At 37.4% G+C, this 72,089-nt stretch overlaps 1 protein-coding gene across 1 annotated transcript; it reads right to left on the minus strand.

Moving 5' to 3' along the window:
• Window positions 1–6,863: 6,863 nt before the first annotated feature.
• On the minus strand, window positions 6,864–29,915 carry LOC135674142 (probable protein S-acyltransferase 22). Its single transcript, XM_065183648.1, has 9 exons — window positions 29,738–29,915; window positions 29,498–29,611; window positions 27,535–27,924; window positions 26,352–26,420; window positions 26,197–26,268; window positions 25,859–25,987; window positions 25,672–25,752; window positions 25,215–25,403; window positions 6,864–8,028 (listed from the first exon to the last, which is right to left on the minus strand). Exons 1-9 carry the CDS (start codon window positions 29,777–29,779, stop codon window positions 7,246–7,248), a joined length of 1,869 nt encoding a protein of 622 aa, XP_065039720.1. The 5' UTR covers window positions 29,780–29,915; the 3' UTR covers window positions 6,864–7,245.
• Window positions 29,916–72,089: the final 42,174 nt, after the last annotated feature.

A 72,089-nucleotide genomic window follows, 5' to 3' on the forward strand; every position in this document is an offset into this window, starting at 1 on the left:
GATTTAATATGGATAGCTCAAAAGCTATTAACACTCCTATGAGCACCTCCACTAAGTTAGAAGTTGATGAAAGTGGAGAAAGCTTCGATCAAAAAACTTATAGGGGTATGATAGGAAGTTTACTTTACCTCACTATAACTAGACCAGATATCATGTTCAGTATAAGTCTTTGTGCTAGGTTTCAATCGAACCCTAAGATATCTCATCTCAAAGCGGTTAAAAGAATACTTAGATATCTTAAAGGTACCACAAATCTAGGATTATGGTATTCAAAATTTGAGAATTTTGAGTTAATTGCTTATGCTGATGCAGAATTTGCTAGGTGTAGACTAGATAGAAAAAGCACAAAAGGAACATGTCAATTTTTGGGACATTCCCTTATTTCCTGGTCATCTAAGAAACAAAACTTGGTTGCACTATCAACAACCAAAGCTGAGTATATTGCAGCTAGTACATGTTGTGCACAAGTTGTGTGGATGAAAAACACCTTAGAAGATTATAAAGTCCATCTTAAAAACATTCTCATTAAATGTAATAACACAAGTGCAATATGTTTAACAAAGAATCACATTCAACACTCAAGAACAAAACAAATTGATATTAGACATCACTTTATACGAGATCATGTTACTAATCATGATGTAATCATAGAGTTCATATATACTAAGCATCAACTAGTTGATATTTTTACAAAACCTCTAAGTGAAGAACAATTTGATTTCATAAGAAGAGAATCAGGAATGTTGATGTGTCAGAATGCATAAACTTGTTAAAATTAATTTTCGGACTTTATTGATTGAATGATCAAATCACTTGATTACCATTACATGCCTAAAATAATATGTTGGAAATTAATACAAAAATTTCCATAATAATAAGCATGTTTTGTCTTCATGATTGTATTTGAAAATCTATAGTATAGTCTTGTCCGAATGCATGAAAGTGTTAATTTAATTTTTGGATTCTCTTAACTAGTGGTATCCTAACAATCGGATTTTCTTGATACATTTTCCTCTTCCGAACTTAATAAGCATATGTCATATCGAGTTTGATTCTCATCATTTATTTTTGACATATAGAATCAACTAGCAAATACATCTCTCATACACTTATCATGTGAAAAATATTTTTTTTGAGAAATGGATAATTCCTGCTTGTAAATTTCTTCTTGAAATATGGATGTTAGTGTTTTTACTTGCAAAGATTTGTTTCACATACATATCTTGATCCTTGTAAAAATGAAATATGATTTAATCTATTTTAACTTCATTCAAAGTAAACTCATAAATAGCTCGTATCACAAATAGCCTTCCTCCTTTATGCAAAAAGATAATAACAAATAAAAAGGAAGAAGTATTCAAAGCTATCTCCATGTCATATTTTCCTTGAGATATTTGCATAATTGGTATCCTATCACTCACTGTTGGAAAATGACATGAACCTAGTTATGGCATGAATAATTACCGCACTTATACTTAAAATTTGCTTATATCGTTCTCCTTTTTGTTGATGACAAAGGGGGAGAGATATATGAATTGATGCTATGAGTATTGATGATATGATTATGTCATACTTACATCATCGAAAATATATGAATTGATGATAACTATGATTGCTATATTTGCATTATGTCATGTTTGCATCATGTTAAGATATCAAGAACTTGCATCGTAATTTTACGTGTTGATATCTTACCATGTGATGAAATGCTATGATTGCTAAAACATTTGAAATGTGTGCATCATGTTAAGATATCAAAATCTTACTTCAAAATTTTACATGTTGATATCTTACCATATGATGAATTGCTACCATTACCATCATTCACATTTGAAATTTGAAAATGGATGTCAAGCCTTGACATCATTTTCAGAGAGATACATCATGATAGGAATCATGATGGGAGTATTGATAAGGTTAAATAATTTTAACTTATTAATATGTCTCTTGAATTCAAAGGCTTTGAATTCAAGAATGACTTATCTCAAGTATGGCATATAGATAGAGGGAGTTAAGATTAACTCCGTTATCAATTGATTATCATCATAAAAAAGGGGGAGATTGTTGAATCTCGGATTTTGATGATGAAGTCAATTGTCATTTGTTATCTAATCCATATGTTGAGATAAGTGTGCAGGATTAACTACGATGGAAGAAAGACATGTAGTAGGAGTTGCGCCAGAGTCAAGACTATGATCACGTTGGGAGTTCAAGAGTTTGACGGAAGTCCGGACGGTCATCGGAGGTTCTACAGGAACAAATCCAAGAAGTCCAGGAGCTTGCCAAAGAAGCTCATCAGAACTCACCAAGTGGATCATCGCAAGTCCAGGAGTTTGTCAGAAGTCCGCTGGAGCATCACCGAAGGTTCATCGGATGTTCGCCGGAAGTTCATCGGAAGCTCGCCGAAAGAAGCGATTGACGCACCGGAGCAAGTTGTAGTAAATGTCTTAATAAATATCGTAGTTAGCATGTAGATTAAGTTAGGAATGGGAGGTGATCCCGTTAACTTAATCTGGGGGCAATTGGGTCCTTGACAGACCCAAATTGGGCCGAATGGATCAACCCATTCGGACCAGAATTATTGCTAGGCGATGGCACCGCCCAAGAGATGGTCTCCCAGGAAAGCTGGGTAGTGCAACCGCCCCAGTCAGGCGGTGGCACCGCCTAGGCTCAGTCTCCGAGTGAGACTAGGCGGTGCAACCGCCCCTGACAAGCGGTGGCACTGCCTGGGCTCAGTCTCCGAGCGAGACTAGGCGGTGCAACTGCCCCAGTCAGGCGGTGGCACCATCTGGGCTCAGTCTCTGAGCGAGACTTGGCGGTGCAACCACCCCTATCAGGCGGTGGCACCGCCTAGAGACTTAGTCTCCGAGCTGCCAGGTGGTTGTACCGCCCTAGTCAAGAGGTAGTACCGTCAGGACCCCGAAAATCCGAGAAAAGATATTTTTGAGCTCCAAATTCAAACCAGTTTGGGGCCTATATATACCCCACCCTTTCCTGCATGAAAGGGCAAAACTCCAATCTTACTCTGTGATTGTTAGAGCTCAAAAGTGTTGTAAAAGCTAGAAGTTCTTCTCCCTCTTTTCTTCCAAGTTTTGATTTCTCAAGAGAGGAGAAATTTTTTTGCAAGGGTTGTCTCCTAAACCCGTCAAAAGGAGTGAAACTGTAAAAGGGTGGTTGGCCTTCGCCTATTGAAGGAAGGCCTCTAGTGGACGTCGGTGACCTCGTTGGTGGAGGAAGCCAAAAGTGGATGTAAGTCAAGATTGACCGAACCACTCTAAATCTCAGTTTGTATTTACTTTGAGAATCTTATCTTTACTGCAAACCTCCTTAGTAGCTTACTATCTTCTGCTCATTTACGAATGTGTTTCATAGTTAAGTATTTTTCGAATCGGCGTTAAGACGGAAATCAGTTTTATCATACGAACATCATATTTCAGTTTGCGCTTACATTCTGATTTCCATCATAACTGTAAACTACCTTTATATCTTTGCTTTAACTACATCTCGCTTGATCACAAGTTAAAGTGATTTACGAATCAACTTTCATACCGAAATTGCTTTTATCGTACGAACGCAGTTTTAATCGTCGAAAGTTTTCCGCTGCACTAATTCACACACCCCCCCCCCCCTTCTTAGTACTCTTGATCCTAACAATCGATACTTTTAAAAGACATAGATAGAGAAAATCGTTAAGAAGATTATTAAAGCAAGGGTCATAAAGGCTAGTGTTAATCCATACTCTCTCCAATATTATTAGTAAGGAAGAAGGATGGTTTTTAACGGATGTTTGTAGATTTTTGTAGATTATTGAGCACTTAATAATATTACAATAAAAGACAAGTATCTTATTCTAGTGATGGATAAGTTATTTGACGAATTGGGAGGTGCATAAGTTTTCACTAAACTAAATTTACGGTCTAGCTATCACCAAATTCATCTACATGAAGACGACATTTAGAAAACTACTTTAGAATGCATGATGGCCACTATGAATTTTTGGTAATACCTTTTGGGTTAACCAATACGCTGTCTACTTTTCATAGTTTGATGAATGATATCTTTCAAGTTCATCTTCATAAATTTGTTTTGATATCCTTTTATGATATTATGATATATATCCATCTTTATAAAATCATTTATGACATTTGTAGATTATCTTTATCCTTCTTCATGAGCATTATCCTTTTATTAAGAAACCAAAATGTAGCTTTCGAAATCTAAGGTGGAGTATTTTGGCCATGTTATTTCTTGATAGGGTGTTGCAATTGATCCTTCCAAAATCCAAACAATAAAAGATTGGCTAATTCCAAAATCAATTAAGGCTCTAAAGGGATTCTTGGGACTCATTAGTTATTATCAAAAATTTATGGAGAACTATGGCAAAATCAATGCTCCTTTGACATCACTTTTGAAGAAAAATATATTTAAGTGGACAGAAGAAGTTACTCAAGTTTTTAGTTCTCTAAAGTATGCAATGACTGCTACGCTAGTTTTTGCTTTACTAGATTTTAATAAATTATTCATGATTAAATATGATACTTTTAGAGTGGGTATTGGAGCTGTATTAATGCAAGAGGGTCGTCCAATTAGTTATACCAGTAATGCACTTTCCTTATCTCATTTGAGTTTATTTGTTTATGAAAAGGAGATTTAGCCATTGTTCATGCAAATACTAATTGGAGGCCTAACTTAATTGATTGATTATTTCAAATATGCACCGATTACAAAAGCTTGAAATATTTTCATGAGCAAAATGTTTCTTCTTTAGAGCAGTAAAAATGGGTCACTAAGCTATTGGGTTTTGATTACGAGATTATTTATAAGAAGGGGAGTGAGAATTTAATTGTAGATGTACTTCTCACCTTCCAGAACAAGCTGAACTAGTAGCTATTTCTATTTCTAATTGTGAAATGCTAAATAGGGGTAGAAAAAGATCCAACTTCTATTTCTAATTATAGTTGAGATCTTGTAGATTTGTGCTATAGGGGTAGAAAATTATCTCGACACTAAATTATTTTTGCCAAAATATAATTTTGAAAGAGTTTCATTCATCAATAACTGCGGGTTATTATGGATTTCTTCATATATATACAAACACATTTGTCACGCTACAAAGGTAAAACCATCATCTTTGTAGTTATGGATCATCTTACAAAATATACTTATTTTTGTGCTATATAATATCCTTATACTATTGCAAGTGTTGCTTGTACTTTTGTTAAAAATATAATAAAGTTATAGAGAATTCTACGTTCTACTGTTAGTGATTGAGATAGAAGTTTTTATTAGCACCTTATGAAAGGAGATCTTTTGTTTGTAAGGTATCCAATTGAATATAAGTACTACTTATCACATGCAAATAGATGAGCAGATTGAAGTGGTGAACAAATGTCTAAAAAATATCTCAGATGTTTTACCAATGATAAATCAATGAAATGGATGAAATTACTTCTTGGGCAGAATGGTGGTATAATATCACTTGTTACTCTTCTACTAAAATGACTCATTTTGAAACAGTTTATGATCGACCTCCTCTCACAATTTTAAAATATATGCTTGGTTCTTCTAAGATTAATCAAGTATATAAGGAATTACTTGATAGGGGTAAGATTATTGAACTTTTAAGAGATAATATCGCAGTCTCACAAGCTAGAATGAAGTAACAAGTTGATAAGCATTCTAGTGAGCGGGAGTTTATGGTAGGCGATTAGGTTTTTCTTTGACTTCAGCCTTACATACAAACTTCTATAAAGGTCTGATCTTTTATAAAGCTATTTCCTCAATTCCTTGGGCCTTATAAGGTATTGGAATGTACTAGCCCAGTCGCTTATCATTTGGACTTGCTAGCAAACTCTAAGATACATCTAGTTTTTTATGTTTCATATCTTAAAAAGAAGTTAGTTGAGGATGATGTGGTGCAACACCATTTGACAAATATTTCTTCTACTGATAAGGTTCAAATCCTACCTCAAATCATACTTGATCAACATGTTATGGTACATCATAGATATTTTATCATTGAAGTGCTTGTTGAATGGGCCAACTTACCAATTGAAGATGCCACTTTGGAGTCTTACAAAGAATTAGAGGAAAAGTTTTCAGAATTCGTTATTGCTTAGCGTTGAAGGTAAGACTGTTTTGGAGAGACAAGAAATAGGAGTCCTTAATTTTAGGAATTTGATATTAATTTATATTTTTCTATTTAGTTTTTGAGTTTTTCCTAATTATATTAGGACTAGTAAATTAGGAATTGCTATTTTTATTTTTTGTTAAAAATTCTAATCCTAGTTGACCATGGATTAAATAACTATATATATATATATATATATATATATATAATATGGCATGTAATATGAAAAGAATACAAAAGAAAAAAGGTATGACATGTGATAAATTTGATCTTGCTATTGTTATGTGATATACATATTTTTTATTAAAATATTAATATTTATTGTAAGCATACCTATGCTATTTGTTAACACTCTTGTTAATATGTAAATCTTTTTGGTTGATATTTTACTCATGCATGACATATATCCTTATAATTGTTGATATTGATTTAGTATATTGTTACTTTTTTTGAATTCTAAGGTAACGAAGTATCGGGAATAAAAACTATAGCATTATTCAAGATGAAGATAGATTCAGTAATTATTATTATTGAAACATACATATTTATTTTAAATTAAAACAATATGATTATATAAAAATAGATTTTGTTGACTTACAAACTGGTCTTTTCAAGAACCGACATCGTGTTCGAGGTGTGACATCAGAAATAAGAGAAGTGTTTAACAATTTTCGATGATGCTGCAAAGAGAATAATATAATACAAGCCACCCCACAATTCTTAATATCGTGTGTAGTAGAAAAAGAAATTGATAACCTTAAAATGGCATTACAAGATTTCAGAAGTGCTACCACATCAGTCAAGCTTAGTATGTCAATTCAAAGATAATAAACATGCCAAATTAGGGTAGATACAATAATAGAACTGAGACCAGAGAAACTGGTGAATATGTTGAAGCATGATAGCTGATAATAACACGTGTCGAGGTGGCACCATTACATTCCAAGCAATAGTTGCAAGTCACAGCATCAAAATATCTCTTGTAAGAGAGATCAGCTTCCGATCATTTCCATCCATTGTTGGAACTCCACTCAATAACACATTTTCTATGGGGAAATTCAATCGGTCTGCCGGGAAGTCGAGCCTTTGCATCAAGTATCTGATCTCGTGTTGCATTACTGTGGTCTAGTGTATAGTTGCGAGCTTGCGGAGGATGAGGCCTTCAGATCATCCACTATCTGACTATGTTCAGAGCCAAGGACAATGCTAGCCCAGTTGGATGACCTGTGGACTATCCTTGACGGAATCCGGTCGCTGTCTTCACCACCAGATGCTTCGTACCCATCACTGGTTGATCTTGAGCGCTGAATCCCCCTAGGTGGGATAATGCCTGGGTTGGAAATGGAATTAAGACCTCGTGCTTCCTCGGTTCCCGAAGAGGAAATGCGAAATGGATGTAGATCAGGTGAGTCCAAACTACTATCAGGAGAAGAAGCAATAACTCTAGCTGATGGCATCGGCCTGTTAGGCCAAAAAGCACTACGGGCTTCAAGCTGCAGGGGTGCTAAACTGGTGGATGTTTTAGGAACAAGGTCGCTGACATTACCGTCGGTTGCACTAGCAGAAACTTTTGCAAGAGGTTCGATAGGAAGGTCAACTGGAATCCTTCCTCTTTTGTTCGTCCGACTAGGGTTATCAGGCCTCAGGACAATTCTGCCAATATTGTTCTCTGCGTCTTGCCCCTGCAGAACTTCTCGTCTAACAATTGGCTGCAGGATTTTGGATTTCTTCCTTGCCTCCGCAGCAGCTTTTGAAACTTCTTCGGCATTAAGATGAGCAAGGGTCCATGGACTAATTTTGACAGTTCCAGCATTCCTTTTCTTGACTTGTTCCTCTGGCATCATCTTCTTGCTTGTGTAATTTGCAGATGTGCCAATCTTTGGGGGTACAACATCAAACTGGGAGAAAAAAATGGAACCCTTTTCATCAACCCAAATAAGCATGACAAGAAAGCAAAATAGAAAACACAAGAAGCCCATCCTACCGCTAGGTTACTTTGTATGTTGTAAAAATGTTACACAGTTCACTTAATTTTGGGCCTAAATATGGGTAAGACTACCATGAGTGAACAAAAAAAACAAATTACATCACAGTGATTCCATATATGTATGCAATAACAAGCAAGCATGAGGATCCAATAAGTTATCTATAATTAAGGGGATTCAAAAGCATCTTAGGTGATGGAGAACCATCTAATTTTATAAAGGATTTCAGAAAAGTTGATTCTAGGCAAAGAAATCAATAAAAAGTCATCAATTAGTTGGCCTAGAAATTCTAAGAGTTTTGTGAAAATTTAAAAACAAAATCTTTTGGTCTTTCTAGGGACTCCTTTTGTATTAAGTGTACTCTTGTATTAAGTGCACTCATTTACTATTTAGATATCCTAAAAGTCACATTTTGTTTTATTTTATTATTATTTTTTGGATAACTTTCAAGCGTTCAAATTTTAGTGGTACTGTTGTTGTAGCTAAAAAAATGAGAAAGTGTGATAAATAGACAAAAAAAAAGAGAAAATGGGGGGAGAAAAGATAAAAACCATGATCGAATAAAATAGACAAGACCATTGCATCAGTCGAGGATAAATTTTACTGGCCTTCTTTAAAGCGAGATGTTACTCAAGTGGTATCGCAATTTCACACCTGTCAAGTTACCAAAATTTGCAAACACAATAATGGCCTATACCCATTCCGTATTCACCATGACAAAATGTGAGTTTAGATTTTATTCTTGGACTTCGCGAAACAACCTATGGCAATGACTCTATTTTGGTTATTGTTGATCGATTTTAAAAAATGACCATTTTATCCCATGTAATAAGTCTGACGATGCCTCACACATTGCTAAATTGTTCTTTCGATAAATGATTAAATTACATGGCTTGCCCCTTAACCATAGTGTCTGATAGGGATGTGAAATTTATTAGCTACTTTTGAAAATTTTTATGGAACCTATTTAGCACAACATTGAAGTTCTCTTCAACCTTTCACGCCTAAACTGATGGTCAAACTAGCACTTAACTTTACCCAATGCATAATTTGTGTATAATAACTCAATCAATCACTCCACCGGAAAAAGCACATTTCAAACTGTCCTTGGCTATACTCCTCGCACCCCCATTGACCTTGTAGCCTTTCTACTTATTTATCGTGCCTCAGAACTAACTCACTCCTTCGATCAACATATTCATAACTTACATGCTAAAATAGGACATAAAATTATCCTAAAGTAATGAAAGTTGCAAATTTGTTGCCAATGCACCTTGTAGAAGTCAAGAGTTTTAAGTTAGCGATTATGTCTTGGTTCACATTTGTCCTGAGAGATTCCTTAAAAACTCATTCAAAAGGTTATATGCTCAAGCTATTGGTCCTTTTCCCATTATCTAAAAACAAGGATCTAATGCATATATGCTCAATTTGCCTTCTAGCTTAAATATTAATCATTTAATCTAGTTTTCAATGTAGAGGATTTAATGTCATATCATGGTACTTTTAAGCCTCCTCTATCTACTAGTGTTCCTGTAGGTGACAATCCTCCCAAAGTATCGATTCTCTCACAACACAAGGATAACGTAGAGGCCATTCTTGATGACCGCCTTATCATGTCTGCTACTAGCATTACTCAATACTTTATTGTCAAGTGGCATGATTGTCCAGCTTTCGATACCACTTGGATTACCTTGGAGGAACTTTGTGAGTTTACACCAGACTTATTGGACTAGTACCTTGTAGATCACTCTCCAAGGTCGAGTTCTTTTCTACGGGGGAAGAATGATGAAGAGCTATCTAGTTTTACAAAGAATTTTAGAAAAGTTTATTCTTGGGAAAGAAATCAACAAAAAGTCATCAATTAGTTGGCCTAAAAATTCTAAGAGTTATGTTGAAAATTTAAAAAAATCTCTTGGTCTTCCTAGGCATTCCCTTTGTATTAGGTGCACTCTTGTATTAAGTGCAGTCATTTACTATTTAGATATCCAAAAAGTCACATTTTGGATTTCTAAAACGTTTATTAATTCCCTAGGAGATTACTCTTAGGAATTATGGTCTTCATTAATTATATCAAGGCTCCTAAACCCTTATAGATAGTGGAGCTTGTCAATTGATCAATATTTCAGATTTGAATGAAAAGAATTCCATCTTCTCTCTTATCTCACACTTCTCTTTCTTTCTCTTCCCATTTCTCTCTACTTCCCTAATCTATTCTACATCATTAGGATTTGGTCCTAAAGAGAAGGTAATATGACAATCACAGGAGATTGTATTTTTTCCTTATTACATTGCAAAAGCCAACAAATTCAATAAAGTAGATAACTGCTCAGGAATTTGAACGAGCAGCTTTGCTTCTTATGTTAGCTGTACTAACTATCAACAAAACCATATATATCTGGCATTTAAAAGAAATATTTTTGGCCTACTGGACTGTTGTCTAGTCAAGAAAGGTATGTGACCATAACATACCTTCTTTGTTCAGTTCCTGCTAGGTCACTTTGACATCACAAGAACATATGGTTGTGGACAATTCCACTTGCAATTCAGCCAAGAGGGAGGGATAGGAATTCTTTTTCTTAGGTGATGTGTTTTGCATTAATAGGCATGTTACCATTATTATAAGAGTTGTTTTGTTTAGTAATTTGCTTATTAATGCTTAGAGCCTTTGAAATTGGAATTGCTTCTTACAGCAAAATTTACATTCCGTTTCCTTCTAGGATCTTCTTAAACTCAAAAAGTGTTTCTAGAATATGGTTCCATGTCACTTGAGCTCAAACTGCAATCTGTAGAGCAGCTTTTGGCGTAACTAGCCGTTTAGGTTAGGCTAATCCCTCTCCTGCCTAAATTGTCATTGACTAGGAATCCGGAGGGGTTTTAGTTCCTCAATCACTTACTAAGTTTTAACAAATTTCTTAAGAGAGCTTTCTCAAGTTTGATTTACTTTATAGCCCATCCCATTTTTATGGGAGAGACTTGGAAGAGAATGATAATTTTGTTTTAACATGTTTCAATTGTGTTTGTGAGACTATGCGACCCTATTTAATTAGATAAGATATTTTATAGATCTGATTGGATTTTGATTATGATTATTGGCTAACAGAAAAAAAGTTCACTCATGGTAAGATTCTCTAGGAGATGATCTTGATGGGAGGGATTCTCTTATTTTTTTTATCATAAACCCTCTACTCTCGCCTATAAATAAACAGGACCTTGTAGGGACTACACACGATACGAGATCTATTCATAGCCTTCCTAAGTCCCTATTTCATCACTTATAGTGGTCCTATAAAGGATACGAAGAAAAAAGACGAGTCTAGTTATCCTTGCAGATTGACATCGCTATATCCTTTAGATTTGACAATGGTGCATTTGCATATAAGATAAAAGGTTTTCAAAATGACATCGAAAGGTATATAATCCTGATCTTAATCTATCATTATGGCATTAAGTTTTTTCATATAACAGTAGCATAATTATAGGCTTTATGCTTACAATTGGTATCAGAGTTTATCGTTTTGAAATCAAATAATGTAGATCAGATTTGTTTAGTATTTAGATCTGTTTATTAGCACTCTTCGCATTCAAAAAGGTGTTGTTTAGTTTTGAGTGTAAAATGCTTAAACAATCTGTCTATGTTTTCAATCAGCATTCATATATTGTTTGTCTTGTCCGATCTTTGAATCTATTCCTTAGTGCTCCTCGTCTGCTTGCGAGCGATGTAATGCAGGTGGAACCACGACAGAGTGCCCGTACTTATTTGGCAGGCTACTGCCGTGTTAAAACTCTAGCTAGGAGAGTCCTAATTGAGAGGGACATTCTGTTAGGACTCTAGCTATGAGAGTCCTAATTGAGAGGGACATTCATGTAAGAGGTTTTTTCTTAGAGAAGAATTAGGAGTTGTAAGGGAATAGGAGTCTTGAGTTGGAGTCCTATTAGGAGTTGGTTAGAAGTAAGAGTCTTAAGTAGGAGTCCTATTAGGAGTTAGGGTTTAGAAGCCCTATATATAGCCATGTATTCCTCCTCTTTTCATAAGCAATAGATGAATCTTTTCTGCAGCTTTTGAGCAGCAACTTGGAGGGAGGAACCCTTATAGAGTTCCAAGGAGGCTGATCCCCTAAAGAGATCAACCCCAAGTTTAGAATCTGCAAGAGTTCTAACACCTGGTATCAGAGCAGCGTTCTTGGTGTCTCGCTGCCCTTCCATAGCCATCCATCAACCCTCACAACCGCCCAAAGCAATTCCCACAATTGCTTAAAAGATTGTCGCCAAATTCCACCGTCATCTCCACCACCGCAGATCATCCTTTGATCTCCCCGTGAATTACAACAGGTTCTGGTTTCCTACCTTACTGCTGTTGCAATTTAGTTATCCCTATTCGAAAATCCAAAAAAAAAAAAAATTCGTTCCTATATTGCTGCAAATTTTCATCGTAAGTTGCTGAAATTTTTTGACGAGAATTCTGCTATCGCAACTTACACCAATTTTCTTGTTGTTACTGTCGAAATTTTCTTGATTAAATTGGACATCCTTGCTGTCATATAAACTGAGATATTGCTGTTAATTCCCTCCTCAAATCTCTCAAATTTTTTGTGGAGATTTCGTCGAGAAACCGTTGTTTCTTCGACGATAATTCTGCTCTTACAAGACAACACAATTCTGCAACAAACTTTCACTGATTTCTATCAAACCTATACATGCCTTTAACCCGTCAACAAAAGAGAGATCTTAACATCACAGATTTGGTGTCATATACTATGGCATCTAAGGAAACAATCAATGCTAAATTTGAAGCCTTTGAGGCACGAATGAAGGATAAGATTTGGACTCTCCTTACCGAATTCAGTTTGGGCCGACCACTAAGCCCGAAGAAATCACATCAAGGAGAGAGCTCTAACCAATCACATTATGCCCAAAGAGATGACTTCCAAGAGAGGGGAGGTTCTATGACCGACCCCAACTATTCGCGCATGAGAGTGGACTTCCTTAGATGGGAAGAAGGAGACCCAATTGGTTGGATCTCGCGCGCGGAGCGATATTTTCGGTACCATAAAACTGCGGATGCATCCATGGTGAAAATTGCAGCTATACATCTTGAAGGGGATGCCATACAATGGTTTGACTGGTTTGAACACACTTATGGAGTCCTTTCATGGCGACAATTCAAAGAAGGACTACTGATCCGCTTCGGACCAACTTATTACGAGAACATTGATGGACAACTAGCAAAGATCCGACAAACCTCCACCATTCAGGAGTACCAGACCAGGTTTGAAAGGTTATCTAATCAAACTCATGATTGGTCTGAAAAACAGTTATTGGGGACCTTTATTGAGGGCTTAAAGCCGGAGATCCGGGGAGAAGTTAAGGCGCGACAACCTTACACGCTTATGGCAGCCATCTCTTTCGCACGACTTCAAGAGGAGCGATTGAACCATGAAGCCTAGAGGACTAGGATCACTCCACGACCTACAATACTAAAGCCCTCAGCCCCCCCTACTATCAACCGAGTCCCTGCACCGAAAAGGTTAACAAGAGAAGAACTTCGGGAGCGATCTGCGAAGGGGTTATGTTGGCATTGCGACGAGCCGTGGAGCCGCGAGCATCGCTATAAAAAAGGTAGACTTCTTATGATTGAACCAGTAGAAGAAGAGGTCATTGAACATCTAAAAGAGAGCCTTGAACATGAAGAAGAAGATATGGAAGAAGAGCCACAGCCGACCAACATTACGGTACACGGACTAGCCGGCTACTCAAATCCGCAAACGATGAAAGTTGGAGGCCTTCTTAAACAACAGCCGATCACTGTTCTCATCGACACGGGTAGCATTAATAACTTCCTGAATAGTAAGGTTACTGCTCGGATGACACTGCATATGGAAGGTTGCAGCAAGTTCGATGTAAAGGTTGCCGACGGTAGAATCCTAAAGTGCAACCAAAGATGCCCGCAGGTGAAACTATTACTGCAAGACCAAGAAATTATCACCGATTTCTTCCTCCTACCAATCGATGACTATGAGGCAGTACATGGTATAGAATGGCTAACTACACTAGGTGATGTCTCTTGGAACTTTTTTAAATTAATTATAAAATTCTACTGTAAGGGCAAACAGATCATCCTATGCGGGAAGCGCGGAAGCAACATTACCACTGTTTTGACCCAACGAATAGAGAAAGTTTTACACAAGGTAAATGGTGGCTTTTTGATGCACCTCCAGCAGCAACCAAAGGGGAAGAAAATAGAAATTGAAGATCAAAATCTTACCCAATTGCTTACTGAATTTGCCGACATATTTGCTGAACCGCGCAGACTTCCTCCTTCTCGGCAACATGACCATCGAATTCCAATCCTTCCGGGTAAGCCACCAGCGAACACTCGACCGTACCGATATCCTCGCCTCCAGAAAGATGAAATTGAAAAGATCGTAAAGGAGATGCTTGAAACAGGGGTGATTCGGCCAAGTTGCAGCCCTTATTCCTCACCGGTGCTACTTGTACGCAAGGACGGAACTTGGCGGATGTGCATCGACTACCGAGCTTTAAATGGCATCATCGTCAAGGACAAATACCCAACACCAGTGATGGATGAACTTCTTGATGAATTGAAAGGAGCTCGAGTCTTCACGAAGTTGGACCTCCGATCCGGTTACCACCAAATTCGGGTATGTGACGATGACATTCTAAAAACTGCATTTCACACACATGATGGCCATTATGAATTCTTGGTAATGCCTTTTGGACTCACTAATGCTCCTTCAACCTTTCAAAGTCTCATGAATGATATATTTTGGAGCTTTCTTCGTAAATTTGTACTGGTATTTTTCAATGATATTCTCGTTTACAGCCCTTCTCTTGAGACTCACTTTCAGCATTTACAGATTGTTTTGACGATCCTTCGGAAGAATACTCTTTTTGTTAAGCAACCAAAGTGCAGCTTTCTCCAGCAAAAAGTAGAGTACCTTGGGCATATAATATCAGCAAAAGGAGTGGCGGTAGACCCAACAAAAATTGAGGCAATGCAAGGCTGGCCGAAACCTACAAACGTGAAATTACTACGGGGGTTCCTTGGACTAACGGGCTACTACCAAAAATTTGTTAAGGACTATGGGAAGATTAGTGCACCACTCACTTCTTTACTGAAAAAAGTTGTTTTCCAATGGTCGGACAAAGCCTCTGCTGCCTTCGACAAACTTAAAGCAGCCATGACAACGACGCCGGTGCTTGCGCTACCAGATTTCAATAGACCCTTCATCATTGAGGCTGACACATCTGGAGTCGGAATTGGAGCCGTTCTCATGCAAAATGGTCGACCACTCGCATACACTAGCAAGGCATTATCTCCCTCCCATCAAAACATGTCAGTATATGATAAGGAGATGCTTGCCATTGTACACGCAGTAACGAGGTGGAGACCCTACCTGATTGGCCAGCGATTTTAAATTAAAACTGACCATAAAAGCCTCAAGTACTTTTTGGAGCAAAAGATATCATCCCCTGAGTAACAAAAATGGGTAACCAAACTTCTTGGATTTGATTATGAAATTATTTACAAAAAGGGGAAAGAAAACGTTGTTGTAGATGCACTCTCACGACTACCTGAACAAGCTAAGGTTTCAGCCATCTCCCTTCCTACCACCGGTCTCCTCGAGGACCTTAGGGAAGAATGGAAGAAGGATCCAGAGATCAGCAACATCATAAAAAAATTGGAGGAGGATCCAAGTCCAATAGCCCACTACATCTGGGATTCGAGGAATCTACGCTATAAAGGTCGCATTGTGCTTATACCTGACTCCCCTTGCATCACAATCATCTTGCATTAAATGCATTCCATACCTTCAGCAGGGCACTCTGGATTCCTAAGAACCTATAAAAGAGTGAAGAAAAATTTTTATTGGAGAGGGATGAAAAAAATTATTGCTGAATATGTGGCACAATATGATGTATGTCAACAGCACAAGGGTGAAACTGTGGCAAATCTAGGGAAGCTACAACCACTACCCATACCAGACTCAGTGTGGACTGACATCTCCATGGACTTCATTGAAGGGCTGCCATCTTCCAAAGGTAAAAGCACGATTCTTGTGGTGGTTGATCGACTTACGAAATATACTCATTTTTATGCTGTGAGAAATCCCTACACTGCTACTAGTATTGCCCAGATTTTCATAGAAAATATAGTTAAACTGCATGGGATGCCAAGGTCCATTGTAAGTGATCGTGATAGGATCTTCACTAGTAAATTTTGGACCGAGTTATTTCAGTTACAAGGCACCAAACTCAAGATGAGCACAGCGTATCATCCACAAACTGACGGCCAAACAGAGGTGGTAAATAGGTGCTTAGAGACGTAACTCCGGTGTTTCGCTAGCGACCGACCAAAAGAGTGGGCGAAATGGCTTCCCTGGGCCGAATGGTGGTATAATACTACATATCATTCATCTATAAAATGTGCCCCTTATGAAGCATTGTATGGTTGACCAGCACCTGTGATTCCAAAGTATGTAATTGGCTCGGCCAAGGTAGATCAGGTTGACCAAGAATTGATTGATAGGGACAAACTCTTACAACTGTTAAAAGATAATCTCTCTACCGCTCAAGCCAGAATGAAGCAGCAAGCCGACACACGACGAAGTGAAAGAGAATTTTCAATGGGAGATTGGGTTTATCTTCGCCTACAACCATACAAGCAACTCTCTATCAACACTCGAGCCTCCATGAAGCTATCCTCACGTTTTTATGGGCCCTATCAGATCACAGAGCGTATTGGAGCCGTGGCGTACATACTTAAATTACCTGAGGATGCCAAAATTCATCCTGTCTTCCACGTATCATGCCTAAAGCCCAAGTTGGGAGAACACGAGTCACCCCAGATCCAACTGCCCAATACAACTGAGGATGGAGTTATTCAAGCCCAACCACAAGCCATCCTTGATTGCAGGATCGTGATGCGTTGCCGACATCCCTCTACTGAAGTACTAGTGCATTGGAATAATCTACCACTTGAAGACGCCACATGGGAACCATATGAGGAGCTGAAGACCCGGTTCCCTGAGTTCATGGAATCTCAGCCTTGAGGACAAGGCTGATTTGAAGAGGGCGGGTCTATTAGGACTCTAGCTAGGAGAGTCCTAATTGAGAGGGACATTCATGTAGGAGGTTTTTTCTTAGAGAAGAATTAGGAGTTGTAAGGGAATAGGAGTCTTGAGTTGGAGTCCTATTAGGAGTTGGTTAGAAGTAAGAGTCTTAAGTAGGAGTCCTATTAGGAGTTAGGGTTTAGAAGCCCTATAAATAGCCATGTATTCCTCCTCTTTTCATAAGCAATAGATGAATCTTTTCTACAGCTTTTGAGCAGCAACTTGGAGGGAGGAACCCCTATAGAGTTCCAAGGAGGCCGATCCCCTAAAGAGATCAACCCCAAGTTTAGAATTTGCAAGGGTTCTAACATGCCGACAACAGCTCTGTTAAGGGTAGTAGCCTCCGTTGGTCATCAGCCCTATCACGGAAAATGGCTACGTAGATGGCAATTGTCGCTGCATTGTTGCTGCCTATGTGCAACAACCTAAGCGACATGCCTTGGTCACTAGTGGTTGCACACATAGCGATGCTGCTACGTGCCATAGCAGAGCAAGGCAGTGTGCTACCTTTGACCAATGGCTACAGCGATGCCGCTGTGGCAGCGTCTGTTGGACGCGAATAGCATCTACGAGACGCTGATGGCCATGGTTCAAAGTGGCTCCGTAGCGGCCACAAGGGTCGCTGATTGACTGTGAACATGCGCAGCTAATGAGACTCGCCCAACGGTGATAACCGTGCGCAAGGGAAGGGAGCACCGATAAGGGAGTCACCGATCAGTTATGGAGGGAATTCGAGCCAACGATGCGTAGGCGGTGGACAACCGTGCACCATGGCAACCACATGGCTTACACAGGCTAACAATAGTTGAGAAGGGAATAAAGTTTCACCCATTAAAATTATAGTTTTGAACTTATGAATTCTTTTAATTTCAGTCAATGTCCTCGACAGTTTTGTCTTTAGAAATCAGATATTTGCATTGTATCATGATAAAATTATAATTTTGCCCTTAAAAATTCAAATATTTTTTACTTATGTCATCAACCATAAAATTGATTAATTTGATCGACTTTAATCAAATATTTTGATTGGACTTGATTCTGGCTATATTTTGGTCGCTTGATTGGATTTAGATTTGATCAATCTTGTTTTGATTGAATTTAGAAAAAGTCAAATTTTGATCATTTTTTTTATCTTAATCAACTTTAATTTTAACTGACCTAATTGGGCTGATGTTTAGCCTGCTAGCCAATATTTGGGTAGCCCAATTCTGGGCTTACCCAATTAAAATGGTTGAATAGGTTTCATACGAAATTTAAAAAATATAAATTATGATTTTTTTATACTTTTCTTATATGAAATATTGATAAAATTTTTTATTATGTTAATTAAATCAGTGATTTAAAAAGCACTAGGCGCCAAAAGATACTAAGGTCCAAAAACGCCCGAGGTGCTAAACGATCGCCTAAGCAAAGCGAGACACTAAAATATAAAAATATATAATATAATTAATAAATATAATTATTTAAATAAAAATATGATATTAAATAAATAAAATCTTATAAAATCACAATATCACATTAACAAAAAGTCTCAAAATTCAAAACAATAACAATAATTTCAAATAAATAAAAATTAATAGTATTAAAATTAAAATAATATATTATTAATCTAATAAATAAAAATACTATTACTAGTATACAGTTAGTAGTATAGTGTTAATATACTGTTAACAATATACTACCAAAGTGAGAAAAGTGTGAGTAAGAGGAAGATCGAGGCCGTTGACTGAGAGCAGCGACAACGACAACGAGAGCGACGAGCGATGACAATGGTAGCGATAGCAACGAGCAGTGGCAGTGGGAGCGGTGAGCGATGACAGTGGTAGCGACAATGGGAGTGGCGAGCGATGACAGTGGCAACGACAGCGGCGATAGTGGCAGCAGTAGCAGGAGCGGTGAGCAGCGGGAGCGAGAGTGGTAGTAGCGAGCAACGATAGCGGGAGCGGGAGCAGTGAGCGACAACAGTGACAGCGAGCAGTGGCAGCGAGAGTGACGAGTAGGGTTAAGGGTGGGAAGTCGCAAGAGAAAGGTTGATATCGATGCTTTAGTTGGTTTGATTGAACCAACTAAAGCACCGGAGACTGAACCAGACCTAAAACGCTGGTTCGGTCGCCTGGTTTAACCCGGGCACTCGCTCGAAGCACTTGGTGCTTGGGCTCGGGCGATGGGTCTCTTTGAAGCACACCGCCTAGAAATGAAGGGAGGTGCTCGGGCCTTATCTCGCCTCGCCTGAGCGCCAATTAAAATTACTGAATTAAATTATATTTATATTATTGTATTGGTCTCGTAACCATTAAAATGGCTTAGACCAATAAATTATAAAATTAATTAAAAAATTAGTCATAAATGATAATAAAAATAATAATATTTATAATGATACATATAATTAGGAATTTAAATAATCCCAAAAGAGAATTTACTTCAAATAAGGATAATACTATTTTGGATATCTTTGTAATTTAAGGTTATTTACCCAAAAATAACAATACTATTCTACAAGGATAATATTAGTCCTCCTTAAATAATTTTAAGTAAACATTAGATATGTCAATATTTCATCCAAAGATGAAATATGGATAATATTAATAGTTTATCATATTTTGGATACTCAAAATATTAATGTTGTTTTATATTTTACAATGGTACTACCTTCCGTATACTCTCATGCCTCTAGTATCCCTATACTCTCTAGTATAAATTAATCAGAATTGTTAGAGCATATGTAGTTCACACTAGGTGTATCAGATCTTCACCTAGCATTGCTTGTTGAAAAGCTCACAAACTTAACTGATGGAAGCACAATAAAATATATTAATAAAATAAATGCTTAGGTTAGATCTAATAGGCTCAATCTAATATTTATAAAAATGATAATTGTAAATAACATTAAGACTTCATTACTGCCTATAATTAGAGCACAAAAATATTTGAGGGCTATAGAAGATAGATTTAAATATGCTGATAAGTCAGTGGCTAATACATTAATGAGAGAACTAACTACGGCTCAGTATGATAGCACTTGAGGAATTCAAGATCATGTCCTCAATATAATTGAAAAAACTATAAAACTTAAAACATTAGGTAAGAATGTGGATGAGTCTTTCCTCATTTATAATTATCTTTCTCCTCAAGCTTAGGTCATTCAAGATTAATTACAATATAAATAAGGATAAATGAGACTTGAATAAGCTGACTAGCATATGTGTTCAAGAAGAATTAAAGTTAAGGCATAAAAGATCTCATAATATTCTGTCTATTATTCAAGGAGTTGGTAACAAGAAAAGAAAATTGAAATGTCATCCACCAAATAAATTTGCGGGTTTGAAACTACTAAACAAACTAATAAAAAGAAAACCTTCACAATAAAATGATTCTTTTGTGGCAAGAAATAACATATGAAAAAAGACTACGTTAAATGCAAGACTTGGTTTAAAAAGAAAGGTATAAACTCAACCTTTGTATGTTTCAAATTAAATATTATTAAGATTTCTTCTAATACCTAGTGGATTGATTTTGATACTTCAACTAATATTATCAATAATATACAAGGATTTCTTATAACTCGAAAATCAAAAGAACATAAAAGATTTATTGTTATGGGGAATCATCTTAAAGCAAAAGTGATAGCAATGGGAACTTATCACCTACACCTATAGACAGGTCATCTGATAGATCTTACAAACACATGTTATGTACTATTTCTATAAACTTAATTTCTCTATCTAGAATTAATGAGTTAAGATATTATCTTTCTTTTAGTAATGATAAATTTAATATATTTTATGATTTACTATAATTGGTTATGAAATTATGTGTGATGGTTTATACAGAATTAATTTAAATCTTGAGCTTACAAAGATATTAATAACATTGCAATCATATATTAGATTGAAACGTAGTTTCAATGATAAGAAATCTTCTATAATATGACATAAACGTTTGGGGCATATCTTCAATAAAAGAATTAAAAATTTTGTGAAGAATAATATTTTAGAAAATTTAGGCAGCATTGATTTTGATATTTGCATATATTACATTAAAAGAAAACAAACTAAACACATAAAAAAATACATTATAAGAAGTAAAGAACTCCTTGAGATTATTCATACTGATATTTGCAAATTGCTTCATATTCCCTGTTTTAATGGAGAGAGATATTTCATTACATTTATAGATGACCTGTTAAGATATAACTATGTGTATCTAATACATAATAAGTCTCAAGCTGTTGACGCTCTTGAGGTGTACATAAATGAAGCCAAAAGACAATCAGATAGAGAAGTCAAAATTGTAAGATACGATAAGAGTCGTGAATTTTATGGTAGATATGATGTCAAGTCATAATCTTGGTCCTTTAGATATATTCCTTGAAACGCGGGATATTTGTGCTCAATATGCTTTACTAGGTGTACTACAACAGAATGACATTGCTAAGAGGAAAAATCGTATTTTTATGAACATGATTAGGAGCATGATAAGTTATTCCACTATACCTATTAATATGGGGTGAAGCTCTTATGACAACTATGTATATCTTGAATTGGGTTCCTAGTAAGTCGGTTTCATAACCCAATTTAAGTTATGAACCGATAGAAAACACAATTTGAGATATCTATATATTTGGGATTATTCCACATGGATAAGAGTCTTCAATCCACATAAAAAGAAATTTGATCTAAAAATTATTTTTGGATAATTCATTAGTTACCCAGAAAAATTCAAGAGATACAAAATTTATTACCCTAACCATAATATGGGGATAGTAGGTACTGATTATTTTATATATATGATATATGAGTTGATATTCCTTTATCATTTCCTATTCGAGAGGTTATTATTCCTCAAATCATTATCCACATAATATTCATGTTGCTGCTAATTATTTTGTGGAACAACCATAATTATCAATTTTTAAAAATACTCAAAGGGAAAGCTATTTCTGATGATTATGTTATATATCTAAAAGAATCAAATTATGATATAGGAATAAAAAAGAACCTCTTATCGTTTTCACAAGTCATGGAAAATATCGATCTTGAAAAGTGATACAATGTAATGAAAGAAAAGTTGAAATCGATGGACTAGAAAAGTGTCTAGGAACTAATTAAATTTTTTAATAATTATAAAAGAGTCGATTGGAAATGAGTCTTTAAGACAAAACATGACTCAAAGAGCAATATCAAACGATACAAATCTAGACTTACAGCTAAAAGTTTTCTAAAAAAATACATCAAATATAATGAGTTCTTTTCTCAAATTTCTAAAAATGACTCGTTGAGGATCGTAATGACATTAATAACTCATTATGATCTTAAGTTACATCATATAAATATGAAAAAGATATTTCTAAATCGGGATCTAAATAAGAAAATTCACATGGAATAACCTGAAGGATTCGTAGAAAAGAAAAAGAAATTTTAGGCTTACAAACTTAGGAAATCTATATATGGCCTTAAATAAACTTTCAAACAATGATATATAAAATTTCATGATACCATTATTTCTTTCGAGTTTAAGAAAAATGTTATTGATCAGTGTATGTATCTAGAGGCCAATGGGAGCAAATTTATTATATTGGTCTTATATGTGGATGATATTTTGCTTGTCAACAGTGAGCTTAGATTATTGCACGGAACTATGAAATTTCCTATTAAGAATTTTAAGATGGTTAATATGAATGAGATAGCTTATGTTATTGGCATTGATATATCTATTGATAAATCTCAAATATTGCAAGAACTGTCTCAAAAAGGATATATTGAGCGAGTCTCCAAGAGATTTAGTATGTTGTTTTGTTCACCTAATGATATACCTATTACTAAAGGTAAAAAATTCAGTCAAAGCTAGTGTCCTAAAAATGACTTAGAAAGTAATCAAGTGAAAGATATTCTTTATGCATCCGTAGTTAAAAGTTTATTATAGCTTAAACCAGTACGAGACAAGATATCAATCTTATATTTGAAATGTTGGGCAGACACCAAAGCAACCAGGAATAGAATATTGGAAAGCTGTAAAGTAAGTTATAAGATATTTGTAGGAGATGAAAAACTATATGCTCATATACAAAAGATCAAATTAGCTTAAAGTGATGGGATATTCAGATATTGCTTTTGCAAATTACCTTGATAGTAAGAAGTCCACTTAAGAATTCATATTTATATTAGTTAGAGAGGCAATTTCTTGGAAAAGTACAAAACATTCACTTATTGCATCATCAATAATAGAAGTTGAATTTGAGGCCACAAATTAGGCTTTATGGTTGTGAAATTTCATCTTAGGACTTAGAGTAGTCGATTTAATTGTCAAGTCGCTGAAGATATTTTATGATAACATCGTGACAATTTTCTTCTCTAGCAATGACAAGTACTTTACTTGGTGGTTGGAGAAGGTATTCAGAAACAATAAGTGTCAATTGAGAACCTAAATACCACCTTGATGATAGCTGATCTATTACTAAAGTTTTACAGCCTAAAGTGCCTAAAGAATATTTTCTTAAAATGAGGCTTATAAGCAAGCTATAAAAGATATGGTGATACAAGTTTATGTGAAAATTATTATTGATATTTTTTTTTTCTTAATTAATGTTATTCATTTCTATTATCATGTTTACATTTATATTTATACATATTATAATTGAATATGATAATAGGATTATCTTAACAAGGCAAATTATAGGGGTTGTTATAGATTATATTAAGAAAGACTAACAATGTTATGATACATAAAACGGAGTATGATATCGATAACATATAACCAGTGTTACTCGTATTGGTAGTCAGCCTTAATGCAATATTGTTGTGCTTATTAGACTTATTGGCTTGTTTTAAAATTCATGATCATCCATAAAATACTTTTCAAAATTTTTAAAATACAACTAGGTAAAATTATTTTTAAATAAAATTTTATTTTATTTATTTTGATTTTGAATTTCTTTTATATCTTATCAATTAATGGATCAAGTGGGTGAATGTTAGATTATGTAATCTTATTTAATTAGGTAAGATGTATCATAGATCTGATTAGATTTTGGTTATAATTATCAGTTAATAAAAAGAAAGTCCACTTATGGTAGGATTTCTTAGGAGATGATCTTGATGGGAGGGACTCTCCTACTTTCTTATCCTAGATCTTTTGTTCTCATCTATAAATAGATAGGACTTCGTAGGAACTACACACAATAAAAAATCTATTTTTAACTTTCTTAAGTCCCTATTTCGTCGCTTATAGTGGTCCTGTTAAGGATAGAAAAGAGAAGACGAATCTAGTTATCCTTGTAGATTGGCATCACTGTAGCTTTCGGATTCAACAACAATGCATTTGTAGATTAGATAAAGTTTTTTAAAATGGCATCGAAAGGTACACAATCCTGATCTTAATCTATCTTTATTTGATTTCAATTCTAGCATTAAGTTTTTCCATATTCCATATAATAGTAAAATATTTTCAGTTTTTATGCTTCCAGTATTTACATGTTGATTGTTGATAGTTGAAATCAAGAAAAACATGCAAATTGTTTTTTGGTAAAGACTCACAACTTTGGGATATTATCATTCAAGCACAATCAAACTCAGGATTCAACAATCTTAAATGCAATAAGACAGCAACTAAATTTTCAAGAGACTAGGACTCAAAGCGAGCATGTAAACAAGAATATAAATGTATTTTTTATCAATCAGAAAAAAGAAAGAAAGTGAATTGTATATTTATTTTTGACTAAACACATCAAAACCAGACAGAACAAGAAAACCCACTAAAATAGCTTGACAAGAGTGCTTTTTTGTTTTTTTTTTTAAATGCTTTATCGATCATATTCTAAGTAATAAATGATAAAAAAATTGCTTCACCTAAAATGTCCACAGATGTTAGTCGCTAATAGTGATTCTTCAAATACAGCTTTTTCTTGTCTTATTTGTTCTTAGTTACGTTCTGAGTGTTGTGAAACCTTCAGAAGAAAGATACACGTGGTACCTGATCTTCAAGGAATAGTCTTGGTGGAGTACACCATGCCCCTCGATGAAATGCATTGAAAGAACTGGTGCTGCTTATTCCGGTGAAGGAACTCACTTGAGACATTTGTGGACTTTGTTGTTCATCAACAGCATGTTGTTCCTGCTCCTGCTCCCTCAAAGCTATGATGTAATCATACGTACTGATTCCCTGTGACCACATCCTTGCAAATATTAATTAATATAAGGTAGCCTAAATTGATGACTTTGCAATCAACTACTATTTCTATCATATTCTATATTAAAGATATATTATATTTTGATCACAAATTGTAACAAAGTCAGTTGTGTATTAGATATGAATAGAGCATTGTTAACATGGATGCATCTTAGATGTCAAAACAAAAAAAATGGCATCTTCCTAAAAGCAGTAGAACTATTTTGCTAATAGCAGAAAGAGAGTTTCAGCAATAATTTACCTTTTTTATCAGAAGTATGTGGAAGAAGAAAAGTTGTGCGACTGGTAGAGTGGCAACCATGGCTAAGAAGGTACAGGAAGCCTGCAAATGTAGAGCCACAGTGTCAGATAATTAGGTGAGGTATTGAAGAGTCATTTTCATCACTATCTGTGGGTACATTTATTAAACTCCTACTTCAATAACTCACCACCACCACGATAAATGGTATTAAAGAGAAGCTGCTTCCCAACTTTGAGATGATTTCTGCAGAGAACCGCTTTCGTTCAAGAGAACAGAGTATTAACACGAGGATCCCAATCAACCACTGCAGAATAAGCTGGCCCAAGGTGCACAAAGCATGGAGACCTGACAATAGTCAATCAGCATGAAGAGGACCCAACAAAATGCATGCTATCAGGTCCATGGTTCAGTCTGCAGTTAGTGTCTTCTTAGTAGGCACACTAATAGGACTATCACGTCTGCAGGCATATGATGATGCTCCTTACAAATGTAACCACCTTAGCAAATAAAAGTACTTGCACTTACCAAGAGAAGAGAAGATGCCATGAGGATGAAGAACCTTTTATAGTTTTTTCTTCCTATACAGTTGTTGATCCACTATAAAATAAAGGCAAGATATTAAGAATTGGATATCATCCTCAGAAAGAGAAGCAAGAACTTAGAGGTGTGAACATTCTCACCCTACAATGATGATCGAATCCGTCCACACATTTGTCACAAACTCTACAATGCTTACTATACTTCAACACCTGCAGAACGAGTGGCCCAAGTTATATATAAGAGAGAAGAACAAAACTAATAGAAAGTACATTAGATTATTGTTTTCCTTGAAAAGGTATGTATGAATTCCTAGAAAAATATCTTTTTGGTCTTATCTTTATATCCACAACTTAAATGTGCTTAGTTAAATGCTGCGATGAACAGCCAGAAAAAAATATGCAACTAATCATCTTTTATCCAAATAGTGAACAATTTTTAATTATTACACATTTTTTGTTTCATGCATAGTCCTAATGCCAACAGGAAAATGTGAGGGCTTGCCACCTCACAGTAAATTGCAAAGGATGTGGATGAAAGCTTAGAAAAAAAAGTCAATGAATAGACTGGACACAAAATTTCAAGTACACATACTTGCAACATTAACAATTCAAATCTTAGAGATAACTAAATGCTTTCCTGTCGCCAAAAGTGAGCACTTGAGTCAATGATAGCTGACTGCATAGAACACAGCACATAGTTCTCCCTTTTCTCAACTTAGATTAACACTAAAACCTCCGGGTAAAACAAAATAATGTTTGGTGCTGCCAAGTGCCAACTATAGACGCAATGAAAAGAGGACCCTGGGGGCATAGACAAAACCCACCATTTAGAGAATAACAAAATTGGAAAACAGAATTGAAATATCCTTTATTCAGTTGTTTCCAGCATTACTTAGCTCATCGATAGAAAAGGGATGAACCACAATTCAAAATATAATTTCTCATAATACCTATGGAAAACATATGTTTTTCCTAACAGTAAGTCACACATGATGAAACGGCCAAAGGTGCACATTACTTAAGAGTTAAAGGCACCTTCTGTTTCGCACATGATCAAAGCATAATTAGAAAAACATATCTGACTCAGTTTGTGACTATGTCCTAGAGCATAACTAGATTATATCCACCTTTTTCAATTCAAGGAAATATCCAATATAAAATATTCCAGGAAAAATTACAAATCAAATTAGTTGATTTTGAAGCAGCATGACTTCAGGAGAAGGTCCAAGGAGTAAAATGCAACATGATTGATGACAAAGAACCTATATGGTGAAATAATATAGTATGTTATTATTTTTTGGTATGTTTTTAGTTTTTGGCATACCTCAACATCACACAGACTGCAGTAAAACATGCCTTCCTCACTCAGTTGCTGTTCAGAAGACTGCTCATGTGAATGACACCAATTACATATAAAAGACATTCCACAACAGCTTAAAAATGCTGCCATCCAAGTCATAGTGTAGCCAGGCAATCTCTCACTTTCAGAATGTAATTCATCCCTAGTGGCATCTGAGTTGATGTTCCCATCAAGTTGCATTTCGGCAGTTGTTTCAATGTTTAGTTCCTTTGTTGAGCCTTCTTGCTTAGATACCTCGGCAAGAATCTGTTCTCTGTGATCCTCTAGTTTAAGATGCTTCTTGGATTTGAAAATACCAGGGTCACCAGGATCTGTTGCTGCACAGCACACGTATAAGCAAAAGACGCACATAACCTGACAAGACACACGAAAGACATTAGATTCTGCATGTTGCCACCTGCATCTCTTTTGCAGTGAGATCTTGAAAAAAGAAATACGAAGTTAAATACTTCTCAAATTGTGTATGTGCATCATTTCTTGAATAGAACAGTTGTGGTCTAGCAGAATATTCACAATTTAAAAATGTGGGCTTATCATTTTTACACATCATAGATAATGACTTTTTCAAAGAATATATGTTGTCTGTGGAAGGGTATGAAACAGTATTTAATCAGAAATTTTCTTACTTTGCTAGAAATATTACACAAGTTTCACACCATTGAACATAATCCAAAGTGACTAAGAAATGAAACCAATTCACATCAATCTATCTTGTTGATAGCAGGGATTCTAGAGCATATGCAGTAAGTGCAAATGCCGCACATGCTATCATATATATTCTCTTCAAATTTATTGTCTGTTTACTTGATGCCTTATGCAATTTTAGGTGCATCCTTCAAAGCTATCCAGAATGAACAGATCAAGTACATTTGTCTTTTAAATGCTTGATCTGCACAGCACAAGAGGGAAGCAAGAATGAGAGTATTGATGGACCTAGCAATCAAGTTATAGGAAACTTGAAGATTTTTTTTACAAAAGTGAAGTTTAATATATTAATATATTTAGAGGTAAGGAAACTTTATGGCCGCATAATTGACCCTCCCTAGATCCCGCATTAGTAGGAGCCTTGTGCATTAGGCATGCCCTTCTAATAGATGTTTAGTTCATGAGATCCAAAATTCTTCCATACACCATAATCTACCTTTAGCAGCTTGATTACTCTGCTTGATCCTACCTTGCAAAGACAGGATGCAAAAAAGGCATCATGCTAGACAACATATATTCTGTGCCTTCATTGATTATCTTACCATTATAGTCATGGTTCTTCCTGTCAAATCAATGGTTCTAGAGTCTAAAATGACCTCTCGTATTAGTCAAAGTGCATATATATGTAAGTTGGAGAATTAATCAGCTAGAGTATATACATTTACTCATTTACTGGTTATCAGAAACTTCCCTGACATTTATGACATGAATCATGGATACCTATCCCAGTAATTTTTATAAACTTGGAAAGACATTATCAGTTTTTTATCACTAGAGTAAGACCCATCTTATTGGAACAGTTACACAGATCTTTCCCTGTCGCTCAACCCTAATCAGTTAAAAACACTAGAGCAATTTAACAATCAATGCAAGTTGCAATGGTACATTGAAATTGTAGTTTAGAGAAGAATCTAAAGGATATCCACTTGTTTTTATTTTCCTAATCAGGTATTGAATTCTTTTGAAAAATGAATGGACATTGCAGAATCCAGGATTGCAGATGCATTTCAAACGTTTATGAAGAAACTTAGAAGAGGCAAAACAAATATTAAACAAATAAGACCGACATTGTGCTAAAAAGTAATTGGAATGATACAAATCTGATGGAAATAACAAGCCACCAAGAACTGGACAGAGAAATGCACAAGATGAGACATTTATAAAAGAGAAATGAAAATCACAGGAGGAAACAATTCAGAATGGTGTTACCAAAATGGATTACCAGGGGAGTGTAAAGCCCCATTATCACATACTGAAACAGCTTCTTTCCAACAAATGGGACGAAGAACACATAGAAAGCAAACCCCAGTGCAAGAAAAACGGCTATTGCTACCACCTGCCCTCAGTAAAGCGAAAAAAAATAAGGATCGGTTAGGCACCTTTTAAACATAAGCAAAAGAAATCTAGCCAAACCCATAGAAGCAAAGGAAGAAGTAAAGAAGTAAAAAATAAAGGAAGATACCTGAAGAGGATGGTAAGGAAGTTGCCACCCATGCTTCCTCATTTTTCCAGATCCTGATCGATGGGAGAAATACCAAGCTGAGAGATGGCTTAAGATTTAGATTTGAAGAAGCCAAAGTCCAACTTGAACCCACACAAGAAAGAAAGAAAAAGAGAGAGAGAGAGATGTCCTCTTCTCCCTTAAATCTCTTTTATCAGGGGAATAACGATGGATAAAGGATGTGGCCACAGATGGAAACCATAAGCCTTCAGTATTGGAACCTCATCATGCTAAATAAGAAGCTCAGTGATATGGGATAAGTGAAAAGGGAAAAATAATTCTTGCTTCAGGAACCATAAATGCACTCAAGAGTTCAGACTTATGGGGGAAAGCAATGCGCTGTTGGGCTGTTCTTGTCCTGTGAAACCTTTCCCAAGAACAAACGATCTGGCTGGTATGCTCGAGGCAAATAGCCTCAAGACAGAGACTTTCAGATGGTGCTCCTCCAGCATCGAGGGAGAGAGAGAAAGAGAGCGAGAGAGGCGAGAGTCCAGATTGTGCTACTTAGCCTTGTTTGATCTTATAATTACCAAGATAACCTAATTGGCTCCGCTCCCTACAGCCTACGGTCCCAATATGTCGCTGTTACCTTAGGCAAGAACTAGGGCTTGGGGTCAGAGATCATAGAGGAGATTGTGCTATTCTGTTGAACTTAGCCCTTGGCAATCACCGTCGGGCAAACCTATTTACCATCTCTCTCTCCTCTCTCTCTCTCTCTCTCTCTCTCTCTCTCAAAGGTGCTTGAATAACTCTTTTTATCTTTTAAGACGGCTGAAACAGGACACCTAGTTGGTCTATCATTTTATAGGAAGGAGTGCCTTCAGAGAAGATCGACAAAAGATGTGGACTCGATGAATAGAACCTACTAATTGGCATCTTGTCATACGTCTGGCTGGAAAAAGAGATGGCAGAATTAATCTCCTAAAAGGCAGTTGATGTTGAATGCAAGATTTGGCCATAAACAGTGTAAGGTCAATGCCCTATAAACCAATGGCCCTAATTGTCCTTTCTCATACAGACAGCACCAAAAACCTGCGACAGTGGAAGATGAATGATACTCCGGTACTTGTCCTGTGGCACATTGTATTTAAGACTAGGATGTTGTTCAATCATTTGAGAACAAATTACATAGGCAAGATTGTTTTCCCCCTAAAATAGTGGGATATGCCAGACACTCTGAGACTCCCATCTTTGCTGCAAGCTTAACCTTGGAATCTCTGGATCTATGTTCTGAGATCCACAGATAAGTCTTCTTAGAGAATGTGTTAGGATGAAGAAGCTGAGTACAACAAATCTTATATCAGTCCTAAGTTGTTTAGGACTTGAGCTGTGATTTGTGGCCATTCTTGTCGGTGCCAATTAGACGCACCGTAAAAGATTACAAAGTTGAGTGCAACAAAAGAAACACAACTCTGGCTGCATTTTTCTTTCTGTGCTCCTTTTTCTGCCTTCTGACAAAGCTTTCCTTGCGCCCCAGCAATAATGTCGTTTGACAGTTGTGCCCACAGTCCAGACTTTATGAGGTTTCTTTCTGCGAGTTGAAACTATTATATATATATATATATATATATATATATATATGCTCTTTTATCTTGGGTGAATAGATATATCTATTCTAATATGATAATTTAATCATGTCAAATATTTTTAATATTACTTTATTTTGGTGGATGCATACACAAAGGACGTTTTAGTTGTATTAAAAACTTGTGATGTGTTTTTGTCAAAAAAAAAAAAAAATTGTATATGTACAAAGGATATGCACTAATCACTTTAGAAAATTTAAATATCTTTTCTCCTAACGAATGAATCATGTATGAAGGGATATTTTGGTTAATTCATCACCTTAGATTTTTCTTTTAGACATATTATGCTTAAAGAGAATGTCGGGTCACATCAAATACTTTATATTTTTTTAATTGAATATATATATCATAGATAAAAAAGACTATGATCCAATCATAAATTTTTAATTATTTTTACCTGATGTATCATGTATAAATGAAATGTTTTAATTTCATCGAGTACTTCAAATATTTTTTTATTATTGACAAACAGATTTTACATAAAAGGGATAATTTGATCGTATTATGTGACATGAGCACAATTAAACCTTTTGTGTATTTGTGTTATCAATCATAATATAACTAATTAAGTGATATGATGGTAAGATGATTCTTATGCAAAAGAAAAGACTTGAGTTGAAGTCCTAACGGGTCTAGAAAGACCCATTAATTAATTATTTATTTATTTGACAAAAGATCATGCTTAACTTAGCGTGATCGAGTTGGTTGTAGTTAGCTTAGTGTTGATCGGGCTCCGTCGTCAACCCTAAGCCGGCCTGGTTGAGCTCGACCAGCGCGAGTCGTGCATGCCATCTATCTTGCAGTTTAGAGCTCCCTGCTAACCTGGACAGACCAAATATGTATACTGGAGTCCAACCTTGAGCCTGCCAACAAAATCACCTGGGCGAGAAGCTATGTATTATGAGCAAAGGGTCTTGCTACAGGTTGGCTTGACTCGAGCGTTTGGCTTGGCCTATTCTTATTTGGGCTCGACTGGTCTGAACTGACCTTTATTGACAACGGATCAAGCTTAGCTTGACCTAACTGAGTTGATTGGAGCTCGGCTAGCCCAAGTCCTGCATGTCACCTAAAACTCTCGTGTATCATACCGACTTAACATCTTACCTATGTTGTCAACCAAATGACCTCGACGAGAAGGTACCGTTAGCAGAGGGTCATGCTTGGTTGACCTAAGCTAGCTTGATTGAGCTCGGCTAGCCCGATTTGTGCATGCCATATAAAACTCACATGTGCCTTAACTTTGCAAATTGGAGCTCTCGATTTTTCAACTTAACATCTTCCCCGACTTGGGCAGGTCAGGTAGGTGTTGTCTAGTCCAACCTTCTGCTGCCAACCAAATAACTTGGGTGAGAAGGTGCCATTAGCAAATGGTATAGCAAGACCTTTTTATTCTTTGACAAAGAATAGCTTAGCCTATTTATTGTGGGCTTGGTTAGCCTAAGCTGACATGATCGAGCTTGGCTAGCTTGAGTTACACATGCCACATCAAACTCCTACATGCCTTAACCTTGCAATTTGGAGCTTCCAATCTGCCGACCTTGCATCTCGCTCGACCTAGGTGATTTGGCTAGGTGTTGTGAGCATAGGGTATGAAAGTCCCCTTTATTCTTGGGTTGGTGTGTTGTTGGTTGGATTTAGTTGGCCCAAGCTGGCTTGATCGAGCTCGACTAGCTCGAGTGATTCAAGCTTTATCAAACTCACATGTTCTCAACCTTGGAGTGTGGAGCGCCACGTCTACCAATCTCCCATCTTTGCCGAACTGGTCTAACCTTGCATTGGTTACCATGAGAAAAAATATTTTTTTTTTTAACAAAGAGAGAGGCTGGGGCTTCACTCAACACGGGCCACTCAATCCTAGCTTAGCCGGAGGTAGCCCACGCCAAATCAAACATGCACGCAAAAGTCATGCAAGCCTAGCTGGGGTTACTGTTGGTCGACCTCGACTGGCCTGAGTCATCTCGATTGAGCTTATCAAGATTGAGTCTTGCATGCCATGTAAAACTCATGTGCCTCGATGTTGCTGTTTGGAGCTCTCGATCTGCCAATCTCACATCTTGCTTGACCTAGGCAGGTCAGAATGTGTTGCCTAGCCTAACTTGATGCTACCAACTATGAGAAGGTGCCGTGAGGAAAGGGTATAAAAATATCTTTTATTGTTTGACGAAGGGTCATGCTTAGCTGGGCAACATCGGTTGGTCGGGCTTGGTCGATTTGGATCAATGTAATTAGTTTATGTAATCATATTTAATTAAGATATATTATAGTTATAATTAAATTTTTATTATAATTATTGACTGAAATTTTTTTAATTATGATAGGATTCAAGATGACTTGAAGGGACTTACATGATACAAAATTTATTCTCAACCTCTCTTAAGTTCCTATTCCATCGCTCATAATGATCGAATGATAGAAAGGGAAGATAATGAAGTCTAATTCTTCTTATATATCGATATCATTGTAGCTTTCGGATCCGACAATCATACGTTTGCAGATCAAATAAATATTTTTTTAAATAACATCAAAAGATATGTAGTCTTGATCTTAATCTATCGTTATTTGATTTCGATTCTAACATTAAATTTTTTTCGCATAACATAAGCATGATTACAGTTTTTATATTTACAATTAATATCAAAACCCGTTTTGAAATCAAATATCCTATATTATAAAAGCATTAGATATGTTTTGTATTAAATCTATCTTGTGTTATGTCTTGCGAAGGGTTGATCTGATCTATTTAGTTTATCCTACTCGTCTTAATCACCTACTTACTAGCGATGAAAGTTTCTTATCCAAATATGTGGAATCATGGATTAAAGCGTGATGCTCGATTATGATCAGAGGATTATGGATTGCAATTTACTATTGATTATGATATTACCAAGGGTGATGACCCACTATGATCGACAGCAAACATCAAAGCAACATTGGTTTTGGTTGCTGGTGGGTTAAGGGATCGAAAGAGATGCCACAACAAGAAGGAATGGCCATGACTATAGAACTTAGCAAAGGCATTTGGTAGATAATGATCGCCGATAACAAGTAGCATTGATGTGAGTCGTAGTTAGGTTGATAATATCATCACTAGTCACATTATGGACAAAGTTGTGAATGAGGTATTTGATATAATACTCATATATGTTCGTGTATTTTGGTTTTATTCATACTTTGCACAATATATAGAGAGCTTACACTAGGATTAGTAGCTCCATTTTAGTTGGCTTTCAGGCTTATAAATATAAGTTATGTGCAGTTATCATCTAGAGGCAAAACTACCTAGAAATAGATAATCTACGTAGTCATTTTAGGAGTTTTCTAGCTCTAGAAAGTAGTGCGAAGTTTCAGCCAATACAATATGTTTGGGAAATCTTGGGGACGACATCACATGCATAGCGGAAGAATACAAAAAAAAAATCCTCAATTCCTAAAGATATGTTCGTCATCGTGCGAAGATTGGTGCACAAAAATCCATAAAATAAAAAATCACATGTGAGATAGATTGTGTTACCTAGGGAGATCGTATATTCCTGAATCCCTGTAGATCTCTAGGAAAGGGTGAAGGAGGTCAAGCACCCTCCTCTCTAGCGATGATCCACACAACAGGGCTGCGATGACGCTCCTTAAAACTTCAGGCCTGCTTTGAGATGAAGAGGTAGAGGAGAATAGGAGAGGAAGCAAAAAGCTCTAGCCTATAAACTATTGAAACCCTCCTATATATAGAGGTCCCCTGTCAACTTAATTCCAGTGGATCTTCTCCTTATTGGATCTCCAGCCAACTACCCAAGCCTCTTAGATTAGTGGATCTCTATCCAATAATTTCTCATGGGCTCTTATTGGATCTCATCCATAGGATCCAATAATTCAGAGGCTTATTGGATATCCAATAAGATAGGGGCTCCGATAGATATCTCATATCTGAACATGTTAGAACTCTAGCTAGGAGAGTCCTGATTGAGAGGGGCATTCATGTTAACCTACCTAGCCGACCCCTATTAAAGAGGTGAAGAGACCGACTAGGGTTAGGAGGTTATTTCTTAGAGAAGCATTAGGAGTTGTAAAAGAATATGAGTCTTGAGTAAGAGTCTTATTATGAGTTGTTCTTAGAGAAGCATTAGGAGTTGTAAAGGAATATGAGTCTTAAGTAGGAGTCCTATTAGGAGTTAGGGTTTAGAAGCCCTATAAATAGCTATGTATTTATCCTCTTTTAATAAGCAATAGATGAATCTTTTATGCAGCATTTGAGCAGAATTTGGAGGAAAGAACCCCTATAGAGTTCAAAGGAGGCCAATCCCCTAAAGAGATCAACCTCAAGCTTAGAATCTGAAAAGGTTCTTTCACTTAGTATTAGACCAGCGTTCTTGGTATCTCGCTACTATTTCACAACCATTCATTAGCCCTCCATAGCCACCCAAAGCAATTCCCACAATTGCTTAAAAGATCGTCATCGAATTCCGCCATCATCTCCACCACCGCGGATCATCCTTTGATCTCCCTATGAATTGCAACAGGTTCTGGTTTCCTACCTTACTACTGTTGCAATTTAGTTATCCTTATTCAAAAATATAAAAAAAAATTATTCCTATATTCCTACGAATTTCTTTCGTTATAAAAGTTATCATCTTTGCGAACGAAGGATTACTATAAAAAATTTCAGCCGTATATTATTGCCTTAACCGATCTATTTGTAACCCTTTTTGAACAAAATTTCTTATACACTTCATAGATTATCTTGGCTTCCATCTAAGATTAATCTTTTAATGAATTTATCTCTAAAAACATTCTTGTATTGCTATAAATTTTCGTCGTAAGCCGTTGAAATTTTTCGATAAGAATTCTGCTATCGCAACTTTCACCAATTTCCTTGCTGTTATACTGCCAAAATTTTCTTGATTAAATTGGTCATCTTTGCTGTTATATAAACCAAGATTTTACTGTCAAATTCTCTCCTCAAATCTCTCGATTTTTGTTAGAAATTTTGTTGAGAAACCGTTGTTTCTTCGACGACAATTCTACTCTTACAAGACAACACATATCTGCAGCAACTTCCATTGATTTCTATCAAACCTTTGCTGCCATCTATCACAGATCTAAAACTTTTTTCCCTAACCTTCATCCACTACCATCACAGCTCTAAAACTCCACCAAACCATACCCTCAAATTGTATCCAAAACAGCCACAAAATAAGCCTAAACCGCAGCCTACATCCACCAATCCACCAACCCTTTCGACCACCACTTCTCTCAACCTATAAATACCTTTAACCCAACAACAAAAGAGAGATCTTAACATTACAGATTTGAAGGCATATACTATGGTATCTAAGGAGGTAATCAATGCTAAATTCGAAACCTTCGAGGTGCGAATGGAGAATAAGATTCAGACTCTCTTTACTGAACTCAGTTTGGGCCGACCACCAAGCCCAAAGAAATCACATCAAGGAGAGAGCTCTGACCAATCACACCAAGCCCAAAGAGATGATTTTTAAGAGAGGGGATGCTCTATGACCAATCTCAATTATCCACGTATAAGGGTAGACTTCCCTAGATGGGAAGAAGGAGACTCGATTAGTTGGATCTCACATGCTAAGCGATATTTTCGGTACCACAAAACTGCGAACATATCTATGGTAAAAATTATGATTATACATCTTGAAGGGGATGCTATATAATAGTTTGACTGGTTTGAACATACTCATGGAGTCCTCTCATGGTGACAATTTAAAGAAGGATTACTGATCCGCTTCTAACCAACCGATTACGAGAATATCGACGAACAACTAGCAAAGATCCGATAAACCTCCACCATTCAGGAGTACCAAACTAGGTTTAAAAGGCTATCTAATCAAACTCATGATTGGCTTGAAAAATAGCTATTATGGACTTTTATTGAGGGCTTGAAGCTAGAGATCTAGGGAGAAGTTAAAGTGCGACAACTGTACACGCTTATGACAGTCATCTCTTTCGCACGACTTCAAGAAGAGCGATTGAACCATGAAGCTCGAAGGACTAGAGTCACTCCCCAACCAACAATACCGAAGCCCTCAGCCCCCCATACTATCAACCGATCTCCTGCACTAAAAAGGTTGACAAGAGAAGAGCTTTGGGAGCGATCCGCGAAGGGGTTATGTTGGTACTACGACGAGCCGTGGAGTCGCGAGCATCGCTGTAAAAAAGGGAGACTTCTTGTGATTGAACCAGTAGAAGAAGATGTCATTGAACATCTAGAAGAGAGCCTTGAACATGAAGAAGAAGATGTAGAAGAATAGCCACAACTGACCGACTTTACGGTACACGCACTAGCCGGCTACTCAAACCCGCAAACAATGAAAGTTGGAGGCCTTATCAAACAACAATCGATCACTATTCTCATTGACACAGGTAGCACTAATAACTTCCTAAATAGTAAGGTTGCTGCTCGGATGACGCTCCACATTAAAGGTTGTAGCAAGTTTGACGTAAATGTCACCGATGGAAGAATTCTAAAGTGCGACCAAAGATGTCCGTAGGTGAAACTATTTCTGCAAGACCAAAAAATTATCACCGACTTCTTCCTCCTACTAATTAATGACTATGAGGCCATGCTTGGCATAGAATGACTGACGATACTAAGTGATATCTCTTGGAACTTCTCCAAATTAATTATGAAATTCTACTGCAAAGGCAAACATATCATCCTACGTGGGAAGAGCGGAAGCAACGTAACCACCATTTCAACCCAACAAATAAAGAAAGTTTTGCATAAGGTAAATAGTGGCTTTTTGATGTATCTCCAGCAGCAACCAGAGGGGAAGAAAATATAAATTAAAGATCAAAATCTTGCCTAATTGCTTGTTGAATTTACCAACATTTTTACTGAGTCACGCGGTCTTCCTCCTACTTAGCAACATGACCATCGGATTCCAATCCTTCTGAGCAAGCTACCAGTGAACACTTGACCGTACCGATATCCTCACCTCCAGAAGGATGAAATTGAAAAGATCGTAAAGGAGATGCTTGAAGTAGGGGCGATTCGGCCAAGTTGTAGCCCCTATTCCTCACCGGTGCTACTAGTACGCAAGAATGACAAAACTTGGTGGATGTGCATCAACTACTGAGCTTTAAATGACATCACTGTCAAGGACAAGTATCCAATACCAGTGGTGGATGAACTTATTGATGAGTTAAAAGGAGCTCGAGTCTTCACGAAGTTGGACCTCCGATCTGGTTACCACCAAATTTGGGTATGTGAAGATGACATTCCAAGAACTACATTATGCACACATAACGACCATTATGAATTCTTGGTAATACCTTTTGGACTCACTAATGCTCCTTCAACCTTCTAAAATCTTATGAACAATATTTTTCAAAGCTTTCTTCGTAAATTTGTGCTGGTACTTTTTGATGATATTCTCATTTACAACCCTTCTCTTGAGACTCACTTTCAGCATTTATGGGTTATTTTGACGATCCTTCGTGAGAATACTCTTTTTGTTAAGCAACCAAAGTATAGTTTTCTCCAACAAAAAGTAGGGTACCTTGGGCACATAATATCAAAAGAAGGAGTGGCGATAGACCTAATAAAAATTGAAGCAATGCAACGCTGATCGAAACCTATAAATATGAAATTGCTATGCTGGTTCCTTAGACTAATGGGCTACTACCAAAAATTTGTTAAGGTCTATGGGAAGATCAGTGTACCCCTCACTTCTCTACTAAAAAAAGATGTCTTCCAATGGTCGGACAAAGCCTCCGCTACCTTCGACAAACATAAGGCCGCCATGATGACAACGCTCGTACTAATGCTACCCGACTTCGGTAAGACTTTTGTTATTAAAGCCGATGCCTCTAGAGTTAGAATTGGTGCTATACTAATACAAGATGGCTGCCCCCTCGCTTATACCAATAAGGCATTATCTCCTTCCTATCTCAAGATAACTATTTACGATAAGAAGATGCTCGTGATTGTATATGCGGTGGCTAAGTAGAGACCATACTTGATCGGGCGACGCTTTCAAATCAAGGCCGACCATAAAAGCCTAAAATATTTTTTTGAGCAAAAGATATCTTCCCCTAAGTAGCAAAAATGGGTAACAAATCTTCTTGGATATGATTATAAAATTACTTACAAAAAGGGGAAAGAGAATGTTATTACAAATGTGCTTTCGCGACTACTTAAGCAAGCTGAATTTTCGATCATTTCACTTCTGACCAACAACTTCCTTGAGGATATTAAGAGGGAATGGTAGAAAGATCCGGAGACCAATAAGATTATAAAAAAATTGGAGGAAGCACCAAGCTCCGTGGCTCATTATAGTTGGGACTTAAAAGGATTGCACTATAAGGGACGCATTGTACTTGTGTCAAATTCTACTTGCATCTTCACGAGTAGATTTTGGATAGAATTATTCCAGATGTAGGGCACTAAATTGAAAATGAGTACGATGTATCACCCACAAACTGAGGGCCAGATGAAAGTGGTGAACAGGTGCTTGGAGACAACCCAAAGCCATCCACTAAATATGACTACCCAAAGGGAACTTCAGACCCAGCCGAGTGCCATTATTGATCAATGGATCGTGACTCGACGATGACGATCCACTACTGAAGTGCTAATACAGTGGGCGAACTTACCAGCAGAAGGTGCCACTTGGGAGAACTATGACGATTTGAAGATCAAATTCTCAGAATTCATGAATCGCTAGCCTCGAGGACAAGGCTGATTTGAAGAGGGCGAGTCTATTAGGACTCTAGGTAGGAGAGTCCTAATTGAGAGGGGAATTCATGTTAACCTACCTAGTCGACCCCTATTAAAGAGATGAAGAGGTCGGTTAGGGATAGGAGGTTATTTTTTAGAAAAGCATTAGGAGTTGTAAAGGAATAGGAGCCTTGAGTAGGAGTTATATTAGGAGTTATTCTTACAGAAACATTAGGAGTTGTAAAGAAATAGGAGTCTTGAGTAGGAGTCCTATTTGGAGTTAGGGTTTAGAATTCCTATAAATAGCCACGTATTCATCCTCTTTTAACAAGCAATAGATGAATATTTTCTATAGCCTTTGAGCAGCAATTTGGAGGAAGAAACCCCTATAAAGTTTCAAGGAGGCTGATCCTCTAAATAGATCTGTTAGGATCAATAGCGGCACTAAGCGGGGGGTTGAATTAGTGCATCAGTAAACTAATGTCGGTTTAAAAACTTCGTTGCGATTAAAACTATTTCTGACGTAAAACTGTTTCGTAAAGGTAATACTTTGAAAGCATACGTAAAAGAGTAGTGGATGTAAAGACTCAGTTTGCAGTAAGGTAACTAGCAAGAATAAAATGCAAACCAGATTTAGAGTGGTTTGATCAACGTGACCTACATCCACTTTCGGTTTCCTCCTTCGATGAGGTCACCTATGTCTACTAGAGGCCTTCCTTCAATACGCGAAGGCCAATCACCTTTTACACCCCTCTTCTCCTTTTCACGGGTTTAGAAGATAACCCTTACAAGCACTCACTTACTCCTCTCTCAAACTAGTCTAATACTTAGAAGAGGGAGAGGAGATTACATAAGATTTTAGCAACGTTTCTTTCTTTTTAAACTCTTTGTGCTTGTGTGCTTTAACCAGGGATAAGAGAGATATTTATAGGCTTCAAGTTGATTTAAACTTGGAGCCTAAAACTTTCCCATCCCGGGTTCCCCAGGCACGGGCGGTACCACTACCTGCGTTGGGCGATACCACCGCCCAATGTCAGTCTGACGCTGACACTACCCTGGGCAGTACCACCGCCTAGGGGGGGTAGTGCTGGGTGGCACCACTGCCCAGATTAGCGGTACCACCACCTGGCACATTGCCAGGGGCGGTACAATCGCCCAAACTGGCGGTACCACCACCTGACACACTCTCGAAGGCTGTGCCATGATGGTGAGACTTCTTGGAGCACTATTTGAGCTTCTTATTGGGCCCAACATAGTTCTTACATGGGCCTAGCTAGCTCTTAATTGGGTTGGCCCAAATCCAAGCCCAATTATATGCTAACTATGATTCCTATGACATAATTTGAGCTAAATAAGTCCGTAAGTATATTCTTTCGGTGAGCTTCCGGCGAACTTCCGACGACCTCTCGGCAACATTCCGATAGACTCCCGGTAGCCTCCTAGACTTCATGATGATCTTCTTGGCAAGTTCCGACAAGCTTCTCTGGCAAGCTCTAAGACATCTCGGTTGGTTCCGCTAGAACCTCCGACGAACATCTGGACTTCCGACGAACTCTCGAACTCCCAACGAAATCGCGTCTTTGACTCCAGGACTTCATTTTGCTTCATGCCTTGCTATTGTAGTTAATCCTGCATATGTAAAACACACTTCGATCTAAACAATTAATACTAAGCATTAATCAAGTTGTCCGGCATGTCATTGGTCCCTCGATGCTTCGTCCGATTCTTCGGCGCATCATCCTCTCTTGCGGCCTATTGCCCGTTTGGCCAGTTGACTCCGCAACTCCGATATCCTTAGCATAATATCTGCTCTTCTTAGTCCGATGCCCGAATGCACGGCCCGAAGCCTTCTGTCGATAAGTCGACCGATCCACCGGTCCGACGTCCAATCTTCTGACATGTTTTCCTCCAGCATAACATGATTCTTCCTGCTTTAATTGTCTCATCTTGATTGAAGATCCTACATCACTCAAAATGCAGATTAAAACATAAACATTTATCGATTGGTTTCATTATCAAAATCCGAGATTCAACAATCTCCCCCTTTTTGATGATGACAACTAATCGACGACGGAGTTAACCTTAACTCCCGGAGTTTAAACAAACTCCCCCTATCAATATGCCATATTGATAGAAACTCTTGAATTCAAAAATTCAAGCAACATGTCATGATCAAATCATGCATGACATCAACATACTTCTCCCCCTTTGTCATCAACAAAAAGGAGAAGTCCAACTATTCATATGTTTGGAATATAAGTTCAACTCATTGCATGAAAAACATAATATCAAGTTTTATCATCATGCAATTTGAAGCTAGAAAATTTAGCAAGTGTTACATCATGCTTAGAACATTCAAACTATCAAGTTTTAGATATGGAAGTTTTACAACATACAAGCTAGCAAATTTAAAGATGTGCAAATTAGCATATTTGCTTTTCTTTGCGATGTGCAGGATAGCATTTCTTTATAATGTTCAAGATAGTAAGTTTTACATTATGCAAGCTAGCAAATTAGAGATGTTCAAGAAAGCAACTCTTGCTTCTTGAAATATGTAAGTTGCAAGCTAGCAAATTTTTGCTTCCTTTGCAATGAAGCAAAGGAGAAATTTAAAATTAGAGCGGAATACAAGGAGACATCAATAACAAAATACTAAGTTTTGTACCATGGGTTCCCCCGGCACGGGCGGGGGGTGAATCGGATTCAACCCAATCTCCAATTGTTTTGAGGTCTCCAATTTTTAATGAAGACAAAACAATTTTTTGATGTCTCTAATCCAATACAAAGCATCCCTCTTAACACATATCAATTATTTTAAGTTATGGATGTTTTGGATCTTAAAAACATAAACACATAAAACTAAAATAATTTTTTTGATGCACGATTTTAAGATGTTTTATATGGAACCAAAGAGAGACTATTAGAGACATGTATACTCGTTTTACAAATGTCGTCAATAGTCTAAAAGCACTTGGTAAAAGCTTTTCGAATTTTGAACTCATTAAGAAGATTTTGCGCTCACTTTCTAAAACTTGGGATTCAAAAGTGATCTCTATTCAAGAATCAAAAAATTTAAATACTTTTTTGATCGAAGAACTAATAGGGTTTTTGATGACCTATGAAATGACGTGCAATGCACGTAAAGAACTCGAGAACCACCTTCCAAAGAATAGGAAGGATTTCGAACTTAGAATATTTGAAGACCACTCGAGCATAAGCTCAAGTGATGGTGAACATGAACTCACTAAGAAATTTAAAAAGTTCATAAAACAAAAATTAAAGAATAAAAAGAATACAACTACTTGCTTTGAATGCAAGAAGAAGAATAAAAATTGGGATGAATCGAGCTCCTCCGAAGACGAGGAGAAAATCAAGAAAGGTAAAGTGGCAAACTATACCTTAACGACTTTCAACGATGAGGTAATCGAAACCCCATTAATATACTTTGAAATTACATGATGCTTTTTATGATGTATTTTTTTAAATTTAGTTTAGAATTATTTTTTCTTGAAAATTACATGTTTAAAAATAAAAATACAAAAATTATGATCATGCTAGTAATTTTAAAAATCATAATAAAAATTGCATGTTTTATGTTAATGGAATAAAATGTTAGATTTAAATCTAATGATGATCCTATGAATGTTTTTTTAAGAAGTAATAATGTGTATCATGTTCATTTCCATTGTTATTTCTCGATTTTGATTAAATGAAATCATATTTGATTTGAAGTAATGCATAATGATGTAATGAAAATATTAAATATTTTGATACCTGATTGACGACTTTATGCATGATATTTTAAAGTTATACATGATGATTTTTGTGATTTATTGGTCCTGATGGTTTTTATGATGAAATTCACTTTTCGATCCTAAAAGTTGCATGTTTTTATTTGCAATAAAAAGATAAACGCATATTTGTATGAAACCAATAACTTAAGATGAAACATCTCTATCTTATTGATTTTTCAATAAAAGATTAATGAATCCATGTATATTATGCTTTTATGAATCTCTTGGACCATGAAAATGATTTGATGAATTTGAATGAGTTTTATCGAAATCATAATCTCTCATGAAATCTTTTATATGAATCAAGATTTTTCATGATCTCCTAAGAATTCTTTAGGTTATTTATTTAAGAGGAGATTTGTTAAAATGAATCATGGTTTCTCTTGATTTTTTAGAATTATAATTTTTATGATTTATAATGAATTAAGAGATATTATACATAAATCAAGATCGTTTATGTATTCTCTCATGACATCTCTTAAGGTTTATGACTTGAATTTTATTATGTATATTTTTTTGAATTTATGAAGTATATCTCATCACCATGTTCTTTTTGATATTCTTCATGTGATGATATGAATGCATGAAATACTCATGATATTATTTTGATGCATGCAATGATGAAATATTCATGATGAAAAATTGTTTTGATATTCACGACTTGATTTTTCATCTTTGTTACCTTACCTTTGTCATAATTTGAAAATTGATGTAAAAGGTCTTCCCTTCTTTTTGACAATAACAAAGAGGGAGCAAAACTTACTAGAAAGTAAATTTGCTAGCTTGCACAATTCGAAAAGTGGCAAACTTGTTAGCTTGCTAATCTAAAAAAGGAAGCATGAAGTGCTATCTTGCAAATCTCAAGAGAAGCAATGTTTGCCAAGTTGCACATTTCAAAAAGAGGCAAAATAGTCCATCTTGCACATCTCAAAAGATGTAAAATTTTGCTAACTTTTTTATATGTAAAATTTGATAGCTTGCATACTATAAATTTGCATACCAAAAGTGCTATCTTGCCTATCTCAAGATGCAAAATATGCAAACCTGCACTTTCCAACGGAAGCAAAATTGTTACCTCAAACATTGCAAAGGAAGCAAAAAATTACTAGCTTGCAACTTGCATATTTCGAAAAGCAAGTGTTGCTTTCTTGAACATCTCAAAACTGCTAGCTCGCATGTTCCAAAATGTTGTAAAATTTGCTATCTTGTATGTTGTAGAAATTGCTATCTTACTACCTTGCATATCTATGATGATAGCAAAATTGCATGATGGTAGAACTTGATGATTTATAATGCAACGATTTGAAATTGTTATGTCAAACACCTAGAAAGTGGAACTTATCCTTTTTGTTGATGACAAAGGGGGAGAAGTATGTTGATGTCATGCATGATTTGATCATGACATGTTGCTTAGATTTTTGAATCCAGGAGTTTCTATCAATATGGCATATTGATAGGGGGAGTTTGTTTAAACTCCGGGAGTTAAGGTTAACTCCGTCATCGATTGGTTGTCATCATAAAAAAGGGAGAGATTGTTGAATCTCGTATTTTGATGATGAAATCAATCGATATGTATTTATGTTTTAATCTGCATTTTGAGTCACGTAGGATGCTTCGATCATGATGAGACAATTAAAGCAGGAAAAATCATGTTATGTTGGGGGAAACATGTCAGAAGATTGGATGTCGAGCCGGAGGAACAATCGACGCATTGACAGAAGGCTTCGGGCTATGGATTCAGGCATTGGGCTAAGAAGAGCGGATATTACGCCAAGGATATCGGAGTTGCAGAGTCAACTAGCTGATTGGGCAATAGGCCGCAAGAGAGGATGATGCGCCAAAGAATCGGACGAAGCGTCGAGGGACCAATGACATGCCGGACAATTTGATTAATGCTTAGTATTAATTGTTTAGATGGTTTCACTAAGATATCAAGCATGGTTTCACTCAATTCGAAAATCATCAAGATGCACATTATTTATTCTTAAAAAAAACATACATAGGATCATTATATTTAAATATAACATTTTGTTCATTTAACATAACACATGTAATTTTTATGATTATTTTTAAAATTACTAGCATGATAAAAATGATTCCTAATTTTTTACATTTTCATAACATTGTTAAACATGTAATTTTTAATAAAAATAATATTTTTTTAACTAAATAAAAAAAAGGAAATGCATCATGAAAAGCATCATATAATTTCGAAATAAATTAAGGGAGTTTCGATTACCTCATCGTTGAAAGCCGTTAAGGCGTAGTTTGCCACATCACCTTTGTTAATTTTCTTCTCGTCTTCAGAGGAGCTCGATTCATCTCAATTTGTATTCTTCTTCTTACGTTCAAAGCATGTAGTTACGTTCTTTTTGTTCTTTAATTTTTGTTTCATTAACTCTTTAAATTTCTTTGTGAGTTCAAGTTTATATTCACCATCATTTGAGCTTATGCTCGAGTGGTCTTCAAATATTCTCAGTTTGAAATCCTTCCTGTTCTTTGGAAGGTGGTTCTCAAGTTCTTTGCATGCATTACACATCATTTCATAGGTTATTAATGACCCAAATAGTTCTCCAATCGGAATGGTATTCAAATTTTTTGATTCTTGAATTGTCGTTACTTTTGAATCCCAACTCTTATTAAGAGAACGCAAAATCTTGTTTACAAGTTCAAAATCCGAAAACCATTTGCTAAGAGCTTTTAAACCATTGATGATATCCGTAAAATGGGTGTACATGTCAACAATGGTTTCGTTAGGCTTCATTCGAAAAAGTTCAAAATCATGCATTAAAAAATTGATTTTGGAATCCTTAATTTTGCTAGTGCCTTCGTGTGTGATTTCAAGAGTATGCCAAATGTCGAAAACCATTTCACATATAGAAACCCAATTAAACTCGTTTTTGTCTAAGGCGCAAAATAATGCATTCATAGCCTTTACATTTAAAGAAAATGTCTTCTTCTCCAAATCATTCCAATGGTTCATTGGAAGAGAAGATATTTGAAAACCAAATTCGACTATGTGCCATAAATCGAGATTTAATGAAAGCAAGAAAACTCTCATTTGAGTTTTCCAATAAGTGTAGTTCATCCCATTGAGAAAGGGAGCTCGAATGAGAGAGTGACCTTCTTGAAAGCTGAAAAGAGTCATTTCTCTTGGGTGTTAAACTAACTGAGAAATAATAAGGTTCTGATACGTAATTGATAGGAACGGGGTCAACACTAAGAGGGGGGGGGGTGAATTAGTGCAGCAGAAAAATCACGTCTTCAAAAACTTTTGTACGATAAAATCTGTTTACATTGAAAACGATTTCGAAAACTTAACTTAAAAGTGTATGGAAGCATAGTGACTAAGTAAAGTAGTTTGCAGTATATAAATGGCAATAATAGAAATGCAAACTAGATTTTAAAGTGATTTGGTCAATGTGACCCACATCCACTTTCGGCTTCCTCCTTCGACGAGGTCATCGACGTCCACTAGAGTTCTTCCTTCAATAGGTGAAGACCAACCACATTTTACATCAATTTTTAGATTATGACAAAGGTAAAGTATCAAGCTTATTTCAATATGTTTGTGCATCATTATTGTTTCAACTTGAAATATGGTTGATACTTAGTCATGGGTTGGCACTAAGAGGGATGTTTAGGATCCCCTTTTATTTTGGATCCAAAAGTGCCAACCCATGATACAAAACTTAGGATACAAAACAATTTTTTGATGTCTCCAATTGTTTCCAGGTTTAGACTAAGTTAGTATTCACCCCCCTCTTAGTGCCAACCCATGACTAAGTAAAGTATCAACCATATTTCAAGTTGAAATCGTGCATCAAAACTTAGTGCCAACCCATGGGTTCCATGATACAATTGGAGACATGATACAAGGAGACATTAATACAATTGGAGAGTTCGTCAAATTTTTTTCTGTATCATGGGTTGGCACTAAGTTTTGTTGGAGACATGATACTATCATGGATACAAAATAGGTTCGTATTGATGTCTCCAACAATACGAACGTCCGGACTTCCGATGAACTCTCAAACTCCCAATGAAATCATGTCCTTGACTCTAGGACTTCATTTTGCTTCATGCCATGCTATCGTAGTTAATCCTGCACATGTAAAATACACTTTGATCTAGACAATTAATACTAAACATTAATCAAGTTGTCCGGCATGTCATTGGTCCCTCGACACTTCGTCTGATTCTTCGGCGCATCGTCCTCTCTTGCGGCCTATTGCCCAATCGGCCAGTTGACTCTGCAACTCCAATATCCTTGGTGCAATATCCGCTCTTCTTAGCCCGATGCCCGAATCCATGGCCCGAAGCCTTTTGTCGATACGTCGACCGATCCACCGGTCCGACGTCCAATCTTCTGACATGTTTTCCTCCGGCACAACATGATTCTTCCTGCTTTAATTGTTTCATCTTGATCGAAGCATCCTGCATCACTCAAAATGCAGATTAAAACATAAACATTTATCGACTAGTTTCATCATCAAAATATGAGATTCAACAATCTCCCCCTTTTTTATGATGATAACCAATCGATGACGGAGTTAACCTTAACTCTTAGAGTTTAAACAAACTCCCCCTATCAATATGCCATATTGATAGAAACTCTTGGATTCAAAAATCCAAGCAACATGTCATGATCAAATCATGCATGACATCAACATACTTCTCCCCCTTTGTCATCAACAAAAAGGAGAAGTCCAACTATTCATATGTTTGGAATATAAGTTCAACTCATTGCATGAAAAACATAATATCAAGTTTTATCATCATGCAATTTGAAGCTAGAAAATTTAGCAAGTGTTACATCATACTTAGAACATTCAAGCTATCAAGTTTTAGATATGGAAGTTTTATAACATACAAGCTAGCAAATTTAAAGATGTCCAAATTGACATATTTGCTTTTCTTTGCGATGTGCAAGATAGAATTTTTTTATAATATTCAAGATAGCAAGTTCTACATCATGCAAGCTAGCAAATTAGAGATGTTCAAGAAAGCAACTCTTGCTTCTTGAAATATGCAAGTTGCATGCTAGCAAATTTTTGCTTCATTTGTAATGTTTGAGCTAGCAATTTTGCTTCCATTGTAAAGTGCAAGTTAGCATGTTTTGCATCTTGAGCTAGCAATATTTCTCCCCCTTTATCATTGTCAAAAAGAAGGGAAGACCATTTACGTCAATTTCTACATCATAACAAAGGTAAATAATAATCTTATTTATGCATCATTATATTTTCAAATTAAAACATGCATAATTTCAAAACCATATATTTCATTTTTTATGCATGATAAAATAAATCAATCATTATTATGATCATATCATACATGACATTAAAATTTTTAAGTATTTATCAATATTTTGATCATAATACCAAACATTCATCATTTAAAGTATTCATTATACCAAACATACATCATTTTAGCAACAAATCATAGCATTTTAAATCATGATGGTATCTAAATATCAAATTATATTGTATCCCACATTTCATGCATATTTTTATTTCATCACGTTCATTTCATCTCATCAAGAAAAATTAATTGGGTGATGAATACAAGGAGTTATAAAAAAATAAATCATATCATGAGAAATGAGATCATGTAAATACCAAAAGATATGATTCATATATTAAATCCCCTCTTAAATGAAATACCAAGAAGAATTGTAGGAGAACGATTAATGAAAAATCTTGATTCATAATAAATCTTAATTTGTAAATATCAAGGAATCAAGATCATGATTTGGATAAAAATTTATTCAAATTTAAATCATCAAAATCATTTTCAAAGTCTAAGATTCATAAAAATGATATAAATGGATTCATCAAAATCAATAAGATAGAGAAAAATAATTTTTAAAAAATGTTTTCGTCTTTTTAGTTATCTTAATTCATATGATTTTATTTCATTTATGCCAAATAAAAACATGTATCATTTTTAAAACCGAAAGTGCAAGATTTATTACGATAAAGATCAATAAAGCACTTTCATTATGGTAAAGATCGATAATCCGTAACTTGCAAGATTCATCATGAATTATAAAACCATTAAACATGCTTTCAAATCAATATGCTCAAGTTTTTGTATAAAAACATACATCATAGTTTAAAGCTAAAAAAGCCACATTCATTAATGTAAAAATTGATAATCCATAAATCTCAAAAATCATCATGCATCATTATGAAAGATAAACTCATTAAACATGATCATTATGCATTAAATTATCAAGCATGATTTTATATTTTCAATCAAAATCATTTTATTTGTTTATCATAAAATATGTATTTTTTATGATTATTTTTAAAATTATTGGAAAGGTAAGCATGATTTAATTTTATTTTTACATTTTCATTAAATATACAATTAAAAAACATTAATTTTATTAAACTAAATTAAAACTAAATTAAAAATAAGTCATGAGAAGCAATATGTAATTTCAAAATAAACTAAATGCATTTTGATTACCTCAACGTCGAAAGCCATTAAGGCGTACTTTGCCACCTTGCCTTTGTTGATTTTCTCCTCGTCTTCGGAGGAGCTCGATTCATCCCAATTTATGTTCTTCTTCTTGTGTTCAAAGCAAGTAGTTCCGTTCTTTTTGCTTTTTAATTTATGTTTCATGAACTTTCTAAATTTCATTTGTGGTTCAAGTTCACCATCACTTGAGCTTATGCTCGAGTGGTTTTCAATTGTTCTATGTCCCAAATCCTTCCGAAGGTGGTTCTCAAGTTCTTCACGTGCATTGCACATCATTTCATATGTGATCAATGAACTAATTAGTTCTTCAATCGAAAAATGGTTCAAGTTCTTTGATTCTTGTATTGCCATTATTTTCGAATCCCAATTTTTAGAAAGCGATTGTAAAATCTTGTTAACGAATTCAAAATTTGAAAAGCTTTTACTAAGAGCTTTTAAACCATTGACGATATCCATAAAATGGGTGTACATGTCTCCAATGGTTTCACTTGGTTTCATATGAAACAGTTCAAAATCGTACATCAAAAAATTAACTTTAGAATCCTTAACACTACTTGTGCCTTCGTGTGTGATTTCAAGAATGTGCCAAATATCGAAAGCCGTTTCGCACAAAGAAACCCGATTAAACTCGTTTTTATCTAAGGCACAAAATAAGGCATTCATATCCTTTGCATTTAGAGAAAAAGTCTTCTTCTCCAAATCATTCCAATGGTTCATTTGGAAGAGAAGACTTTTGAAAACCAAATTCGACTATGTGCCATAAATCGAGATTCAATGAAAGCAAGAAAATTCTCATTCGAGTTTTCCAATAATTGTAGTCCGTCACATTAAAAATGGGAGAATGAATGTGAGAGTGACTATCTTGAAAGCTGAAAAGAGTCATTTCTCTTTTGGTGTTAAACCAAATGATAAAACGAGGCTCTGATACCAATTGTTAGGATCAAGAGCGGCACTAAGAGGGGGGGGTGAATTAGTGCAGCGGTAAAATAACGTCGGTTTAAAAACTTCATTGCGATTAAAACTATTTCTGACGTAAAACCATTTCGTAAAGGTAATACTTTAAAAGCATACGTAAAAGAGTACCGGATGTAAAGACTCTGTTTGCAATAAGGTAAATAGCAAGAATAAAACACAAACCAAATTTTAGTGTGGTTCGGTCAATGTGACCTACATCCACTTTCGGCTTCCTCCTCCGACGAGGTCACCGGCATCCACTAGAGGCCTTCCTTCAATAGGCGAAGGCCAATCACCTTTTGAACCCCTCTTCTCCTTTTCACGGGTTTAGGAGATAACTCTTACAAGCACTCACTTATGCCTCTCTCAAACTAGTCTAACACTTAGAAGAGGGAGAGGAGATTGCACAAGATTTTAGCAGCGTTTCTTTCTTTTAAAACTCTTTTTGCTTGTGCTTTAACCAGGGATGAGATGGGTATTTATAAGCTTCAAGTTGATTTAAACTTGGAGCCTAAAACTTTCCCATCCAGGGTTCCCCGGGCATGGGCGGTACCACCACCTGCGTTGGGCGGTACGACCACTTGCGTTGGGCGGTTCCACTACCTAGTGTCAGTCTGATAGTGACACTACCCTGGGTGGTACCACCGCCTAGGTCTGGTGGTACCACTGCCCAGGTCTGGTGGTACCACCGCTTGGGGGGGGGGCATTACTGGGTGGTACCACCGCCTGGCACCCTGCCAAGGCTGGTACAACCGCCCAGACTAGCGGTACCACTGCCTGACATAGCCTCGAAGACTGTGCCATGATGGTGAGACTTCTTGGGGCACTGTTTGGGCTTCTTATTGGGCCTAACACAGTTCTTACATGGGCCTAGCTGGCCCTTAATTGGGTTGGCCCAAATCCAAGCCTAATTACATGCTAACTACGATTCCTAAGACATAATGTAAGCTAAACAAGTCTGTAAATCTATTCTTCCGGCAAGCTTCCGGCGATCATCCGGTGAACTTCCAATAACCTCTCGGCAATGTTCCAATGGACTCCTGGCAAGCTCCTGGACTTCATGACGATCTTCTTGGTGAGTTCCGACAAGCTTCTCTGGCAAGCTCTGAGACTTCTCAGCTAGTTCCGCCAGAACTTCCGACGAACGTCCGGACTTCCGATGAACTCTCGAACTCCCAATGAAATCGCATCCTTGACTCCAGGACTTCATTTTGCTTAATGCCTTGCTATCGTAGTTAATCTTGCACATGTAAAACACATTTCGATCTAGACAATTAATACTAAGCATTAATCAAGTTGTCCGACATGTTATTGGTCCCTCGGCGCATCGTCCTCTCTTGTGGCCTATTGCCTAATCGGCCAATTGACTCTACAACTACGATATCCTTGGCACAATATCCGCTCTTCTTGGCCCGATGCCCGAATCTACGGCCCGAAGCCTTCTATCGATACGTCGACCGATCCACCGGTCCGACGTCCAATCTTCTGACATGTTTTCCTCCAGCACAACATGATTCTTCCTGCTTTAATTATCTCATCTTGATCGAAGCATCCTGTGTCACTCAAAATGCATATTAAAACATAAACAAGATCAACCCCAAGCTTAGAATCTGCAAGGGTTCTATCAAAACGTCTACTCATCGCAATGCCTACCATATGTGTATGACCCTCTAGGCCCAATATCGAGCTGGCCGTGAGTCATACCTGTTAGAACTCCTTCTGGCTTAGTGAATTATTATCTCCATAATAATTCACTCGACTCATCAACTGTGGATGTACTATGCCTCTACACCGTAGTCCCAAGACGATATAGGGGAATCCAATCCATTAGACCTATATGTCCTCAGTTACCATGTACCTATAGTCCCTCATCCATCTAGTATCCCAGAGATCATATACCGGGCATGGTGCTATCAGACCCATACAATTTCTAATCGAGTCTTGCTCTAATCAGATTCTCCTGGAGAACTCTTTTTTCTCAATCCGAATAACCCTGCATCACGAACTTAGCTAGTTTTACCTAAGTCATGCGACACCCTTACGTGTCTATCTGCAAAGGTCAGTTTCCCCGAAACCTCTCATAGTCCCTTAGGATCTACAAAATAGAAAACGAGTTAGAGAAAGTGCCTCACTCGAGATCCACAAGCAAACATTTTAGAAAACACTTTACAGACAATGTAAATTATAAATAGACTTTATAAGTTCTAAACGGTTGCACAACAAAGGGTCAAAATGGTCCACTACACAACGAATATATCTCACAAGTGTCCACAAAACATAACCTTTATTTACAAGCCTAAAATAGCCACCAAACCCAACTAAAATGTAGCTGTTAAGCTTTCGACCGTCCCTCTACATGCTATGCAGAGCATGAACAAACCAAAAGACACAGACATACATAAGCATTACATCACACATCCTGTTTAGAATTTTGTCCGTGACACCTAGCTTGGGATTTGTCTGAGCAAGAACACATAGGATATTTCTCTCTAGACACCGAGAGTGGAGGATCCTCTATCGACACTCAATAGTCCTCGTAAGGTTGGCTACCACTCATAATGACCGACTGTATTAGATTTGGAACCTCCAAACCTGTAAGTCTGATATCAAAGAATGAAGTACTTATATAGAACATCCTTGGTGTCTCAAGTCTAATGATCAAATATACCAATAAGACTACAGAATCACTATCTAACAATAAGGCATCATCAATCATCCAACATTCCATAAACGGATCAATCAGTGAACTCATTCTCCAATGAGCACTTGTACTGTATCCCTAGTGTCCCACACGAGTAGCTATGAGACCAATGTTAGGATCGAGAGCACTAAAAGGGGGGGGGGGGTGAATTAGTGCAGCGGAAATCTTACAACGATTTAAAAACCGAAAGCTGCGTTCGTCCGATAAAAACCGATTTCGATATAAAAGCAGAATCACAGTGCAGTTTGCGTCTAAGCGCAGTTTTGCGTCTAAGCGCAGTTTGCGTCTAAACACAGTTTGCGTCTAAGCGCAGTTTGCGTCTAAGCACAGTTTGCGTCTAAGCGCAGTTTGCGTCTAAACTCAGTTTTACGTTCAAACGTAGTTTTACGTCTAAACGCAGTTTTACGTCTAAACGCAGTTTTGCGTCTAAACGCAGTTTTGCGTCTAAACGCAGTTTTACGTCTAAACGCAGTTTTACGTCTAAACGCAGTTTTGCGTCTAAACGCAGTTTTACGTCTAAACGTAATTTTACGTCTAAATGTAGTTTTGCGTCTAAAAGCAGTTTTGAACCTTGAAAAGCGTTTTACGTAGAAAGCAATTTGCAGTTATAAATGGAATCCGAATGTAAGCGAAAACTGCAGTGTGAAGATCGTACGAAAACAAGATTTACGTTTGAATGCAGATTCTGAAAGATCAGAGCTTAGGAACTCTTTCGTAAAGGCGCAGAGGGCAGTAGAAATGTAGGAGGTTTGCAGTAATAATAAAGTGCTCAAGGTAAAAGCAAACCAGAGATTTAGAGTGGTTCGGTCAGTCTTGACCTACTCCACTTTTGGCTTCCTCCTCCGACGAGGTCACCGACGTCAACTAGCTGCCTTCCTTCAATGGGCGAAGGCTAACTGCCCTTTTACAGTTTCTCTCCTTTTGACAGGCTCAGGAGACAACCTTTACAGATCCTTTCTCTCCTCTCTTTACAACTCAAGTCTTGAAGAACAGAAGGAGGAGAACTTTAGGACTTTACACAAATTTGAGCTCTTAGAATCACTGGCAAGATCAAGAATTCGGTGTGGATCTGTATCCCTTCAGTGTTGAATGGGTGGGGTATTTATAGGCCCCAACCCAATTCAAATTTGGAGCTCAAAACGTTCAAATCCCGGAATTCCGGGATCAGGCGGTTGCACCTCTTGACTGGAGAGGTGGCACCGCCTGGCAGAGCTCGAAGACTGAGCTCAGGCGATTGCACCTCTCTGCCAGAGCTCAAAGACTGAGCTCGGTGGTTGCACCGCCTGGCAGAGCTCGAAGACTGAGCTCGGTGGTTGCATCACCTGGCAGAGCTCGAAACTGAGCTCAGGCTGATGCACCTCTTTGCCAGAGCTCGAAACTTGAGCTCTGGCGGTGCTACCTCTTGACAGAGGAGGTTGCACCGCCCAGTCTAGCTCGAAGACTGAGCTCTGGGCGGTTGCACCGCCTGGCTGGGGCGGTTGCACCGCCCAGTCTCGCTGGGAGACATATCCTGGGCGGTTGCACCGCTTGGCTGGGGCGGTTGCACCGCCCAGTCTCGCAGCCCTAGCGGTTGCACCTCCTGGCCTAGGCGGTTGCACCGCCTGGTGCAATCAGGGTCCGAATGGTTCGCTCCATTCGGCCCAATTTGAATCTTTTCAGGGGCCCAATTGCCCCAAGATTAAGCTAATGGGATCACCTCCCATTTTCAAGCTTAATCATCGTGCTAACTATGATTAACTCTAAGACAACTTCTGCAGCTATGCTCCGATGCGTCAATCGCTTCTTCCGGCGAGTTTCCGTCGAACTTCCGTCGATCATCCGATAAACCCTCGGTGATCCTTCTGCGGACATCCGGCATACTCCTGGACTTTGCGACGATCCACTTGGCGAGTTCCGACGAGCTTCGCTTGGCAAGCTTCTGGACTTCTCGGATCTGTTCTCGCTGAACCTCCGACGACCGTCCGAACTTCCGTCGAACTCTCGAACTCCCAACGTGATCATGATCTTGACTCCGGCGCAACACCTGCTGCTTGTCTTACTCTCATCGTAGTTAATCCTGCACAACAAATCAAAACTTCGATCGAGACAATTAATCCTAAGCAATTAACCAAGTTGTCCGACATGTCATTGGTCCCTCGACGCTTCGTCCGATTCTTCAGCGCATCGTCCTCTTCTGCAGCCTATTGCCCAATCGGCCAGTTGACTCCGCAACTCTGATATCCTTGGCACAATACCCGCTCTTCTTGGCCCGATGCCCGAGTCCACGGCCCGAAGTCTTCTGTCGATACGTCGACAGATCCACCGGCCCGACGTCAAATCTTCTGACATGTTCCTTCGGCACAACATGATTTTCCTGCTTTAATTGTCTCATCCTGATCGAAGCATCCTGCGTCACTCAAAACGCAGATTAAATCATAAACATATATCAAGTAGTTTCATCATCAAAATACGAGATTCAACAATCTCCCCCTTTTTGATGATGACAACCACTTGATGACGGAGTTAAACTTAACTCCCGGAGTTTAAACAAACTCCCCTATCAATATGCCATATTGATAGAACCTTGAATTCAAATTGAATTCAAGTCATTGCAATATTTATCATGAATACTTGCAACGCGTCAACATGAACTTATGCATAAACTTATGCATCACATGTCATGTCATCAACATACTTCTCCCCCTTTGTCATCAACAAAAAGGAGAAGTATCACAATTAATCGTTTGTGTGTGATATTGGTTCAACTCATTGCATGAAAATCATAATATCAAGTTTTATCATCATGCAATCTTGTAGCTAGAAGATTTAGCAAGTGTTACATCATGCTTAGAACATTCATGCTATCAAGTTTTAGATATGCAAGTTTTATAGCATATAAGATAGCACTTTTGGTAATGTTCAAGATAGCAAGTTCTATATCATGCAAGCTAGCAAATTAGAGATGTTCAAGAAGGCAACTCTTGCTTCTTGAAAATTTTGCTCACTTTGCTAGATGCGCAAGTTAGCATTTTTGCCTCTTGAGATAGGCAAGATAGCACATTTGCTTCTTTTGAGATAGCAACTTTTTGCTACTCTTTAGACCAACAAGCTAGCAATTTTTACGATATACAAGTTTCACAATATATAAGCTAGCAAAAGTTTCGAAAGCAAATGCAAGATAGCTTTCTTGTGCAAGCTCATGATTCTTGCTTCCTATTGCAATGTGCAAATTGCCAGTTTTGCTTCTTGAGATATTCAAGATAGTGATGTTCAAGAAGACAATTTTTCTTCTTTGAAATAAGCAAGTAAGCAATATTTGCTACTTAAAATAGGCAAGCTAGCAATCAAGTTTTTGCATCTTCTTGACTTGTACAAGCTAGCTATCTCCCCCTTTGTCATTGTAAAAAAGAAAGAGAGAATACAGTTTAGTAGTTCTCTTTTCCTTTTACAACGATTTCAAAATCATGACAAATGATGAATAATCAAGTTATGAATGTCAAGACAATTTTTCATCATGAATATTTTATCATTGCATGCATCATTATCATAAATTGAAGTATTACATGCATGATATCATATCACCATTCATAATTACATTAATGTTTCAATATAACAATTTCTTCTCAAAATGTGTAACTTGGCACTCATAGCATTTTAAATTATGATTTACATCATATGCAATACATCACATCATAATTAGAAAGCACAAGTATTGCATGCATAATTGTACATCATAAATGTTTCATATCATGATGGTATCAATTTTGTCAAATTATATCCTACCATGCATGATCAAAACTTCTCCCCATTTTATCATTGAAAACAAGCATAAAAGTGTTAAATATTTCAATCATTTCAAGGCATTTACATCATAGATCAAGTCATGATTCGTGATTCATCATAAAGCAAGTTAGTTTTCATTCATCACATAAGAATTTTAAGGAATTTTTTTGAAACATAGGAGAATGATTAATTTAAGCATACAATGTTTCAATCCAATTCAAGTCATGAATATCAATGCTTTCATATTGTGAGTATCAATTCATGAATACCACAAGATATTATTTGTGACTTCAATTTTGCAAGATCAAGATCACATTTTAAAATATTCCAAGTTTCGAGATATCAATATGGCATTTCATTGAATTGCATTTCATTTGAAGAACCCCTTTTTGATAAATGTAGGGAGCATAATGAACGATCTTGATTTATAAGGAGCTTCATGTTATAATTATCAAGATCATGATTATGATTATTCTCTTTAGCAAAGAATCACAAAAGTACTTTATTTTTGCATAAGAAATCTCATTGTATTATGATTTATAAATTCTTTTTCTGCACATGAATCATAGGAGATATGAATGTGAAACAAATCTTTGCAAGCAAAAACACTATCATTCATATTTCAAGATGGAATTTATAAGCAGGAATCATTTCATCAAATCCATTTTAGAAAAATATTTTTCATAAGTGTATGAGAAAATCTGATTGTTAGGATACCAATTGTTAAGTGAATCCGAAAATGAAATTAACACTTTCATATATTCAAACATGATTTTTGCTATAGATCTTAAAATTAAATCAGGAAGATCAAACAAGCTCATGATCATGGATAACTTAAAATCTCATGCATAAAACTGTTAATAACCATTTAATATTACATCTTTATGCATTACTTTAAATCAGACGTGATTTCATTCAACAATGTTGATCAAACGTGATACACATTATTACTTCTTAACCATGATCAAAATCATTTTGTTTGTTTATCATGCAATATTATCATTTTCAAAATTATCAGCATGATCATAATTTTTGTATTTTTATTTTTAAACATGTAATTTTCAAGAAAATTAATTCTAAACTAAAAGAGAAAAATACATCATGAAAGCATCAAGTAATTTCAAAATAAATTAGGGGGATTTCGATTACCTCATCATTGTAGGCTGTTAAGGCGTAGTTTGCCACCTTGCTTTTGTTAACTTTCTCTTCTTCGGAGGAGCTCGATTCATCCCAATTTTTGTTCTTCTTCTTGCGTTTAAAGCAAGTAGTTCCATTCTTTTTGCTTTTTAATTTTCGTTTCATTTGTAGTTTAAGTTCACCATCACTTGAGCTTATGCTCGAGTGGTCTTCAAATGTTCTATATCCCAAATCCTTCCTGTTCTTTGGAAGGTTGGTTTGTTCATCATTGTCCTCATCACTTGAGTCATCGCTCAAGTGGCATTCATTTGTCCAGAGTTCCAAATCCTTCCTGTTCTTTGGAAGGTGATTGAGTTCAATATGTTCATCATGTGCATTGTGCACCATTTCATATGTCATCAATGAACCAATTAGTTCTTCAAGTGGTAAGTTGTTTAGGTTTTTTGATTCTTGAATAGCAGTTACTTTTGAATCCCAAGTTTTAGAAAGTGAGCGCAAAACTTTGTTAACGAGTTCAAAATCCGAAAAGCTTTTACCAAGTGATTTTAAACCATTGACGACATCCGTAAAACGGGTGTACATGTCAACAACGGTTTCGCTTGGTTTCATATAAAAAAGCTCGAAATCATGCAGTAAAATATTAACTTTCGAGTCTTTGACTCTACTAGTTCCCTCGTGCGTGATTTCAAGAGTGCGCCAAATATCGAAAGCCGTTTCGCACAAAGAAACCCGATTGAACTCATTTTTGTCCAAAGCGCAAAATAAGGCATTCATAGCCTTTGCGTTTAAAGAGAAATACTTTTTCTCCAAATCCGACCATTCGTTCATCGGTTTGGAGGGAAGTTGAAAACCGTTTTCCACGATATTCCATAAATCCAGATTTAGAGAAATCAAGAAAACTCTCATTCGAGTTTTCCAATAAGTGTAGTCCAATCCGTTAAAGAACGGTGGACGAAAGACCGACAAGCCCTCTTGAAGAGCCATTTCTCTCGGGTGTAAATCCGAAATGAGAAATACCCCGCTCTGATACCAATTGTTAGGATCGAGAGCACTAAGAGGGGGGGGGGTGAATTAGTGCAGCGGAAATCTTACAGCGATTTAAAAACCGAAAGCTGCGTTCGTCCGATAAAAACCGATTTCGATATAAAAGCAGAATCACAGTGCAGTTTGCGTCTAAGCGCAGTTTTGCGTCTAAGCGCAGTTTGCGTCTAAACACAGTTTGCGTCTAAGCGCAGTTTGCGTCTAAGCACAGTTTGCGTCTAAGCGCAGTTTGCGTCTAAACTCAGTTTTACGTTCAAACGCAGTTTTACGTCTAAACGCAGTTTTACGTCTAAACGCAGTTTTGCGTCTAAACGTAGTTTTACGTCTAAACGCAGTTTTACGTCTAAATGCAGTTTTACGTCTAAACGCAGTTTTGCGTCTAAACGTAGTTTTACGTCTAAACGTAATTTTACGTCTAAATGTAGTTTTGCGTCTAAAAGCAGTTTTGAACCTTGAAAAGCGTTTTACGTAGAAAGCAATTTGTAGTTATAAATGGAATCCGAATGTAAGCGAAAACTGCAGTGTAAAGATCGTACGAAAACAAGATTTACGTTTGAATGCAGATTCTGAAAGATCAGAGCTTAGGAACTCTTTCGTAAAGGCGCAGAGGGCAGTAGCAATGTAGGAGGTTTGCAGTAATAATAAAGTGCTCAAGGTAAAAGCAAACCAGAGATTTAGAGTGGTTCGGTCAGTCTTGACCTACTCCACTTTTGGCTTCCTCCTCCGACGAGGTCACCGACGTCAACTAGCTGCCTTCCTTCAATGGGCGAAGGCTAACTGCCCTTTTACAGTTTCTCTCCTTTTGACAGGCTCAGGAGACAACCTTTACAGATCCTTTCTCTCCTCTCTTTACAACTCAAGTCTTGAAGAACAGAAGGAGGAGAACTTTAGGACTTTACACAAATTTGAGCTCTTAGAATCACTAAAAAGATCAAGAATTCGGTGTGGATCTGTATCCCTTCAGTATTGAATGGGTGGGGTATTTATAGGCCCCAACCCAATTCAAATTTGGAGCTCAAAACGATCAAATCCCGGAATTCCGGGATCAGGCGGTTGCACCTCTTGACTGGAGAGGTGGCACCGCCTGGCAGAGCTCGAAGACTGAGCTCAGGCGATTGCACCTCTCTGCCAGAGCTCGAAGACTGAGCTCGGTGGTTGCACCGCCTGGCAGAGCTCGAAGACTAAGCTCGGTGGTTGCATCACCTGGCAGAGCTCGAAACTGAGCTCAGGCTGATGCACCTCTCTGCCAGAGCTCGAAACTTGAGCTCTGGCGGTGCTACCTCTTGACAGAGGAGGTTGCACCGCCCAGTCTAGCTCGAAGACTGAGCTCTGGGCGGTTGCACCGCCCAGTCTCGCTGGGAGACATATCCTGGGCGGTTGCACCGCTTGGCTGGGGCGGTTGCACCGCCCAGTCTCGCAGCTCTGGCGGTTGCACCTCCTGGCCTAGGCGGTTGCACCGCCTGGTGCAATCAGGGTCCGAATGGTTCGCTCCATTCGGCCCAATTTGAATCTTTTCAGGGGCCCAATTGCCCCAAGATTAAGCTAATGGGATCACCTCCCATTTTCAAGCTTAATCATCGTGCAAACTACGATTAACTCTAAGACAACTTCTGCAGCTATGCTCCGATGCGTCAATCGCTTCTTCCGGCGAGTTTCCGGCGAACTTCCGTCGATCATCCGATAAACCCTCGGTGATCCTTCTGCGGACATCCGACATACTCCTGGACTTTGCGACGATCCACTTGGCGAGTTCCGACGAGCTTCGCTTGGCAAGCTTCTGGACTTCTCGGATATGTTCTCGCTGAACCTCCGACGATCGTCCGAACTTCCGTCGAACTCTCGAACTCCCAACGTGATCATGATCTTGACTCCGGCGCAACACTTGCTGCTTGTCTTACTCTCATCGTAGTTAATCCTGCACAACAAATCAAAACTTCGATCGAGACAATTAATTCTAAGCAATTAACCAAGTTGTCCGACATGTCATTGGTCCCTCGACGCTTCGTCCGATTCTTCGGCGCATCGTCCTCTTCTGCAGCCTATTGCCCAATCGGCCAGTTGACTCCGCAACTCCGATATCCTTGGCACAATACCCGCTCTTCTTGGCCCGATGCCCGAGTCCACGGCCCGAAGCCTTCTGTCGATACTTCGATCGATCCACCGGCCCGACGTCCAATCTTCTGACATGTTCCTTCGGCACAACATGATTTTCCTGCTTTAATTGTCTCATCCTGATCGAAGCATCCTACTTCACTCAAAACGCAGATTAAATCATAAACATATATCAAGTAGTTTCATCATCAAAATACGAGATTCAACAACCAACTACATCCATCATATGGACGGGTATACAGCACACTAGTCTGTCCAGTTATCTCGATGTCCCTTTCGAGTAACCTATGACTGGAATTATTTACGATCTGTGTTTAAAGATGAATCAATCTCATTATCATGATCTCATCACGATCTAATTCCCATTGCATAGATCCAAAGACATCACTATATATATATATATATATATATATATATATATATATATATATATATATATATATATATATATATATATATATATATATATATATGCAACAAGTAATATAAAGTGATAAATGTCAAAATATAATAAGCAAAAAGACTACGTGTCAAGTCACATATGCCATCACTCATATGATTGGCTTATAGGGCACCTATGACTAGTAATCTCCCACTTAACCTAAAGCCAATGTTAGAACCCGTGCAGATTCTAAACTTAGGGTTGATCTCTTTAGGGGATCGGGCTCCTTAGAACTCTATAAGGGTTCCTCCCTCCAAGTTACTACTTAAAGGCTGCAGAAAAGATTCATCTATTGTTTATGAAAAGAGGTGGAATACATGACTATTTATAGGGCTTCTAAACCCTAACTCCTAATATGACTCTTACTTAAGACTCCTACTTCTAACCAACTCTTAATAGGACTCCTAATCAAGACTCATACTTCTAACCAACTCCTAATAGGACTCCTACTCAAGACTCCTATTCCTTTACAACTCCTTATTCTTCTCTAAGAAATAACCTCCTAACCTTAGCCGGCCACTTCACCTCTTTAATAAGGGTCGGCTTAGGTAGGTTTTACATGAATGTCCCTCTCAATTAGGACTCTCCTAGCTAGAGTCCTAGCAAACCCGCCCTCTTCAAATCAGCCTTGTCCTCGAGGCTGACGATTCATGAATTTTGGGAATTTGATCTTCAACTCATCATAGTTCTCCCAAGTGGCATCTTCTGTTAGTAGGTTTGCCCACTGTATTAGCAATTCAGTAGTGGATCGTCGTCGTCGAGTCACGATACGTCGATCAATAATGACACTTGGCTTAGTCTGAAGTTCTCTTTGGGTAGTCATATTTGGTGGGTGGCTTTGGGCTGTCTCCAAGCACCTATTTACAACTTCCGTCTGGCCGTCGGTTTGTGGGTGATATTCTATACTCCTTTTTAATTTAGTACCATGCATATGGAATAACTTTGTCTAAAATCTGCTCATGAAGATGCAAGTAGAATTTATCATAAGCACAATGCGTCCCTTATAGTGTAATTCTTTTGAGTCCCAATTGTAATGAGCCATGGGGCTTGGTGCTTCCTCCAATTTTTTTATAATCTTACTAGTCTCTGAATCTTCCTGCCACACCATCTTAATATCCTTAAGAAAGTCGCTGGTCGGAAGTGAAACGGTCGAAACTTCAACATGCTCGGGTAGTTGCGAAAGCGCATCTGCAAGAACATTCTCTTTCTCCTTTTTGTAAGTTATTTCATAATCAAATCCAAGAAGTTTTGTTACCCATTTTTGCTGCTCAGGGGATGATATCTTTCGCTCCAAAAAATACTTGAGGCTTTTATGGTCGGTTTTAATTTGAAATCGTCAGCCAATCAAGTAGGGTCTCCACCTCGTTGCTGTGCGCACAATGGCGAGCATCTCCTTATCATATGTTGACTTATTTTGATAGGAGAGACATAATGCCTTACTAGTATATGTGAGTGGTCGACCATCTTGCATGAGAATGGTTTCAATTCTGACTCCAGATGCGTCGGCCTCAATAATGAAGGGTCGGTTGAAATCTGGTAGTGTTAGCACCGGCGTCGTCGTCATGGCAGCCTTAAGTTTGTCGAAGGCAGTGGAGACTCTGTCCGACCATTGGAAGACATCTTTTTTTAATAAGGAAGTAAGTGGTGCACTGATCTCTCCATAGTTTTTCACGAACTTGCAGTAGTAGCCTGTTAAACCCAGAAAGCCATGAAGCAATTTTATGTTCCTCAAGGTCAGCCAGTTTTATATTGCTCCAATTTTGAAGGGGTCTACTACCACACCTTCCTCTGATATGATATGCCCAAGATATTCCACCTTCTTTTGAAGAAAGCAAAAATTCATAGTGGTTGTTGTGTGTTCAAAAGGTGGTTTTCGGTATATCTTTTTCGTATACTCGTATTTGATGATACCCGGATCGAAGGTCCAGCTTTGTGAAGATTTATGCTCCCTTTCATCTAGCAACTCATCTACTACTGGAATATGGTATTTATCCTTAATGGTTATGCCATTGATAGCTCGGTAATCAATAGATAATCGCCATATTCCATCCTTCTTTAATATGAGACACACCGATGAAGAGTAGGGGCTGCAACATGGCCGAATAACTCCTATTTTGAGCATCTCTTTTACAATCCTTTCTATTTCATCTTTTTGGAGATGTGGATACTGATATGGCTGAGCATTTGTTGGAGATTTACCTGGAAGAATCGTTATACAATGATCATGCCGATAGGTAAGAGGTAGGTTGTGCGGTTCGTAAAATATATCTGAAAATTCACCAAGCAAAGGAAGTAGATTTGGATCTTCAAATTTTGTTGGCTCTCCCTTAGTTTACTGCTCAAGTTGTACCAAAAAGCTGCCACATGCTTTATGCAAAACCTTCTCCATTTGTTGTGTGCAAATCGTTGTTACGTCGCCCCCACGTTTCCCATTCAGTATCACTTGTTTCTCTTTACTGTAAAATTTCATAATTAGTTGCATAAAATTTCAAGAAATATCACCTAATGTCATCAACCATTTAATTCTAAGCATGACCTCATGATCATCAAGAGGGAGAAGAAAGAAATATGCAATTATCTCTTAGTAAGGCCTCATGATTAGCAATAGTTTCACTTGCTGGCGCCTACGATCATACTTCAAAATCTAACCATCGGCGGCCTTAACGTCAAACCTGCTGCAATTCTCGATAGATAAAGCCATCTGGACAGCAACCATACTATTTAGAAAGTTATTAGTACTGCCCATGTCAATGAGAACAGTGATCGGTTGTTGTTTAAGAAGGCCTCCAACTTTCATCGTTTACGGGTTTGAGTAGCCAGCTAGTACATGTACCATAACTTCGGTCAGTTGTGGCTCTTTTTCTACATCTTCTTTTTCATGTTCAAGGCTCTCTTTTAGATATTCAATTATCTCTTCTTCTATTGGTTCAATCATAAAGAAGTCTCCCTTTACTACAGCAATGCTCACGGCTCCACGGCTCGTCGCAATGCCAACATAACCCCTTCGTATATTGCTCCCGAAGCTCTTCTCTTGTTAACCTCTTTGGTGTAGGGACTTGGTCGACAGTAGGGGGGGCTGAGGGCTTCAATATTACTAGTTGAGGAGCGACCCTAGTCCTCCGAGCTTCATGGTTCAATTGCTCCTCTTGATATCATGCGAAAGAGATGGCTGCCATAAGCATATACGGTTGTCGTGCTTTAACTTCTCCTTGGATCTCCGGCTTCAAGCCCTCAATGAAGGTCCTCAATAGTTATTTTTGAGACCAATCATGAGTTTGATTAGATAACCTTTCAAACCTGGTTTGGTACTCCTGAATGGTGGAGGTTTGTCGGATCTTTGCTAGTTGTCCGTCAATATTCTCGTAATTGGTTGGTCTGAAGTGGATCAGCAGTCCTTCTTTGAATTATTGCCATGAAAGGACTCCATAAGTATGTTCAAACCAGTCAAACCACTATCTAGCATCCCCTTTAAGATGTATAGCTATAATTTTCACCATAGATGCATCTACGGTTTTGTGGTACTGAAAATATCGCTCCGCGCACGAGATCCAACCAATCGGGTCTCCTTCTTCCCATCTAGGGAAGTCTACTCTCATGCATAGATAGTTGGGGTCATTCATAGAGCCTCCCCTCCCTTGGAACTCATCTCTTCGGGCCTGGTGCGATTGGGCAAAGCTCTCTCCTTGATATGATTTTTTTGGGCTTAGTGGTCGGCCCAATCTGAGTTCGGTAAAGAGTGTCCAAATCTTATCCTCCATTCGCGCCTCCAAGGCTTCGAATTTAGCATTGATTGCCTCCTTAGATGCCAGAGTATATGCCTCCAAATCTATGATGTTAAGATCTCTCTTTTGTTGTTAGGTTAAAGGCATGTATAGGTTGAGAGAAGTGATGGTCGAAAGGGTTGGTAGATCGGTGGATGTAGGCTACGATTTAGGCTTATTTTGTGATTGTTTTGGGTGCAGTTTGAGGGTGTGGTTTAGTGGAGTTTTAGGGCTGTGGATGAAAGTTTTGGATCTATAGTAGATGGCAGCAAAGGTTTGATAGAAATCAGTGGAATTTGCAGCAAGTATGTGCTATCTTGTAAGAGTAGAATTGTCGTCGAAGAAACAATGGTTTCTCGATGTAATTTCTACCAAAAACTTGAGAGAATTGAGGAGGAAATTGATAGCAAAATCACAGTTTATATGATAGCAAGAATGTCTAATTTAATCAAGAGAATTTCGGTAGTATAATAGTAAGAAAATTGGTGCAAGTTGCGATAGCAGAATTATCGTCAAAAAATTTCAGCGGCTTATGACGAAAATTTACAGCAACACAAAATCGTTTTTAGAGATGAATTTCTCAATAGATCAATCTTAGATGGAAGGCAAGATAATCTATGAAGTGTATAAGAAATTTCATTCAAAAAAGATTACAAATAGATGGGTTAAAGCAACAATATGCGGCTGAAATTTTCTACAGCATAGATTTTCAAGTGTAGCAGATTAGACATAAAAGATCAGTAGTTTATATTAAGAATTTTTTGATAAAACCAAAGGGAAATGTACTGTTAGGAAGTGTCAAAGATGTCATAAAAATTTTGTAGAAATTTGGATAGAAAAAGCATAGTAGCAAGATCATACAGATGGTGCTATGCGGCTGGAATTCTATAATGTATCTTTCGTCGTAGAGATGAAAACTTTGTGATAAAAAGTTTATGCAGCAATATAGGGACAATTTTTTTGGAATTTTTGAATAAGGATAACTAGATTGCAACAGCAGTAAGGTAGGAAACCAGAACCTATTATAATTCACGAGGAGATCAAAGGATGATCCGTGGTGGTGGAGATGATGGAGGAATTTGGCGACGATCTTTTAAGCAATTGTGGGAATTGCTTTGGGTGGCTATGGAGGGTTGATCTCCATAGCTTTCGAAGGGCAGCGAGATGCCAAGAACGCTGCTCTGATACCAGGTGTTAGAACCCTTGCATATTCTAAACTTGGGGTTGATCTCTTTAGGGGATCGGCCTCCTTGGAACTCTATAGAGGTTTCTCCCTCCAAGTTGCTGCTCAAAGGCTGCAGAAAAGATTCATCTATTGCTTATGGAAAGAGGTGGAATACATGACTATTTATAGGGCTTCTAAACCCTAACTCCTAATAGAACTCTTACTTAAGACTCCTACTTCTAACCAACTCCTAATATGACTCCTACTTCTAACCAACTCCTAATAGGACTCCTACTCAAGACTCCTATTCCTTTACAACTCCTTATTCTTCTCTAAGAAATAACCTCCTAACCCTAGCCGGCCACTTCACCTCTTTAATAGGGGTCGGCTTAGGTAAGTTTTACATGAATGCCCCTCTCAATTAGGACTCTCCTAGCTAGAGTCCTAACAGCCAATCACCTATGTGTCTGATCCCCATTAGACCTTTGTGATGCTTAAAGACAATTTGAGACAACGACTTTGTTAGTGGATCTGCAATGTTATTTTCGGATGGAACTCTTTCCACTATTACATCTCCTTAGGCCACGATCTCTCTAATAGACTGGAACCTCCTCAGAACACTTCTGATGAGACCTGGGCTCTCTTATTTGAGTAATCACCACTTTATTATCATAATATAAGAGAATTAGCTCCTCGCTACCTGGCACGACTCCTAGATCTGTGTTGAACTTATTCATCTAGACTCCCTCCTTTGCTGCCTCTTCTACAGTAATCTACTTCACCTCTGTGGTTGAGTTAGTAGTAGTATCTTGCTTGGAACTCTTCTAACATACTACTCCTCCATTCAGGGTATACACATACTCCGAATTTGACTTGCTATCATCAACATTGGACTAGAAACTCGAGTTTGTGTAGCCGTCAACCCTGAGGCTCCTACCTTCTTATACCAGTAAAAGATCCTTAGTCATTCTCAAGTACTTAAGGATACACTTTACTACTTTCCAGTGCTCCAAGCCTGGATCTGTTTGATACCTGCTCGTGACACTCAAATCATATGCTATATTAAGCCTGGTACATAGCATGATATACATGATAGACCCTATCGTCGAGGCATAGGGTATCCTATCCATGTTTGCCCTTTCTTCAGGAGTCTTTGGAGACATACTCTTGGAAAGCGATATCCCATGTCTCATCGATATGAGACTTCTCTTAGAATTTTTCATTCCAAACCTTTTGACAATGGTGTCTATGTACCTAGATTGGGACAAGCCAAGTATCCTCTTAGATCTATCTCTATAGACCTGAATCTCTAAGATATAAGATGCTTCCTGTAAGTCCTTCATGGAGAAGTGTCTATATAACCAAGTCTTTACTGTGGACAATATTCCTACATCATTCCCAATGATTAGGATATCATCCATATATAATACCAAGAACGTGATAGCGCTCCCACTTACCTTTCTGTACACACAAGACTCATTTTCGTTCTTAACGAAGTCATAAGATCTTATTGTCTTATTAAATCTTATGTTCCAACTTTGGGAAGCTTGCTTTAGTCCATAAATGGACCTAAGCAACATGCACACCTTATCTAGGCAATCCTTGGACACGAATCCCTCAAGCTGTATCATATACACCTCCTCGAGGTTGCCATTAAAGAATACAGTTTTCACATTCATATGTCAGATTTCATAATCATAGTGTGCTATAATAACCAATAGTATTCAAATGGATTTTAGCATGGCTATGGGTGAGAAGGTTTCGTCATAGTCAAAACATTGCCTTTGACGATACCCCTTATCCACTAGCCTTGCTTTATATGTCTCTACTTTCCATCTACTCCGATCTTCTTCTTGAAGATCCACTTGCAACCGATAGGTACAATACCCTCGGGTGCATCAACTAGGTTCCAAACCTTATTAGAGTATATGAAATCCATCTCAGAATTCATGGCTTCTTGCCACTTTCTGGAGTCTATACTCGTAATAGCCTCCTCGTAGGTTTGAGGATCAATATCCTTAACATCCTTTCCTCCAATATGCCCCACATATTTCTTAGGAGGATAAGATACTCTAACGGACCTACGTAAATTTGGAACTCATGTGCTAGGTACCTGAACAGACTCGGGCTATGGAGTGGTACTTGAGCTAGGTTCTTTAACCTCGCTCAACTCTATCATGCTCCCACTATCTCCGCCAAAAATGTGTTTCTTCTTAAGGAATACCACTTTCTTGGCTACGAAGACCTTTTGGTCCTTTGGATGATAGAAATAATACCCACAAGTTTCCTTGGGGTATCTCATAAACTTGCACTACTCCGTCCTCGATTCTAACTTATCGAGGTTGTGTCTTTTAACATGGGTAGGGCAGTCCCAAATCTTAACAATCTTAAGATCGAACTTCTTCCCTTTTCATATCTCATATGGTGTAGACACTACTGATTTAGTTGGAACTCTATTTAGAAAGTAAGCTGCAGTCTCTAAGGCGTATCCCTAGAATGAGATGGGTAGGTCAGCGAAACTCATCATGGACCACACCATCTCTAACAGTGTATAATTTCTCCTTTCAGATACACCATTGAGCTGAGGTGTATAAAGAGGTGTCCATTGGGATAGAATCCTATGGTCCTTGAGGAACCGAGTGTACTCTGTACTCATGTACTCACCTCCTCGATCTGATCGAAGAGTCTTGATACTCTTTCCAATTTGGTTCTCCACTTCATTCTTATACTCTCTGAATTTCTCAAAGGCCTTAGACTTGTACTTTATTAAGTACACATGTCCATACCTTGAGAAATCATCAATAAAGGTAATGAAGTAGGAGTAACCACCAATGGCCTGAGTTGACATTGGTCCACATACATCACTATGTATGAGTTTCAGGAGTTCAGTGGCTCTTTCTCCAGTTCCACTAAATGGAGAGTTTGTCAGTTTTCCATGAAGGCAAGGCTCGCAGGTTACATATGACTCATAGTCGAATGGATCTAGATATCCATCCTTTAGTACCTTTTGAATCCTTCCCTCATGAATATGACCTAGCCTATAATGCCACAAGTATGCACTGTTCACCTCATCTCGTTTTCTCTTAGACACACTTACATTCATGATATGTGGAGTAGTGTCTAGCATAAATAAACCATTATGCAATGTTCCTCTTATGATGATCTCATTATCTAATAATATTGAATAACTATTGTTCTAAAAAACTAATTTATATCCACTAACTGTCAAATATGAAATGAAAATAATATTTTTGATAATAGATGAAACAAAATAACATGCATCCAATACAATAATAGCTCCACCAGGCAGATGTAGGGCAACATCGCTAACAACTACTGCAACAACTTTTGCTCCATTGCCTATCTTGAGATCCATCTCGCCTCTTGCCAGTCTCCTAGGCCTTGTCAGAACCTACATCGAATTACAAATATGATAAGCACTATTAGTATCCAATACTCATATGTTATCATAAGAGTTTGATAAATGAAGACTGATCATGAATGTACCTGAAACTTCTCCAAGCTTTTATTTCACCCTCTTTGCAAGGTACTCTTTGTAGTTCCTCTTCCAGTGCCTATCTTTTCCGTAGTAGAAGTACTGACTTTTGTTCTTTGTTAGGTCTTTCTTAGTAACATTTGCTTTACCTTGTCTGCCCTTGCCTTTGCCATTCTTAAGGGACTTTTCTGCTTTCCTTTTCTTTCTGATCTCATTAGTGTAGAGAACTAGCTTCTCTTTCTTGATAGTGCTCTCTACCTCTCTCAACATATTGAGGAGTTCCGGGAGAGTCACCTCAAGCTTATTCATATTAAAATTCATTATGAACTATGAAAAGGAATCTAGTAGAGACTGAAGCAGAATATCCATACACAAGTTATCCTCTAGGACCATTCCTAGACCTGTGAGATTCTCTATCCACTCAATCATATTTAGAACATGGTTCTGAACCGGTGTCCCCTTAGTCATCTTAACGTGGAAGAGACTCTTGGATATCTCATATCGCTAAGTCATTCCCTATTCCTCAAACAGTTTGCGAACATGTAAGAGAATGGATCTAGCATCCATATTTTCATGCTGTCTCTGTAACTCAAGAGTCATGGAGCCCAACATGTAACACTGAGCAAGAGTGGAGTCATCAATGTACTTCACATAGCGAGCGATCTCATCCTCGCTTGCCCCTTCCTCAGGCGTAGGCATCAATGTATTAAGGACGCACGTGATTTTTTCTACCGTGAGAACAATTCTCAAGTTGCGGAGCCAATCCATATAATTTGGACCAGTAAGGCAGTTGACATTAAGTATGCCACATAAGGGATTTGAAAGCAACATTTTCTGAAAATAAAGATGCAGCAGAAATAAATAACATGTAGATTTGTAAAAATAAACAATCAAGATATGGACTCTATCTTAATATGCTCCCACTATTTTACTAGCAAGTCACGCAACACCCTCAGCACATGAATCAGATATCTCCAGCAGACTTCTAGTGGGGATTGGGATCCAATCAGCATCTTAATGTAACCTTGAGGGACTCGACTAATCATACTAAGCCCGAAAGGTAGGCAACTCTTGCCGATCACAACTCCTTATGATTTTGTCCTGTTCGGCCTCCAAATCACCATGGTCTCGAGGGACTCGACCAACCATGATGTTTGATTAAGTCAACACCATCATTACAATATGAGTCTAATTCG

This window comes from Musa acuminata, chromosome BXJ1-5 (genome assembly GCF_036884655.1).
Source record: "Musa acuminata AAA Group cultivar baxijiao chromosome BXJ1-5, Cavendish_Baxijiao_AAA, whole genome shotgun sequence".
Classification (NCBI taxonomy): domain Eukaryota; kingdom Viridiplantae; phylum Streptophyta; class Magnoliopsida; order Zingiberales; family Musaceae; genus Musa; species Musa acuminata.

Excerpts from the sequence above, each read along its gene's own strand:
- LOC135674142 (XM_065183648.1), bottom strand. The coding sequence starts at position 29,779 with ATGAGGAAGCATGGGTGGCAACTTCCTTACCATCCTCTTCAG. Across the intron at positions 29,612-29,737 it reads TTCCTTACCATCCTCTTCAG|GTGGTAGCAATAGCCGTTTT; the intron begins GTATCTTCCTTT and ends TACTGAGGGCAG. Across the intron at positions 25,988-26,196 it reads TGGCATCTTCTCTTCTCTTG|CTTATTCTGCAGTGGTTGAT; the intron begins GTAAGTGCAAGT and ends ACCTTGGGCCAG.